The sequence below is a fragment of the Mauremys mutica genome, chromosome 10 (genome assembly GCF_020497125.1).
Source record: "Mauremys mutica isolate MM-2020 ecotype Southern chromosome 10, ASM2049712v1, whole genome shotgun sequence".
Classification (NCBI taxonomy): domain Eukaryota; kingdom Metazoa; phylum Chordata; order Testudines; family Geoemydidae; genus Mauremys; species Mauremys mutica.
In genome coordinates, this window is record NC_059081.1 from 30,168,578 (window position 1) to 30,240,666 (window position 72,089).

Here is a 72,089-nt window from a genome sequence, read left to right on the forward strand (position 1 = left end):
TGTGAAGTGGAGTAGGGAAGACATAGCATGGTGGTGACACACAGATAGAGGATACAGAATGCTGTGGAGGAGACCAGGGGTTCCAGACCATGTAAGTGGGGGGTGACACAGCATGGGGGGGGATGACAGGTCATAGAGCACTAGAGGGACACAGCACATGGAGAGCGACACAGAGCTCAGGGGGGACAGAGTGCCAGACACATACACACACAGGCCCAGTCCTGCTCACACACATACTTTATGGTATCAGTGGAGGATGTGAGAATTTGGAAGTAGGGGAAGTGAGTGCAACTGTGAAGCCAGCTCCCTCCCCTACCCCAACTTTTGGATCCATAGGTCCCACCTACCTTTTTTTTTTTTGCAGTTGCACCAGTGGATCTGCGTTCTAGAATGTGGATATGTTCGTGTTCAGGTGCTTTTGCTGATCTTTTTTCTTCTCTTGCTGTGTTATTTATAGGGCCCTACCAAATTCATGGCTATGAAAAATGCGTCATGGACTATGAAATCTGATCTTTTGTGTGCTTTTACCCTATACAATACAGATTTCCCCTTGGATACTGTCTGTTACAGCTCCATTTTGTTTCTTAAAGCTGTCCCCTTACTCCATTTTGTTCTTGTTCTCCTCTGTGGCCGCCCCTCCCTGGCTGTTAAGTTGTTTACCAGGGCCTCTGCCTTTCTCAAAGGGAGGGCCCCTTAAGTTGTTTAACAAGAGCCATTGCCCTTCTCAAAGGGATGGCCACTTGTGCTAAGTGGGACCACTGCCCTGTTCAAAGGGTTAGTCCTGTTATCACCTTGTTAAAACCTGGGCTTGGTGTAGGCTAGGCACTGTCCAGAGCTGCAAGACCTATTGTGTTTTTAAGATCCTGGGCATGAGTCATAGACCTCATCTGCTTTTGAGTCACCTATTGCACAGGACTTGCCCAGACATGCGTGTGGCTGCCTGCATTCTCCTCCCTGCCTTCTCTCCTCCCTGTAAGAGAGGGAGCCAATCAGAGTTACTGGCGGGAAGCTGCCCAGGTTTGCCTTTATAAACAGACATTTTCTGAACAGACTTTAGAAAGGTTCCTGCATTGCTGCCTGGTCTGATCAGCCAGGGGTTTCTGGGGTTCCTTTCTCCGCTCTCGTTTTATTTTTGAGCGTACCCCCGTTTTTTGAAACCCCCCCATGAAGAACAAATTGCTGCCTGAGAGATCTCCTGATTATCTAGACTGTACCAAGCCTTCTGATGTTCTTGCTGCTTCTGCCTCTGCTGCTGCCTTGGGGGCTGGTAAGAATCCCTCTGTGAAACTTTCTGTACTTTTATTTTATTATTTTAGCTGCTGGCTCTGTCTCCCCAGCACACAGACTCAAGCTAAACCTTGGTCTGTGTTTTAAAATCTCTCTCTTAAACCCCATGGCACTCTGCCACTAAAAGTAAGTTTGTGCTGCTGCTAAGCTCTGCTCCTGTGGGCTTTGCCTTGGACTCACTGCTTTCAGCTGTATCCACTGCTGCAGCCACCTCCCTTGGCTTCCTTGGGGGCTGCCTTGGGAGCTGTATTCTGGGCACATACCACTCTGCCCTCTGTAACTTCCCCATAGCATAAGGTGCACCATAGGTTTTGTTTCTTTAGTTTAATAAGTCATAGTTTGTTAAGATTATAAAGCTTGTAAGTCTCACCTGCCTTGCTATAGTTTGTTGTTTTGTTGCTCCATATAGCTGCTTGTTGTAGTTTGCTTAGAATTGTGATATTTGTTGTTTTGCCTAGTCATTGGTTAAGATATATTTTAAAAGTCATTGCCTGATTGTATTCTGTACCTGTTTTGTTACTTTGTAGAAGCTGCTTGTCATTTTATATAAGTTTAATTAAGTTACAGGATAGATACAGTTCTTGCTGCTCCAATCTCCCCCTCTGAACTTCCCAAACCCCTTGCTGCTGTTTTCCCCTGTGTCTGCATCACCCTCTGAACTTCCCAAATTCCCCCCACACACACACACTGCTCTGTTGTCCTTACCTCGCAGGGCTTCAGAGTCTCTTGCTGCTTGCGGCTGCATCTCTCATCAGTTGCCACTATCATTTCCCCCCCCCCCTCCTGTTTCTTGACCCAGCCTTTGGGTACACTCTTGCTATCACAGCCTCACAAATTAAGTCTACACTGCATAATTTCACTTATCACCCATATTGCATTATTGCACTGTGATTCACATTTTACTTCCACCTTTCTGATATACTTTGTATTTGCATTAATACTATTGTGTTACATTGTGTATAAGGCCACCAACCACTTAATACATTCTATCAAAGATTGTTGACCATTCTATATAGAAGCTACCATTTTATTCTGCATCCCTTTTTGGTATGTTTTACATTCCACACTGTATCTAGAGTTGTTCCTATATAAAGTTGAGTTGCTTATTAACTGTACTGTATCCCGTTGTGCTAAACCCACTTAATGTACCCCACTGTTAGAACTCCCTACATTGTTCAATAAGAACCCCCCCACCATCATTGTCTATTGTAAACGCCCTATACACCCCATCCCATCGTATTTCACTGTTAAATTCCCACCACTTCCTTTTTCCTTTAATAAAGAAATTAATTGGCACCCCACCTGTGTGGTAATTGCTCCCCAAGATCCCATATACCTGCAGGCTGGGGGTCCTGACCCAAAAGGGAGTTGCACGGGGGTTGCTGGTTATTTTAGGGTGGGGGGGTTCACAGTATTGCCACCCTTATTTCTGCGTTGCCTTCAGAGCTGGGTGGCCAGAGAGCGGCGGCTGTTGCCCAGGCACCCAGCTCTGAAGGCAGCGCCCACCAGCAGCGGAAGTAAGGGTGGCCAGCAATACCATACCATGCCACCCTTACTTCCGCACTGCTGCCTTCAGAGCTGGATGGCTGGAGAGGGGTGTCCGCTGACTGAGGGCCCAGCTCTGCAGGCAGCAGCGCACAAGGAAGGGTGGCAATACCATACCCTGCCATCCTTCCTTCTGCGCTGCTGTTGGTGGCGGCTCTATCTTCAGAGCTGGGCTCCCAGCCAGCAGCCACCACTTTTCAGCTGCCCAACTCTGAAGGCAGCACCACCGCCAGCAGCAGGGCAGAAGTAAGGGTAAGAGTAGTGCAATCCCCACCTCTTCCAATAACCTTGTGACCCACCCACCCCTCACAGCTCCTTTTTGGGTCAGGATCCCTACAATTACAACATGATGAAATTTCAGATTTAAATAACTGAAATCCTGAAATATACAATTTTGTAAATACTATGACTGTGAAATAGACCAAAATGGACCGTGAATTTGGTAGGGCCCTAGTTATTTAAGATTCCTTGTTTATGGAAAAGTAAAAAAAAAAAAAGCCATTTTTAAACCATATGTTCCCGTGTCTACAATCAGAGAACTTTAAATGCTCCTCTGCTCCCTTCGGCTTTTCCTTATAGAACTATACCATACCAAATCAAGACCCTGTATACTGTCATGGCACGGAACTCCAAGGGACAAATTCTGCTCTCAGTCCACCTCATTAAGCCCTATTGACTTCAGTGAGGTTGCCTCCCTGTAACTGATGTTGGTATTGTAAAATAGGAACAAACAGCCAAATGCGCTCCTCTAACATATACTGCAAAGAAGAGCAAATGTGTGCTAAATATGTGAAATCTAGCCAAATATAGCAACAAAAGGTGAACAGTTGCCCCTCCCAGTGTTGTCATCTCCTCCTTTGTTCTCTTTTTAATTTAGATCCTGATTCAGCATGTGCAGCAGTGTTCTTCCTCATCTACAGGGATGCTTTCCTGAATTGAGCCTTTGATCATAGGCTTTTTGGGGCAGTGAATCCAACTTCTGCACCGTAAAGTGTAATGTACATTTATGGTGCTCTACAGGTATTAATGGATAGCGCTGTGGAGTGGGGTGTTCCTGGGGTATTATGGGATAGTCTCCAGGGTGAGCAGACCTACAGAGCAGCTTCTTTGCATGACTTGCTTCCTTGGGAAACTGGCAGTGAATTCACCAATTTTATGCTGTTCAGAACAGGAAGTTAATGCTGGTGTAAACCACAGCACTGCACCTCCTACTTCACCCTCACCCCTAGTCTGGCTAAAGGGCCTGGGAGAGTACAGTCCTAGGGTGGAAGCTAGTGGCAGCCTGGCTGTGGCGTGAGCTGTGCTGATGTACAGTGACAGCATTGGACGCAGCATGGAGAGGAAAGCATAGTGCATGGATGTCCTGAGATCTATGGATCCTTGACCAGTCTGAAGTTACTGGGACACACGCCCAGTCCCCCCAAACGACCACTAGCTTTTCCCCCACACTGACCCCCAAGAAAAGAATGTGATGGATTTTCAGTGGTATGAAAGCTGTGGAGCTTTTGTCTTTGTTTTCCCCTGGATGCATCTTTGTGCAGGGACAAGGAAAATTTGGCTCATTCTGCTTAAAGAGCATGTCCATTTTTTTGTCCTTCACTTCCTTGGACCCTATATAGAACAGCTCTGTTCACCCTGCAGCTAGCTACACCCCACAATTCAAGTATATGAACAAGAAGTTTACAAGTTTTAAGTTAATCCATTTACTTCAAGTATATCTGCCATCTGCAGTGTAGCAGGAGAAATACAAATACTCACCAAAACACTGCAGTTATACTTCTAATTATTATCCTTTTGTTATCTATTGCTAATCAAGATAGACTGTGGTCAGATGTTGAATTTTTGCTACCTTATCGAAATGAGACACTGAGCTATATTTATCCATTGATTTAGAGTTACACTGGAGATAGATTTTGTCCTTTTAATTTATTATTTACTTAAGGTGAGCCAGTGCAGTGGTAACAGTACCTTAGACAAGAAGAGTTAATGAAGGGTTAACTTTCAGTACTCTAAGAAAGTATTACGAAACAGGAACTAAAGTATTGCCTCTGGAGAGATTGCTGTATAAATGGTTAATAAACAGAAGAACTTGGAAGGTAAGAGCTGCACAGAAAGTTTTCTGGGTAATGGACTGAAGTAGTTTCCTTATGTGAGGAGGTGTTGAGTTACAGCAGGAGGAATGAGAGCTGGGTGGAGAGAAAACACATCTGATCTGCAACTTTTCCCTTCTCGTAGGGCAACGTGTATAATAGTTAAACAAGAAAAGCAACGGGAATATAACGTGGAACTTGTACTTGTTGTTTCTTCAGTGACCTAACGCCTGTGTTTACTGTAGATGAAATGAAATGCTGCTGGATTAATCATGAAAAGCTGAGGAGACGCAGATGCCCCGCTGTAAAATGCCACGCAGGCAAAGACTGACAGGCACCAGGATCTGAGGTTTCCCCTGGATCACTAGTCAGACGTGTTCCAGGGAGTGGGGACTGCTGGCTCACTAAGGTAAGAGGCCCAGGGGGGCAAGCACAATAAAGAAGACAAACAAACTTTTCAAGATGAACAAGATCCGGAAGCTTTTCCGAGGTAGTGGGAGAGCTCTCGCGTTTATATTTGTTGCCTCTGTCATTTGGTTGATCTTTGACATGGCAGCTCTCAAGCTTTCATTCAGTGAGATCAACACCAAGGTTCTGAAAGATGAGATGATCAGGAGGGAAAGGGAAAGATTCAAAGTTTGGCGAAACCTAGAGAAGGCCCCTGAAAGCTCCAGAAGGGAACCAAAACCTCCCCCGAAAGGCTTTGAAAGGGGGAGATTTAGTAAAGAGAAATACAGAAATATAGAAGAGAAAGTGGTAGAGGCTGAAAATGAAATAGACAAACAGAATGAAAAGAGAACACCAAAACCAACAGAAAAGAGAAGCATGGCCTATAAGAAAATGATTGTTCCACTTGGGACATTCTCAGTGAAACTGCTGAGCCCCTATCCCTCTGTTCCCATGGAAAAGAAAGAGAGAAAAAAGCCTGTAAAGGCTGTAAACTCCACAGACCTGCTGGGAACAAAGCAAACTGTTCCCAAAAGGCTTCAGCAGACCCCAGTAGCTGCAGCAACGGGGAGATCAGTTGTCAAACAAACACACAACACAGCTACTGTAAGAAACAAAGTTGCACAGAAAGAGAACCAACCTGTAACTAAGGCATCAAAGGGCATTGAAGGAAATTTAAAAATTGAGATTACAGATAAAATCCCTTTGGCTGGATTAAAACAGGAATTGCAAATAGAGGCAAACCCCAAGGAACCTCAGAATAAACCCCCAGTACCAGATTTGCCAATTCCTGGGCAAATCATCCTTGTAAAGCAAAACAGGATTGGGGTGAAAGCAATAAATGGCACCGAACACAAAGCAAACAGGAGTTTGGATGTACCTGTCAGCAAGCTGGCTGCTGCAAACAGTGCCGAGAAAAAGGGATTGTCCACAAAGAGAAAGCTGCCGAAGGAAGATAAAACAAAAGCTGCTCATGAAAAGAAACTAACTTTCTCTGAAAATCAGTTTGTCATTATTAGTAAAGAAGGTATAAAAATCAACATCCCAGCAACCCAGAATCTTGTAGCTGATTCTAAAGGAAATTTTACAATGAGATTGAAAATGAGAAAAGAACAGCAATTTATTAGCAACAAAAGTGAGGATGCCCCTAACATGAACTCTGTAACCAAGACTGCTGAGCTTAATGGTCTAACTAAGAAAGCAATTTTGACTGAAGGTCCGGAGCTAACAAAAGTTCACAGTGTCGGGTTAGATGATCAGGAGCAATTAAGGAAAAGAAATCGAAGCAGCTATACGGTCCACTTTACAAGGGACACTGGGATGCACAAAGTCTTAACGATTGATGTAACACTTTCCCCGAGAGATCCCAAAGCTCCCGGTCAGTTTGGGCATCCCGCTGCAGTCCCTGACGATAAGCAAGAAGAGGCGAAAAGTAGATGGAAGGAAGGAAACTTCAATGTCTATCTGAGTGATTTGATCCCTGTAGACCGAGCCATTGATGACACAAGGCCTGCCAGGTAAGATCTGTTTCCCCCTGCATAAATTCTCTCAGAAAAGTTTGAATTATGTATTGATCAAAAGGATTTGATCATGATGTGTGTTCTGGAATGCTTTTAACCTGTATATAAATGGCCCATAACTTCAAATAGTCAAGTGATCTTTCAAAACTGCAGTGCACTGTTATTAGCCCCATGAAAAGTATCAATGAAATATCTCTATATTTTCAGCTAATGGACTAATCACAGTGTAGATAAAATTTTCAGAGGCACCTAAGGGAGTTAGGAGCCCCTATCCTATTTTAAAAAGACTTAGACACATAGAAACATGCATCCTATTGACAGTGTGCTTAAGTCACTTTTAAAAATAGGACTTAGGCTCCTAAGTCACTTGAGCACATTGGAAAATTTTACCCAGTTTATCTGGTGTAATAGCCAGCATTTAAGGGCACCATAAGCAAAATCAAATACTTTTGGCATATGGATGTTTGGTTCCCAAGTGAATTCTGTCACATAATTGGTCTAAGCACAGGGCTGGTAACTGGTAGCTCATGAGGGCTCATCCTTGCTCTGATATTGCCTCCCTGTCTGAGCTTTTTATTTTCCTCAGTTTCCCAACATATATGGTGGAGGTAATATTTTATACTCAGCTATTACAAGCGCCTTGTAAGGATTAGTTAGCTGATATTTCTACCATGCTTTGAAGATGAAAACTAATATGTAAGTGCTAACTAGTAGTATTGTTAAATAGCATTGTGCATACTGTACTTGACATATTGTTGGAGATATCTGCTAAGTAATGCACCCTTGCCTAAGATTAATCTAAATTACCACTGAGTGGCACTCTTAGTTTAGTGAGGGATCCATTGGAGCTCACTTTCCTGGTTATAGCCCGGGACAGTTCTGAAAGACAGATGTTTGTGCATTTCAGGTTTAAATGCCTGCACAGTGTGAAAATGTAAATTTTTGTTTTTAAAATTGTTGGTGGCGAAACCAAACATTTCCTTGAAATTTGCAGATGTTCCTGGAAATTTCATATTTCTGCTCCAGATGCAAAAGTCCATGGTACCAATACAGAAGTGATGTGTAAGATACTCATATGCTGGTCCGTAGGTGTGACGGCATCTAATTGAGTCTAAGGGAGCCTGACTTAGTGAACTGTAATATACACATAGAGGACCTGGAAGAAGGTCCAAGTTAAAGTTGGGGACTTAATTTAATCTGCTGTCTACTTTTGTACATCTCCCTATTAGCTGCTTTTCTCACTGCAACCTTCTCGCCTAGTCTCTTGGTTATTGTACATTACATTTCATACTCCTGGGGCAATTCTGTGCCACTGCACAAGTGGAGAATTAATTTCCTTTGCACCTTTTTTCCACCTGAGGAATAATTGATTCTGACGGTGAGGTGAAGGGAAGGTGCAATTATACCTTTTGCCCACCAGGGGATGTGGCACCAGAAGAGAGGGCGGCTGGCTCATAGGCTGGAGCAGCCAGCTGTGGAGAGGGAGGGGGCAAAGGCTGCTTTCCTCACAATTCCCTGCCCACAGGGCTGCTGGAGGGATCACATATACTGGGGTGCAGAAGGACTAGCAGCGGGACAGACTGGGACAGGGGCACAGGAGCTAGTGGGGTAACAACACTGAGCCTGGGGATGAATGGGTGTGGGGATACAGGGCCACATGGGGACAGGGGCAGCTATGCTTGGCTGAGTGAGGGTGCAGGGACACATAGGGGCAGAGGGAAGTTGAGTACAGGGCCACGTGGGGACGTGCTTATATGCATGGCTGAATGGGGGTGCAGGGATACTCAGGGACAGGGCAGATGTGTCTGATTGGGAGAGGCTAGTGGTCAGCCAGGGTCTACATAGGGGAGGCTCCCCAACTCCCTGACAATCCCTCCCCCCCAAAAAACTGTTCTATACTTCTCTGTCCCCCTCCCAAGAACCCTCCAGGTTCATTCCCAGGCTCCTTCCCACTCCCTCAGCTCCTCTGTTACCCCTGATTCTCCCAAGCCTTTGCACTGCTTCTTAGGGGTGCAGGAAATACATTTCTGTATTGTAGTTTTACAAGAATTATTACTCAAAGTTCCATATTAATATGCCTAGTAAGGAATCTATTTGTCAAAAAAACATTTCCTGAATCTTTTTTGTCTTCTGTATTGTTACAGATATACTTGCTGAAAGGTATTCTGAAACAAATTACCAAAATAATTGAAACTGGCATGATTATATTGTGTTATTTTGACAAATAAAATATGCAGAATTTTAAAATATTGTGCACAGAATTTTTAACTTTTTGGTGTAAAATTTTAGGCACAGAATTCCCCCCAAAGTAAAACTGCATTACATTTAGACTCCCTGAGCTCTAGCCTGCTGCAACTTCATGCGCTCACTGATTTCAGTGGCAGATGCATGCATTTATAGCAGGATTCACTACCCCTCCTGAGTGTTACTTACAACATTTTATACATCACTTCTGAAGTTGGCTCCATGATCAAAGGTGAATTGCTACAATATGTAACCTACCTTTGAAGTGATGAGACATAGGAAAAAACTATGATAGTTTCCCACTATGTATTCTATGAAGCACAGCAAGGCAGAGAAACTACGAGTGTTGCCTCATATCACTTATGTTTCATAGAACAAAGTTTTGTCTTGAAATAGTAAAGTGTCACCTGAAGAAAACAAAAGACCCACAGAGACCAGAATCAGGATATTCTCCTTCCAGTATTATCAGTGCATGTAACAGGTATATTATAGAACTGTAAGATACTTAGGTAATGAGTCAGAGCTCCCAGGAAGGCTAGAAAATGGGCATCTACCTTATCATCACAGAAAACACCATAGCCAAACATGGGAGTGTTGTAGGCAACATAGCACCTAGGCAAACTGCCCAGCTGATATTACAGCTTAGTATTACAGGTGTCTGAAAAGAGACAAAAACCATACTTGGCTACATGGAAAGTTGGCTGGAATATTTTCACTGTGCTGGTAGCTTTTTCCATTTCTAGAGGGCAAAGATTTCTTCTTTGTTTAACTCATAGAGTATGCAGTTCCCATCAACAGACCCTGTATTCTGCAAAGCTCTCTAACTAGTGGTGTCTGATGTTGGGATAATAATTTGGGTAGAAAAAGAAGATGCAACCAAGCGCAAAAGTATGTACCAACTGGGATAGGCCAGTTGCTAATTAAAAATCCATAACCACTTAAGTGGATGCCTTTTTTTGACCCACATCCGCCAGAGCCAATCCAAATTCTTTGCTCACTGTCCATTGGCAAGGAAGCAATACTGCATGTCCAGTTTTCAAACAGCTCGCAGTGCAATGAATGTATTAGAGAATCTGTTTGATAAAATTGCCATTTTTTCTCTGAGATCTCCTAATCTTTCCCATTTACACCTCAGATCCCCTTTTAAACCATGCCTCAGTACTAAGCTAGGGAACTGAACCCCAGTAACCCGGCAGGCCTTAGGAACTTGTTCCATCAGTGTCTTATGCCTTTCTAGCCCATAACACAATAAAAATAAAAACTCGATGAGGACCAAATCCACCCAGGTGCAGAAGTACACTGGAGGCCCCATGAATAGTGGGACCAGCACAGGAATGGGAAAGATCCCAAGAATCCATGCAAAGAGAGATCTAGAATACACACAGTGGGATGGCCAGTGGATTTGCAAATGAAGTACTGGACAAAACCCATTTGTGGGATTTGGCTAGCAGACAATGGATGCTACTGCACACAAGGGTCATGGAAGGACTGCATAACTGGTCTCCATCTTCTCTGAACTTAGGGGAAGGGGATTGGAATCATACCCACCAACTACCATTGTAGTTCCTCTGGTGCACAGCTATTTACCTGGGCTTTGCTCATTAACCAGGATTTGTTCCTGAGCATGCCCAACCCATAACAACCTCACTTAGTAGAAGAGCATCATTTCCTACATGCTACACTGCATCTTGACAACCAGGTATCTGTGCTAGCAAAGTCATGCAATTTAGCCACCATTCTAGCAGCAAAAGAAGATATTTTAGGGCACCAACAGTCTTTGACAAAAAAGTGTCTAGTGACACCTCCAGATGATTAATGCAGATTGCGTGCTCTGACTCCATTATACTCTCAAACTCATGAATCAAGAGAACTGAGGTAACATTTTCAGAAGTGCCCAAGTGACTTAGGCTGCTAGAACCTACTGACTTTCAATGTGTCTTAGGCTTCTAACTCACTTAGACACTTTAGAAAATGTTACCCTGAGCTAGGAAGCAGACGCAGGTCACCCTCATGGAAATGCAGAGACTTATCACTAGGGTGTCAGACCTTGGAGCCATGTTGATTAAAAATTCATTTAAGGTGGGTTGTTCAAAAGCGTTCACAGTTGGCTTCTCTCCTTTGCTCTCTAAGTCAATGGTGAACTGACTTCAAGGAAAGCAGAGTCAGGCCAATGCTGAGCACTTTTGAAAGTCCCACGTTTAAGCCACATCATTTGGCTCCTTTCATTTAGTTGTCGTGTATACATACATATTAATTTCAAAATTTCCCTCAGCTAGTGTATCAATAAAAGGAAGAATGGACCCATCAGTCCCTGTCCAGGGAACTTATCCCTTTTCCTTCAGGCAAGAAAAGAGACACTGATGCCATTCCTTAATTTAAGGTTGCTCCTAAGGGTTGCTTTAAGTCCTTAGGGGCTGTTGCATCATCCACAGATTCGCCTTTGTTAGAGGAATTCCCCACTACTTTCTAGATGCTTTGTGCTCCCTAAAAAGCTAGAAGAAGGCCCAGTGATCTGGACTAGTGATAATAAAATTAAGTAGTTAAACATGGATTTAATATTCTTTTTTATATGTTACTCGCCTATTACCACCACTTGCAGTCCATTGAGTCTTGCTTGTGTCTTCATTGTAGGGCTACTTTTTTGCCCCTTAAATCCCTCTTTACAGTAAAAGCTGTCACTCTCAGCATCTACCTTCTGCCTCTGCTGAGGTCACCAACAAAATCATCCATATCACAAAGTTTTTTAAGAGCAGGGAAGGATTGCAAATTCTCTCCTCTCCCGCTCCCTCCCCCCCCATGATAAATGCCTCTCCTGTGGTACATTCAGTACGTATTTTCTAGTGACTTTGAGAGTCCTGAACTCACTTTCAATCCAAAATCTCCTGCACTGAAGCAAGCTGTGTCATTGCTATGGGTCAATGTGTTGATGGTTTCCAACTAAAACATATCAAATATCAATATTCCCTTCTGGCTGATCCAGTTATGACTGGTGTCCTAAGATGAACCCCTTGTAAGTCGATTACAAAATCATTCTCATGCTACAAAATGGGGAGGAAAGATGTACTTAAAGGAATGCTAGAGAGGCTGATCTGGATTTTTTGTATAGCCAGTGCTAGAAAAGAAATCAAAACTGCACTTGCAATTAGCAAGATACAGATAGGCTCTGCCAATACTTTTTTTATGGTCCACACTTCACTTTCTTTCTGAGATATGCAGATATGAGAGCTGCATCTGAGCCAATAAAAGTATAATTTGATGGCTTATATTTCCAAATATAAGAAAAAATATAACTTTTCAAAATTATTCTGGCATGTAGTGCTCTGGTGCCAGCTTGTTTTTAAAGGGAAAGTATAAAAACAAATGGTGCTATCTGTTTTATGTTCACCAAGAAGAGCATTATTCATGTAGTATTCTCAATTAGCAGGTGGGTTGGTAGCTCTTCCTACATGTAAGAGGCCTATCCTGGAAGAAAACAGATCAAACCTTTGCCAGGCTATACTTTATCAGTAATAGAGAGTAAGCAAGCCCCAATAATGCTAAGGTATTCTAGGTGAAAAATAATATAATTCTAGGAAGAGGAGTTTGTCAGTAAGATGCTCTGTACTCCTCAAGATCCACTTGAAGATACCAGCGCTTAGGGAGTGAATGTCCCCTTAAGGCACATATCAAAGCAGTAGTTGAATTGCAAATAGAAGATGAGAAAAGCTGCTCATCGACCTTTTGTTCAAGCATTGTAGACCCAGACTTGACCCAGCCATCACATTTTGACTGTCATGGAATAAGATGACAAATTCATAGAAATTGGAGAAATTTTATCACTCCCTCAAATCTGCTGATTTTCATCTTTCCCTGTTTGCTAGGCGAGTAGGCTACATTCAGACCCTCTGGATGGAGTCTGTTGATGAGCATTCAGCATTCACAGGCTGAGCCGGACCGGGGGGGGGGGCGCAGAGGGAGGGGGAATGAAGCTCATGTGAAAAGGAAAGGCCTACATATTTTGACAAAAGACAGCAAATGCTTGATGGTTTTAGATTCTGAGATTGTTTGAGAAATGGAACCTCAAAGATAGTTTTGTGCGTGTTATGTGTGTACAGATTTAATTACAATATACCTCACATCAATGCAATGTCATCCCACCCCCTTAAGATTAATCCATTGGGTAAGTTTTCTTCTGCATCTGCATGTTTTGTGTATTGTTACTGTACTATGAATAGTCCTTTCTGGAAGTAATTATTTCCCTGTACCATTACATGTACCATTAGATTTTTTTTCCTATACAGCTGATTTACATGCAGTTTGGAACGTCAAGGAATTCAGACACTCTGTGAATCCTCAGCATTTCTCTCAGTCTTTCTCTGCTTCCAGTTCAGTACAGCATTGTGCAAGTGCCAAGAAACTGATGCTCTGGAGAAACAGCAAGGCCACTGTGCCCACCCTGCTTGTTCTGACCAGGCAGCACTTTCTTAAACAGAAAAGTGGTGATACCAGTTCAGGCTGTAGAATGCATTTCTTTATGAGCAACTGGGGACTGTGCTTGGGGGAGAGCCACAGCAAGAGAGAAATGAAGGCATGCCAGCAACAAGGCAATTTGAGCTATAAGACAAAGACATGCCAGAAACAGGGCAGCATGAGCTATACAATACCATGAGCAACAGAGGAAACATTAGGAACAAATAATAATGAGTACATTATTCTTGTTCTTAGGCCCTGATCCTGCAAAACCCATAAGAAACTTTGCTTACACATGAAGTCAATTGCAATCAATAGGAACACTCCCGTGAACAACTATGTATCTGCTTATTTGGGGGATCAGGGCCTTAGAGGATGTTTGTTCGTGAAAATGAGATAATTGAACAGTGGCTAGTTTGCAGTAGATGCAGCCTCTGTGAGGTGTTAATACAGGTGTAGCACTGTAGGTGGGTAAGAAGTAGGGCTGTGAGTATGTGTGCGCACACATGTGAGTGAGAGAGAGGACATCCTTGGCCTCTCTGCTGAGACTGCCCCCACTACAAGTAGCAATATATACATTATAAAAATCATCATCTAATGCACCTGAACGCTCATCTTTGTATCACTGGAATTTCCTTATTGCTGTTGTATCTTTATTATTCAGAATACTTCTCCCCACCCCCACCGCAACCACCAGCTTATAAATCTCCAAGCTAAACACAAAACAAGCAGCCTTTCAAAGTTTTACTGAAACTTGCAGAAATTTAAATTCTCTGGCCTCGTGTACATTGAAAACATCACCTGCTGGATGCTGTTCATTTGTATTGTTGACCTCTTAGGTGTTCAGAACAACTGGTTCACAATGACCTTCCAACTACCACAATTATCATGTGTTTTGTGGATGAAGTGTGGTCCGCTCTTCTACGCTCCGTTCACAGTGTCCTCAATCGATCTCCTCCTCACCTGATTAAAGAGGTTATTCTGGTGGATGACTTCAGCACAAAAGGTAGGTGACGCTTCCTTTAAATTCAGGAAATCAATGTGTCCCAGGGCTAAACAACAATTTGCTTCTCTGTACTTAAATTAGGTATAGGAGAAGAAATAATTTTCTTCATTAATTTCAGTTTGACCCCATGTTTTAATCACGAAGTTATGCCAGTTTGAATTGATTCCCCCAGCCAGGATGTGGCCAATGTAGTGCTTGGATAGGAGACTTCCAAAAACACGTCAAAGGAAGTAGCATGGATTATATGATGAATCAGGAGATGGCATGCTTACTTCTGAATCAATATGAAGCCAATGCCCCATTGTGTTGTGAATTCTGTGATGCTTGAGGCTCCATCTTTCACATGAGATGTAAAATAGGTGCCCCGACCCAAGATACTAAAACACTTGCATGACAGTTGGAGTGATAATCACAGAGTCCTGGCCAAATTCAATTACATTTGGCCTACTTCAGTGGCCCTGGAATCTCAGCTAGATACAGTACTGTTCTTCATCTCTTAAGCTATTGTGTAGTATGAAAGCATCTAAATGGTGACTATTATGTACAGTCAAGTTACATGCACAATCATAGTAATTGCAATGCCACTGAGTCTCTGCTTTTTAATTAGGGTGACCAGATGTCCCGATTTTATAGGGACAGCCCGATTTTTGGGTCTTTTTTCTTATATAGGTTCCTATTACCTCCCACCCCCATCCCAATTTTTCACACTTGCTGTCTGGTCATCCTATTTTTAATACTTTGGTTCTCAGTGCTCCACAACAAAGTTCAGCCTTGAATAATTGGGATAATTCTTAGATTGTTAGCTCCTCATGGCAAGCCCTGTACCAAATCAAGATCAGGGCCCAATCATGCTAGGTGCTGTACAAACACATACGAAGACAGGATCCCTATCCCAAAGAGTTTACAATCTAAAGAGAACTGACATAAGGAGGATGAGAGGAAAATGAATTAATTCAGTATATAAATGTTATAGACATTTGCAATTTTTTAGGCAAATAAATAGATTTCTACACTATTTTCTAGCAAACTTTCCTACACTTTTGCACTTTCCTTTGTATGGACTAACCAGCCGGAGGCATAATGAAAATACTGGGCATTTTGCAATAGAAATGTCACAGGTGGTGGTAAATAATGAGAGAACTGTGTTTTATGTGGTATTGTATTTCTAGGAGTGGCAGAAAAAGCAGAACTTCTAGTGTGTCCACAAAGTTTAAAAAACTCAGGCCAAGATTTTCAGTTGGCTTTTGAAATGTAAACAAAAGTAAAAAAGGACATGTAAAATTCAGGAGCCAAATCTTAAGGCTCTTTCTCAGGCAAACTTATATAAACAGGAATTGCCACAGTGAATTAGTTCAGTGGTCAATTTAGTGCAATACCTAGTCTGTAACAGTGGCCAGCTCTAGATGCTTCAGAGGAAGGTGTCAAACTCCACTGTAGAAACTCTCACTGAAGCTCTCTCTCAGATTTCACTTTGTCTTTACTGAGGCAAAGATCTGTCTCAATATATTTAACCCACACACGCTTCGGATTGCTACTAACTCATACAGCAGGGATTGGCAACCTCTGGCACGTGACTCACCAGGGTAAGCACTCTGGTGAGTTGAGCCAGTTTGTTTACCTGCTGCATCGACAGGTTCGGCGGACCACAGCTCCCATTGGCCGTGGTTCACCGTCCCAGGCCAATGAGGGTGGCGGGAAGCCGCGGACAGCACATCCCTCACCCACACTGTTTCCCGCCACTCCCATTCGCCTGGGATGACGAACTGTGGCCAGTAGGAGCTGTGATCGGCTGAACCTGCCAATGCGGCAGGTAAACAAACTGGCCCGGCCTGCCAGGGTGCTTACCTTGGCGAGCCACATGCCAGAGGCTACCAACCCCTGTCATACAGCTTTCTTTCTCACATTTTATTCTTTCTGAGAATTTTGTACAATAAAACCCACTCCTACAACAAAGTCGAACAAATATAAAGTGCCACGTGAGAAATAATGACATGCAATGCTGCATTCCTCACTCAATTTAAGACCAGATGGATTGTTTAACTGTAGCCGTTAATATTTGCTGTTGGAATTCAACAGAAAATTTGCAAAGAATAGCAAAACACAGTCACCCTATGAAAACCAACTTGAGAGCCAGTTTTTTAATGGGAATTATGGTGTTTTAAAGGAGAAAATTCTGATGTTTATAAGTTCTAAAGGAAATGTTAAGTATAAGCTTCAATGGGGAATGCCAGAGGTTGGCAGGGAACCAATGTCACACAGGCTGGGATTTTCAAACTGAGCAGCAATAACCTAATTCTGCTGTCATTGATATTAATGAGAGTTTTACCATTTACCTGCATAGGAGCAGAGTTTGGCTAATGCTGAGTGCTTTCGAAAATCCCATCCATAGCATACATATTTTTGCCCTGTCCCTTCTGATTGGCTGTGTTCCAAACTTCCATAGAGCTGAAACACATGATTCATCCAAAGAGGCTTCCAAATAGTTTGGGGAGGGAGGAAACAGTGCTGCTAAAGGGCCTAAGCCAATGCTTGGGAATGTCTCCAAGTGAAAAAAAACTAGTGCGTTTCATAGATGGTTTAAAATTTAGTGAGAAGGAACTTTTTTCAACTGCTTTGTTATGGCTTTAAAAAGACAAGCCAATCATCTGTAAGAATTTGCTAATTTCTCTCCTGTTTAGAATACCTCAAGGATAGCTTGGACAAATATATGTCACAGTTTCCAAAGGTTCGGCTCCTTCACCTCAAAGAAAGACATGGTTTAATACGAGCCAGACTAGCAGGGGCAGAGATTGCTAAAGGTAAGAGGAAAGTTATTCTTATTTGCCATTTTGGGCTTGTCTGAATAGGAGATTTATACTACTTTAACCATTTATTACTGTGCTGTATATCATAGCATCTTGAATATTAGAGAGAGCTGAATATTATTTGGCAAGTTTTGTCATTGTTTGGCAAAGAATTTTGCCAGTATTTGACCAGCTTGCTATGTTGTACTACTCAGCCATCACATATTTGGAAAATAAAGGCAAAATTTGCAGGATACATTTATTTGACTCTTTTTCTACCAGCTCTAAGTAACCGGATGATTTGAAATTAGGCAGTAACAAGATAAAGGATTTGAGTAGGATTTGTGAAGTAAAACACAACAATTTTACTGAGCAGCCGAAAAGCTGGCCCCTTTGAGCTATAGTGAGTTACCGTGAGGCTCTGTATTTTAGAAATGCTAACATCCTCTGTCTTTCCCTCACCTCACTTCTTGATTCTCACAGACCCATATCATTTTGTCATTAAAATGTCTGTATTGTCTGCACCAATGATGTCATATACTGAGGGTGGGTGTGCCAATGCAAACACTTGAAATTCCTTTCCACACTCCCCATAATTCACCACCAGATATCAGGGTAGAGCTCATCCTGACTCTGCTTACATCTACTAACAAACCAGTTTTGTCTGGTATGTCTTACGCTTGTTTTGTCCATTGTTTTGTTGGCTGGGAACTTGTTTGGGTGGTAAGCAGAAAGGGGTGTATGTTTTTCTGAGGCTGTTGGAATGTGTGTTTGGGGTCATGGGTCCTACCTTTTCTTCCACTTTGCTCAGGAAGCATTTTCCCCCTTATATTGTGCATTCAGTTAAGGAAGAGTGCTCCTTTTCAGACTTACATTCTAGTTTTGCCTTCTCTACTAGGAGGTGCACTTTTGAGTTGAAGATTCCGTCCCAGTGCTCATACCTACTCTGGAGGAAGCTTGGCGGGGACATGTTGCAGTTGGAACCCACAGGAGAAATTATACCTCACTTAGCAAGAATTCTTCCTAGATGCTTCTTGAAAGCACTCACTAAAGCAGCAGGGGGAGTTTGCTCCACATTCTGCATCTGACCAGCTCTGTCTGCCAGTTCAGATATGGAGCATGCGCCACCCACCTCTCTGTCCCTTACCACTCATCTCAGATGATTAGCATCTACAAGGGTTTTAGGAGAGAGTAGGGAGAGTCATTTCCTGGGATTCTGGCTACCTCCCTGGCACACATTCCCCTCCTGTCTATGCACATGTGCCAAGGCTGGCCAGAATGTGGCATTTTGTGAGCAGGCAAACACTTTTTTTTGCAAAGCAGTTGTCTGGAAATCATAACTGAGCCCAAAATGTGTTCAGAATGAGAGCCATACTTGGGCTCTTCATAGGTGGGTTCCTGGGGGTAGAGTATTTTTGTTAGGGGCAGTAGTTGCTGGACATGGACTTTACTGAACATATTTCATTCTCAGAAATGAAATAATCCCCTCTTGGTTCTGCCCTCTAGGTGATGTATTGACATTCTTAGATTCTCATGTGGAATGTAATGTAGGATGGTTGGAACCACTTCTGGAAAGAGTCCGTTTAAACAGAAAGAAAGTAGCGTGCCCAGTTATTGAAGTAATCAGTGACAAGGACATGAGGTAATTTCATTCTATGCCATATTGTACTTCCAGATCATAATACAAGCAACTTTCACAAAAAACCATTTACAAATTACAAGTATCAAAAATATTAATTATGGGAAGGCCAGCTACTTAACCTGCTAATTACTTTTCACAAATTATTTCACTCAAGGAATAAAGAAAAAATTTACATGAACAAATATTATAATACATACAGTTACCTCAGTTACCACAATTTTCATTTACTGTTTGGTAGGTCATGAATGTTTAGTGCTCAGAGACGATGCATGAAGAAATTGTTGAGATTTTTGCTTTAATTATATAGACAAGTTCATTTTCACTTATTCCTTTTGATTATGAGTCTGCTTAAAAACTTGATAATATAGCTCTCTCTTTCTGTGTTTAGTTACATGACAGTGGATAACTTTCAGCGTGGGATTTTTACCTGGCCAATGAATTTTGGATGGAGGCAGATTCCTCCAGAGGTCATTGAGAAAGATAAAATCAAGGAAACCGATATCATAAGGTAAGTATATAAAATTAAGCACTTTGTGAGCAGAAATGCTCCTTCATCAGAGCTTCAAACAGCTAGTCTTTTGGGGGCCAAAAGTTCCCCTTTTACATATATGGGCACAGAAAGGCCAACATCCAGAAAAATCTGTGAAATTAAGTTGTGTAGGAAGTTGCACCATCTGATGTGTGCCAACCTGAGTCACAGAGCACAGCAGGCATTGCTCAAAATCCCATGAACTGTAAATATTTTGCTGGACGCTGCATGTCCTCAAGGGCTTCAGCATAACAGGTAAGGGATGCCAGTCCTGGCATAGCCAGAGATAAAGGTCATGTACTAGAACAATCACACTGCAGTAGCAAATGGTCCCTTTATGTCAGAAGCCACACGAGCTTTTGCAATTAGGTGCACTTAAGATCAAAAGAACTGGGCTGACTTTGCACCTACCAGCCATAAATCATGTTGGGTTTGTTGTCAGTACTTGAATTTAGGGGGCGGGATTCCTCAGCCAGCAAAGTCCACTTTGTGCCACTCGCTTTTTCCTTTGGTGTAGGAGGAGGGAGGTGATGAATGAGGGTTGCAGCAGAGTGGGCTTAGAGGTGATTAGGGGCACGATAGAATGGATCTCCACTCTACCCAATCCCCCACTAGTGTAAGGACACAGAGGGACCTCACACCAGCAAATAGACTAGATCAGCTCCCAGCAGCTCTGACTTGTACCAGGGCTGGATAGTGCAGGATCAGAGAGCCATAACTCGTTCCTACATCTCATCCCCCTTCACTGTGTTCAAAACTAAAGGGGTGATGTGGAGAATCCAGACCAGACTGTTTTAGGAAGTATCGTACGGAGTAAGTGGTCTTTGTCTCTGATTCCTTCCATTTTCCTAGTGACCGTCTCTCCTACACACCGTTGTTTGCATAGGATGAGAATCATCTATATGGTGGCCTTTCTGGTTTATATCCATTCTTTTTGTATTACCTTGCTACTTATCTCATGACTCTACTTTGCACCACTGATTAAAGCATTTGGCCTCTAGTCTCTAACAGGAAAAAAAACCTCTAGAAATTAAATCTAAAATTTGAGCCCAAGATGATATTTCAGTTCCTCTGGCACCAACCTGGATAGACAGACAGACATACAAAACTGATATCAGAAAATTACCTTAGTGGTTCATTGAAATTTTCAGCTTCTGTTCAGCCACTTTGCCAAAGCGTACGGTACTTTCTTCTAACCAAGGCTTTGCCTCATGTTTACTTTCCATCACATGCTTTTTTTTAAACATTAGTAGCCATTTTGTTAGTGTGCTTGCCTGTCTACAGCGAGGTAACACACATGGTGCTCTCCGTGCCACTTGGTTAACTTCAGATTTTAAACAATGTGGTTTTGCTTATTTTCATATCCAGTGGGTCTCTCCATTTCTTCAAACTGATCTGTTTGCTCTCTCTGTTCATTAACTATCTAGTGTCTGTTTAGTTTCCATTTCTATAAGTGCAAATTAACATAGGGTGTTACACTTAGCACCTGTCACAGGACAGCTGGGAGTCCATGATTTCCAGGCTATCCCTGTGTAGGGGGTTCTGTGGCAGGTGCATTTTCGTTGTCCCACAGAATACCAGTGTAAGGTCTGTGGTTCATTCCTAGGTGTCCCGTAATGGCAGGTGGATTATTTTCTATTGAGAAGAAGTATTTTTTTGAACTTGGAACGTATGATCCTGGCCTGGATGTTTGGGGAGGTGAAAATATGGAGCTTTCATTCAAGGTATGCTGCTTTCCTAAGTAATAATAATGTTACTGAATGCTTCTTTTAGTCAATTTGAATTCTCGTAGCCTTTAAATGTTGTTATCTCTGAATCTCATGGAGGCCCCAATTCAAATTCTTCAGTGCTTTGCTGAATCAGGGCCTCTACTAGCAGTTAAAGATGAACTTTGAATCCTCCTGATTTAAACAGTAACTCTTGCATTCACGTTGTTGCAAAAAGGAATGGCTTTGAAACCCAAGGCTCTCCTCGTCTTTCCAAAGATTGTTGTGGAAATTACTTCCTTTTTGGCCTGGAACATGGGCCACAAGCTATGCTCGTCATTTATTTATGATTTTTTGCTAATACAAGCCAGGTGTAGAATTATTGTTCAACTCAGCAATGCTCGGAGGATTGTTTATCAGTATTTTCAAGTTAGTCTGCGTGAATAACACATTTGACTTGATTTTTAACAAGACCTCTCCCTGACTTCCATTTTTGTAGCCACAGTTTTTTTCCTGAAAATAATTCCATCTATAACTCATGGGTGAGTGTATTACAGATCCCCCTGTGTACTGACCCCCAAAGGAAAGGAGTTTTTAGCGCCAGTCATTATAAAGGCTTGGCTCTTCAGCTCAAGCTGTAGCAGTTCACAATTTTATCTCAGGAGGTCTCTGGTTCAATTCCTGGTCTATCAGCCCAAGAGGCATTTATCATATACCACCAATTAATTGCTCATGCAAACACTGTCATTAAGGCATCTAAGTATTTGAATTGCAGAGATACCCAAGTATTATACATAGACAAAGACCCAAGAAACCTTCATTTTCATCCCAAAACAGGGACCAGATACACCATCTACAGTCTCTGCTAGGCAAACCTCTCTAAATGGGTCAGGAAGAGGAAGGGCTTTGGCTGTGTGCCTCCTCTACACCAGCCTAGAAGTTGGTGAGATAGGCATATGCTGCTGTTCCCTAATGGATGGAGGAGTGGGTGTGGCCCCATTTCCTGGGGAGCTCTGAGGGGATTGTACCTGATTGAGAGGGTTCCCCCTAGGGTAATACTGCTCCACAGACCATTTCCCATTGGGCTCTCTTCATTTGAGCCTACACATAAGTGCAAGTTACACCCACAAAATTGTGTTGTGCCTACAAAAATTGAGGCCACTTTTCAAAATCAGATCTATTGTATACCATTTACCAACATTTTTATCAAATCAAACTCTGTTTGCCAGGTCTGGATGTGCGGAGGAGAAATTGAGATCATCCCATGCTCCAGAGTTGGACATATTTTCAGGAATGACAACCCGTACTCCTTCCCTAAAGACCGGATAAAAACAGTGGAGCGGAATTTGGCACGTGTTGCCGAGGTCTGGTTAGATGAGTACAAAGAATTGTTCTATGGACATGGTTACCACTTAATCCAGAAAAACCTGGATGTTGGAGACTTGACTCAACAAATAGAACTGCGGAAGAAGCTTAAGTGCAAAAACTTCAAGTGGTATCTGGAGAACATCTACCCAGACCTGGAAGCTCCTCTTGTTAAAGCCAGTGGGCTGGTATGTGAACTTTACAAGGGAAAATTACACTACAAATGCATATTTACATTTCTCTGTTAACAGCCACTCTTTTTAAACTTACTTTCTATGGTCGGGCTGTGACACACAAGCTCAATGACTCCTAGAGGTGCAGAGGGCCTCATACTGTCTCCCTCAGCCATGGTGAATTTCACCTTTACTGCAGATCATGGTTTAGGACAAAATGGTTTCATTTTGTAGTAATTTTCATTGCTCTATGACAGCTGACAAATCTGAAGATATGGCCCATTGATTGGTATTTCTGTGCTTCTCTTCGCATTTTCTATTGGGTGATATTTCTGATCATGAAGATTCCATCTTTTTTGCACTTCCCTCTTTTTCCCCCACCCCAAAGACAAAATTTTACATTAACAAGCCTCTTCAGTGATAACTGACATGATACATTACCCCATAGTAGTCAAGATAATAGTGAAACATCTGAGCAATTTACCTAATTTCCAGAGTTTATATTTCAGAAATCTTGTGGCTACAGACAGAGATATGGTAGATGCAGAGATATATTATCCATAATCTCCAGGATTTTTAGGGCTTCGATAATTTATTCATGAAATCGATATAGTACATGAACAATAATTATTGTTTTGTACTGAGAGCCTGACACCACTAGAGTGCACTAGAAATCTATTTTTCTCTTCTACAATAAAAACAGCCTCATTTCTGTTTTCAAACAAAAAAATAGACGTATCCTCCCAAACAGTCATCTCTAGGGTGACCAGATGTCCCGATTTTATAGGGACAGTCCCAATTTTGGGGTCTTTTTCTTATATAGGTTCCTATTATCCACCACTCCCGTCCCGATTTTTCACATTTGTTGTCTGGTCACCCTAATCATATCCGTACCAAAGTGCAGCTAAAACCCAGTCCCCAGTACTTATACAAATGCAACAAAAGTATAGTGGACAGAATACTTTTTCAGAAATATTTTGAGTTCAGTCCTGCTTTCCCTACCCACCCCAAATTCCCATTGATTTTAATGGAAGTTGTGGTTGTGTAAGGAATGTAGCAGGATCAGGTTGTGTGTATTCTCTGAATTTACTTCCCTTTAACTTCCTCTGGTATTATATTCATACCATTCTGTGAACTTCAATGTCAGGTGAGTCTTATTTTCACAATGAGCTAATTATTCACATATTCAGCATCTCTTTATGTGTGTGTGTGTGAAGAAAATGTAGATTCTGATCTTGGTCCATATTTCTTCAAAGTTCAGGGCAGTTGGAAACATTTCTAAAAATACAAGAGCATAAAATAGTCCCTCCTGAGGCATCATGGACATGCTACTTCATTTATAATTTCAGCATAAATTTAAATTAAAAAATCTGAATGTTAAGAACAAGTGACAGTGATCCCACGTCACAAAAGTAAGACACTTTGTTACCATATGTAGTTCAGTCAGCTTCTGAAAGTCTTTCTAGTTTTAGAGTTCTAGTTTAGCAAGAGTTGCACTCCTGAAAGTAATCGGTCAGATCCTCAGCTGTGTTTGTGCTGTCCTGCTGAGGGCAGGAATATAAGTAGTGTTACACCCATTGGCACGGATGCTGGTTGTGGGGCAGTTCAGCCCCCCAGTACAGCTTTGATTTACCTCTTAGGTTATTCCAGCAGCCGGGAGCAGACATGGCCATACTCTGCCACACCTCAGACATGCCTCCCAGGCCAAGGGCAGTGCCAGGGATGGTAAAGAGCTGCTCTGCTGGCTATAAACTCCCAGATATTTCTCTACCCCAGGGAATTGCCGAGGAGTCAGTGAAGCTGGGTTAAGGTTGCTTTACTTTAGCTGTGATGTGGACCATATTTTCCAATAGAGCTGATCAAATAGCACAATACAAATAAATACTGATTACTGAAATAATCATTCAGAAGCTACCAGTAGGATGAATAATATTCATCAAAGCTACTTGGAAAATATTTTATTAACAGCAGATTTACTCACAGAAATCAGGATTAGTTCATAAAAGGTTCAGTAATTTAAAAAGGGAGGGAAGCAGCTACATTTTTTAATAATAGCTCAATCAGCTATAATTTTCAAATATTGCCATGATTATCTTAAAATACAATAAATATTCCTCAATTAGAATCATAGAATATCAGGGTTGGAAGAGACCTCAGGAGGTCATCTAGTCCAGTGCTTCTCGAAGCCGGTCTGCCGCTTGTTCAGGGAAAGCCCCTGGCATTCCGGGCCGGTTTGTTTACCTGCTGTGTCCACAGGTTTGGCTCCCACTGGCTGTGGTCTGCTGCTCCAGGCCAATGGGGCTGCAGGCAGGGTGGCCAGCACATCCCTTGGCCTGCGCCGCTTCCCACGTGGGAGCCACGATCAGCCGAACCTGCAGACGCGGCAGGTAAACAAACTGGCCTGGATCGCCAGGGGCTTTCCCTGAACAAGCGGCGGACCGGCTTCGAGAAGCATTGATCTAGTCCAATCCCCTGCTCAAAGCAGGACCCAATCCCCAACTAAATCTTCTCAGCCACGGCTTTGTCAAGCCTGACCTTAAAAACCTCTGAGGAAGAAGATTCCACCACCTCCCTAGGTAACCCATTCCAGTGCTTCACCACCCTCCTAGTGAAAAAGTTTTTCCTAATATCCAACCTAAACCTCCCCCACTGCAACTTGAGACCATTACTCCTTGTTCTGTCATCTGGTACCACTGAGAACAGTCTAGATCCATCCTCTTTGGAACACTCTTTCAGGTAGTTGAAAGCAGCTATCAAATCCCCCCTCATTCTTCTCTTCCGCAGACTAAATAATTCCAGTTCCCTCAGCATCTCAGCATCATAGACTCTAGGACTGGAAGGGACCTCGAGAGGTCATCGAGTCCAGTCCCCTGCCCTCATGGCAGGACCAAATACTGTCTAGACCATCCCTGATAGACATTTATCTAACCTACTCTTAAATATCTCTAGAGATGGAGATTCCACAACCTCCCTAGGCAATTTATTCCAGTGTTTAACCATCCTGACAGTTAGGAACTTTTTCCTAATGTCCAACCTAAATCTCCCTTGCTGCAGTTTAAGCCCATTGCTTCTTGTTCTATCATTAGAGGCTAAGGTGAACAAGTTTTCTCCAGCCCCCTAATCATTTTTGTTGCCCTCCACTGGATTCTTTCTAATTATTCCACATCCTTCTTGTAGTGTGGGGTCCAAAACTGGACACAGTACTCCAGATGAGGCCTCACCAATGCCGAATAGAGGGGAATGATCATGTCCCTCGATCTGCTGTCAGTGCTCTTACTTATAGAGCCCAAAATGCCGTTAGCCTTCTTGGCAACAAGGGCACACTGCTGACTCATATCCAGCTTTTTGTCCACTATAACCCCTAGATCCTTTTCTGCAGAACTGCTGCCTAGCCACTTGGTCCCTAGTCTGTAGCAGTGCTTGAGATTCTTCCTTCCTAAGTGCAGGACTCTGCACTTGCCCTTGTTGAACCTCATCAGACTTCTTTTGGTCCAAACCTCTAATTTGTCTAGGTCCCTCTGTATCCTATCCCTACCTTCCAGCATATCTACCACTCCTTCCAGTTTAGTGTCATCTGCAAACTTGCTGAGGGTGCAATCCACGCCATCTTCCAGATCATTAATCAAGATACTAAACAAAACCAGCCCCAGGACCGACCCTTGGGGCACTCTGATTGATACCAGCTGCCAACTAGACATGGACCAATTGATCACTACCCATTGAGCCTGATGATCTAGCCAACTCCTCATCTGTTATAAATCAATATTGTTCCATTGACTTCCTTGCATGTGAACTGAAGGCATTTGGTACCTGGCAGAATTCAGCCCAAAATAAGCAGCATTCTGATATAAACTTCAGAATGCATAAATGCCCTTAGAATGCATTTGTCTGGTCATTCAAACAGCAGTACAAGAAAGCTTAGTGCAAGCCATAACTTCTCCAGATGGTCATGCTAACAAGGTATCATGATGATGACTTCCTGATGTAACGACAATTGTAGGGAATATAGAGCAAAAGAGGCAGAATGAAGAGATACAAGACACCTGAGAGACCTGAGGCCACCTGTACTGCAACAAAAACAAAGGAACATCTGGAAAGAGAGAAAATATTTAGACACTTTTTAAAGAAAAAAAATTCTCATTCGCATCTGCTCTTTCTAACTAGCATTTCCTGACAGACAATGTTCGGTCACTCATTCTTTTTTTCCCCTCCAATATGATGCAAAAGTTTTAAAAGATAATCATAAACCTTTTGGCTAAGTTAGAATTGAAATTCCTTCTTTCCAAAGTGTCGGTATGTACACAACTGCTGCTGACTCTTGTATTACCATAACTACCAATACTACCCTTTCACTGATTGGATCAAGGGCAGCAAACCCTATCTGTGAGGGCTGAAGAGTTATCTTAGCGACATGACACAGATCACATTATATATATAATAAAATTAAATAGATATAAAAATCCACAAACAGTTTTCCCCTTGGGGAAGGAGAAGGAAAGAAAAGGATACATGACAGATACTAGTCATGTAATTTAATCCCCTGTGGGGAGATGCTCAAATGCAGCAGTGAAGGGTGCAGTATAATAGCCTGAATAGAATAGAAATGTATCCCACCACTTGTGTCCTAAATCCATCACCAGTCAGAGGTCTGATGACAGCAGGTAGCCTTTGCCAGCTATTATGGTTTTCGGTTTTGTTTTTTTGACCTTCTAGCTAACAAAGTGTAGCTGCATGACTAGCTGCGAGCAGCTTTTAACTCTGAATTAGCTTTGGGTGGCCAAGATAACTGGAGATATCTGATCTCTGATTTGATTGGCCAGGCAATCAAATTGTCTGCATAAGGTCAATTTAAGAGGATTTTTCTCCTAACCTGCTGCTCATTTGGGTTAGTTAGACTGTGATGCAGGAATGTGAGGGGATTTATAAATGGCTTTTCAATAACAGTTACAGCATAAGCAGCAGCAATAGGAAAGCTAGCTGTGCCTAACGAAAAAAAACTTACTCTTGCTGCCTCCTGTGTTCCAGAAAAAGGCTAATGGAAAGCATCTCTTGGCAGACAAAAGAGTTCAAGCAGATATTATGGGCACCGCTGACACCAGCAGAGAATATGGTCCGTTATCTTTAGTTTGCCTAGATTACACTATGTTTCTCTTATGGAGAGCATCCAGTAAAAGAGAAAATGCTAACCAATTCCTTCTGGAATAACTCCCTGCATAGACAAGCCCTAAAAGATTCCTGAATAGCTATTCCTCGCTAAATCCATGTGTGGATGCTCTTATTCTCCTGTCCACCCATGGAGTTTATCAGTAATAGTTAATCTGATTTCAATTCATCCCCTATCTTATTCCAGATTAACTTTCATGTAGAGACAAACTCTTATGCTAACCAGAACGCCTCGTTGTTTTTATGCTGATTAGAATGTAATACTCTTAAATATTAATATATTGGGTGACCTTGGGCAAGTCACTTCCCCGCTCTGTGCCTCAGTTACCCCAACTGTAAAAGGGGACGAATGATACTGACCTCTTTTGCAAAGCACTTTGAGATCTGCTAATTAAAAGCACTATATAAGAACTAGGTATTATAATTGTTCTATTTGCAGTGTTCTGTCTCTTGCGTTTTTGTGCCTCATTTTGATGTTATTGCCTTTTCTGAATTTCCATTTTTAATTTTGCTCCCAGATTGTTAACATAGCCATGGCTAGATGCATTACTGTGGAAAACTCCACTCTGGCCTTTGAGACTTGTAACATTAGCAACAAGGTAAGATGTATTAGAGATTGCTGGTTTGTATATTGGATGTCAAATATTATCAGTTTTATTGCTTATGCTAAGTAATCTCCCTACCCATCACCTCACTGACTTGAAGTCTATCTTGGAGGTTCATGTAATCCTTACTGCCAGCAGGGGCGGCTCTAGCAATTGCGCCACCGCAAGCAGGGCAGCACGCCACGGGGGGCGCTCTGGCGGTCGCCAGTCCCACGGCTCCGGTGGACTTCCTGCAGACGTGCCTGCAGAGGGTCCGCTGGTCCCGCGGCTCTGGTGGACCTCCTGCAGACGTGCCTGCGGGAGGTCCACCTGAGCCGCCGGACAACCAGACCCTCCGCAGGCACGCCTGCGGGAGGTCCACCGGAGCCGCCTGCCCCCCCCCACCGGCGGCATGCCGCCCCAAGCGCGCGCTTGGCGCGCTGGGGTCTAGAGCCGGCCCTGCTGCCAGGACACATTACCAAAAGATGCCATCTTGTAAAACAAGAAATGAGTACTGGGCTGTGTTTCAATAGATAAGAAATGGAGCCTGCACCATTTCTTGAAAGCACTGAGACCCCCAAAACCAAGTAGAAGTCTGCAATTAGCTGAAATGCAACTCAGATGCAAAATTCCATACACGCCTATAGCGGAGAGAAAACTTTAAATACAATAGGCCCACTAGTTTACTCTACCACGGTAACAAAGCCAGCATAGGAGGGAGGGTACATGGCAGTTGCTGCAGGAACAGGGCTACTTTCCTCTGCTGTCTTTTATAGGAAGTGCCTCCTGATGGGTAATACCCCACTGATTACTAGCCAATATAGACATCAAGAGTAACTGACCTAATGGGGGCAGGGTTGGCCTTTTGTCACTGGGTGCTGTTATGCCATCGGGGGAGGCCAGTCCTGAAGCCTCACTATTGCAATCTGGTGTCGGCAGTAGTAGACAAATCCCCTTTTCAGAATTTGTTCTGGTGCTGTCTCCAACTCTTCATTTCTACAGTCCAGTTTATAAAAGATCCTCTCATGGATCCTCTCCTCTCCCACTCTCACAACTACCCTATACTCCGTTCTCCTGTGTGGGCCACCAGGAAATGCTTTGTTGACCATAGTTTGAGAATCCCTGTAATAGTACATTGTTAATGCAAACATTAGAAAACTTTGAGTTATTGGGCTATGTTCTGGTCTCAGCTACAGCAGTTTGAGAGACAGATTTTTTTCTAATCAAAGCTGGAAGTAGTCTGGTTACTGAGGTCACCGAGAGCACGATCAGGCCTTAGACCAGAACTTTATTCGCTCCAGATTCACACTAAAAGAACAGAATCTGGCATATCTGGAACAATTATACAAAGCCTAGAGTTATGTGGTTGGATTTTTTAGACATGTAAAGGGAAATAGCTCACAAAACCCAAACTGAGATCAGTCCGCTATTGTTTCTCCACAGAACCAGAAGTTCAACTACACTTGGCTGAGACTAATAAAACATGGGGACTTCTGCATAGCACCAGTAGATGCAAAGAGAACACTGGGCCTGTACCCTTGCGATAACAGAAACAATAGCCTGAAATGGTTGCATAAATCATTGGTGCCCTTTCAACCAGAACTGGTAAGTAGAGCATTTATAATGATTTCCCCTCCACTACCACTGCAGTTACACCTGAAATAAAACTAAATAAAGGAAAACAATACTTATCGCTGGTGTTGTATGTTTGTCATGTGTTTGGCAGTGAGAGAGACTATTCCAAATTCATAAAGATATAAAGAGAAACACACACATTTAGTTTGTCTCTTTGTGAATTTCTGAATAGATATGAGGAAAAAAGAGGTTGACAAAAATCGCCTTTTTCCGAAGGTACACATTACTTCAAATTATTTCAGCCACTCTGATCATTAGTCTGCAAACGCAGTTTTCAATCCTCAGGATTATTTTCCTCCAAGTTAGATTGAAAGCTAACCAGCTACCAGTGATTTCACTCCCACGGCCCCATTTACCTTTCAGGGTGGTGTATATCAGTGTGCTGCCTTAGCATTGCATCAAGCTAAATGTAATATAGTGAAACTAACCACACACACACACAATCCTTCAAATGACATTTTGTTCTCTTTTTTCCTACGCTTGCATCCAACAAAGTCAAAGATTCAGGCTTGTAGATAACTCTAAGCATTAAAAAGTTCCACGAATAATTAGAAATGATTTTTCCCCCTCTGAAATGACATGCTTTTAGAGGAGCCTTCAATTTAGGAAACAAAAGTATAGCTGTTGTGTTACCTGATGGATATTCAATAACACATTCCATTATTGACTCTCCTTCCATTTGTTTCTTTTTAGCCAATCTAAAACAACAACAAAACCCTCCTCAACCCCTCCCTTCCTCCCCCACCAAATCACTCCTTACAAAAGCCAGGATATTTTGTAAAAATAAAAGAAAATTGCCAGCCATTTATGAGACCAGATTGCACAGTAGGTACAGTGACAATTTTTGATGGTCAGAAACTGTTCCAGGCTGAACTTCAAGCCTTAAACTAGATACATGTGATGGCTCCTGCTAGGATACAGAAAGTCATGTTTCACTTTACAAAGCCACAATACCCAATTCAATACAATTGGACACAGATGATTGTACCTGCACAGGACTGAACTAGTGACAAGCCTGAACTATACCATTTAGTTCACTGAAGTAGATCAGATTAGTTTTTAGGAAAGCCCTGGACACAGGAAGCATATAGTACCAGCCCTGTGGGGAGAAAGACAGTTGAAAGTTATCACTGTCAGTCCCCCTCCTTTGAAAACAGCCATAAAAACTCACAAACCAAAAAGCCTTGAATGCCTTTCTCCCCCACCCCCCACTAATGAAATATTATCCTTTCTGGGCCCTCTGAAGAGCATAAGAACGGCCATACTGGGTCAGACCAAAGATCCATCTAGCCCAGTATCCTGTCTTCCGACAGTGGCCAATGCCAGGTGCCCCAGAGGAAATGAACAGAACAGGTAATCATCAAGTGATCCATCCCCTGTCGCCCATTCCCAGCTTCTGGCAAACAGAGGCTATGGACTTGTAATTGTATAAAGAAAAACAAAACATTGCCCAACATGTTACTATTAACATCTCCTGAATTTGGGTGTTTTATTTTATTTATTTTGTTTTGAATATTAATGAGGGTGACTATTATTCATTATTTGTATTACTATGTCATGTAGGGGTCCCAGACATGAGGGCTATTTACACTAGGCACCGTACATACACATAATAAGAGCCACCCTATGCCCTGAAGAGCTTTTAATCTAAATAGATGAGACAGGGTGGAAGAGAGGAAGTGTTATTATTACCTCTACTTACAGGTGGGAAATTGAGGCACAGTGAAATTAAGTTACTTGCTCAATATTAAGGTTTATTGTATCTACTATTTTTAAAAGTCTTGGAGGGAAAAACAAAAGTTTATATATTGACTATAGTAATTGGATTTGTAACACAGGATTAAAACTGATATTTTTGTGTTAGTATAAAATATAACCCCAGAATTTGAGAATGAGACAGGCTGAGTGATTCTTTTTTTGCTGAGGAATGTGGAAATTGCTTTATCATTAAGGCTGCAATTGAGTTTCCCTTTTAATTCAAATTTGGCCACCACCTAAAATCCACAAAATGTTAATCTCAGAATTAGTAGGTTAGTTCTGAGGCAAGGTAGAAATTTTCCACAAAAATTGAAATTAATTGAACAAGGACATCCTGACAACAGATAATCAAAGTTCAAAATGTCTAACTCTTCAACCACACACAGAAAAAAAACAAAAAGATGGAGAGAAATAAGACTCAGTTTTTTACACCAAAACTTTCTAGATGAGATTAAAGTTCAATTTCAAAAGTTATTACTTTTTAAATCGGAAATATCACTGGGACTTCTGCACCTCTGAGCTTAATACAGCAAGTGAAAGAACTCTAGAGACATTTAAATAAAAAAATAAGTCACTAGCACATTTCCTTGCAGAAACAGAACTTAGAATGTAAATTGCTCACTGGGAATGTGGGATAATGGAGAGAAAACATCTTCCACCAAAAGGCTTATAAGTGGAGCTAAGGAGCACCCTTGGTTCTCCCCTCCTGCAGGTCTGAGGAAGTCCACACAAAAGGGATTTAATCTTAATCTTCCCCTCTCAAGCCCAGGGTTCAAATCTGGGGTTGTGGTTAGGGTTCATCTCTAACTAAAAATAAACATGGCTTTTTTGGTTTACTTCTGTGTGTGTGCAATGGAGTCAGCACTGCTCTGGGAATGGAAGACTGTCATGGGGTTTACTCACCATTGGTGGCACTCCTCCAGGCCATCCTTGGGATTAGCTCCAGCCAGGTGTTACGCCATCTCCTGGAAGTGTCTCTCCCATTGTCCTCTCGTTCTACGAATCACAGCTTCCTCTGCCTTAAGCCCTCCGGCTAGATCACTCCATGGTTCCCCTTTCCAGGGTAAATGTAACCAGGTTTTTCTAGGATGCCCAGGCAGTCTGCAGTCCTCTGCCTGGTGTGTGTCATATCCCCAGTGGTTGGTAGGTGACCCCAGGCCTACCCACTACTCTGGGTTCCAGTCCAGGAACCCTATACCTGCAACTATGGCCTGCTTTCCCACAGCCCTTGTCACTCCTTCCCTGGACTCCTTCCTACCACTCCCAGTTCCCCTCCTTTCTCTGGGTGTACTAACTCAAATCCCCCTCCCTCTTCTCAGGGAGTGGCTACAGCCTTTCCTAGCAGCCTTTGTCTGTTACCAGCTTTCTGGCTGTATAGGCCCCACCTGTTCCTGCCCAGCTGACCCTGGTTTCAATCAATTCCCTGCTCCCTGGCTCCCTCTCCAGGCACAGCCTGTGCAGTTAATTGGCCATGTTGTGTGGGGGTAGACACCCCACCACCAGGGCTACTTAACTCTTAGCCCAGAGTCAGCTGGTGGAACACAACATCGCTCTTGTCCAAGTCCTACAAAAACAATGGCTATTGTTAGTTTTGTTTCGAATTGTTCAGGAATGAAAGAGTGTAATGTTAGAAGTCAGATACATTTAGAGTTCAGGGGGCATTAGGACAATCCTAAAGGCGATTAAATTTGGAGCCTAACAGGACTGAAGCATTTTGTGGTGTTCTGGCAAATGCTATTTCTGCAACAACAACAACAACAAATGTCATTCCTGAATAAGATACAGTTTGGAGAGGGCACCTAATATAACCGAATCTCTAACTTTCTAATGTGTGTGTCACTGTACTGTCTGCAAGAAAAAAGAGCATTATTGTAATCCAGTTAGGTTCACATTCACTGGCTTTCCATATGGTATTGGATGCTGTTTTTCTGAAAGATCATTTGGAAGCTGATTACAAAGGAGACTAGTTTGAGTTACTATATAACAAGGGTTAAAAACTAGTCACTCCAGCAATTGAATATTGCAAACCAGAAAACAAGGGGGAAAATGGGTTAATGCTGGCCACAAGAATAGTGAAGTCCTTACCCCTCATCAGGTGTCATAATTCTCATCAGAACAAAGGCACGTTCAATGCATTTGTCATGCACATACAAAGCCCCAAATAAAATAGTCTGTTGGTGATTTCACTAATATTTCACTAAGATACATGACTGAAATTATGCTATCAATTATAATACAATAAAGCAATAATGTAAAAATGTCCCTACCACTGAGGATACTTGTAGTATTGCAATACTTGCAATATGTATAAGTAGGTTAAAAAATTGCACACATAAGTGCAAAAGGATAAGAATAAGGCCCCTAATCATTCAAACTCCTCACGATTTCATAATCCAATTTAGCATCCCAGCTCTTGGACTTAATTAACAAATTACCTAACACACTTTTCATCATAGTAAGTGTGCTTTTACTTCATCAGTTGCGAAATACCACAATATGAAAATCAAAGTCTCCTGCCATACGTTATTCTATATTGCAAATGCCATCTGGAGTCATTTCCTTTGCATGATAATTACCATTCAGACAGCAAGCGAACTAATCCGTTAATTTCCAAAGAATTAAAATCCCATGAAGCACAGAAGGTGCAATATAGTTCTAGTTCAACAACAGGTGTAAACTTTGGATCCCACCCAAAATTCCCTTTAAGCCTATGAATGAATCATTACATAATGCAGAAATGCAAAAATGGGTTCATCCTCGGGGATCAAAAATCTCCACTAGGGAACACCGAGTATAATTTCTGAAGCTTTTTTTTCCCAGTTGCAAATAATAACAATTGCTGTATGAGTCCTGTTACCTATTGTCCTGTGCTGTTTCTCTATAGATGGATCACATGGTTTTAGAACACCTTCAGCAGCCAACATGTTTGGAAGTGGATCAGTCTCACAAAATCCTGAGGGTTAATGCCTGTGATGCCTCAAATCCTTATCAGAAATGGCAGTTTGGAAATTATTATGCTGACTGAAGAGAAAACGATCAAAACAGAAACAGAGAATTCAAAGCGTGTGAATTCAAGAATGACATCTGTGAGACTTGTGACAGCAATTACAAAATTGGAGGTTCATTTCCTAATGGTAATTTAAATCCATCATTTTAAATCACCATATTGAGAGATCAAAATATCAAGCAACAGCACATCTGGTTTGATATGGTTTAAAACATTCAGGCATATTTTCCACTCACTGTGGGGCACTTGGGGAAGGTTGAGTGAAAGTTTTTTCAGTAAATGGAAATACTTTCTAAAGTGCCTCATGCCCACCTTAAGCAGACCTTCACTGACTGGCTTCAGAGAGATTAATGCCAGCTACCAGAAATAGTTCCAGGGTTCAACTCCTATGACTGCACATAGCATCTTGTGCTGCTGTTCCTACCAAATTGAATTCACTGATTCTGAAAGGTAGGTACCTGGAGCCACTTTTGAAGCTTGGTTTCCCATGACAAGAGCCCATCTTTAATCACAAAAAATATAAATCTTTAAGCACTTCTAACCTGGCAGTGGGAAAAGCCCTATAAGTGCTGTATTTGCACACAGGCACTGTGAATTTGATACCTTGGTTTGACCTCCTGCTTCTTAGATGGGCAAGGAGTGGTTAGGCTGCAAAGCAGTGGGGTGTGCCTTATCTAGCTCTACAGCTAACCCTCTGGAACAGTGCAAGAACAGTATGAACCCAGCAGACTTTAAAGAGACTCTCCATTCAGCCCTTCTCAGCCAGAAAGAAGTGCCTCAGCACAGAGCCATGAAAAGGGAAAATAAACCAAAGGGTGTGGGAACCGTGTGGTGATGGGGTGAAGAGCCTCAGAAAGGGCCTGTTTAACCTGAAAAAAACAGAGCTGCAGGGACTTGCTTCTCGCTACTAGTAAATCCAAGATGGCAGTCGCACACTGCTGGGCATGATTTCATGGCTCCTGGGTTGGCCACATGTTATCCGATAGTACTGTATATGCATTCAATGCAAAGCAAACCAGAAAAGCTTAAATAATGTTAAACTTCTAACACAAGGGGACAAAAGCTGAGAAACTCGGAGTCTATGTTAATTGCCTGTTCCTTTCTCATGCCATTATGGAAAAAATGGAATCTTTGTTTTTCTTAGAATAGAAAATGATCTGTCATGGAAGCTTTGAATGTTTTTGTACCTAAAATATCTCATTCTGCTCTTCCAGATGAATGAGAAGGTGGGCAGTTGTTAAAAGTATGTAATAGCAGATTAGGCTTTTGCTGAATACATTCCTGTCTGTTGAGTATAGACATCCATATATTTTTGTAATCCATTTGATTAGCTGAACTGCAGCTGGTCTGTGATGCAAACACATAGATAGGGCACATTCTGCGCTTCACTGGAGGAGCCGTGCATTGGTGGGAGCAGAGTGGCAGTGGCAGCTGTGTACCAGATAGAAGCAAAGGACAAAGGGATGTCTCAGGGTGGGCAGAACGCAGCATGTGCACTAGCTGACTGCAGAGGGGCGATGTCTCCTAACTGACTTTGCCCACTTGAAGTCCCAGCATTTCGGATGGCATAATAGCTGGTACTATCTCCTTCTGCTCCCCTCAGCATTAAATAGTTCCTACCTTGCTGCTAGTAGGGAGAGAGGATGAAAGTGACTCCCTGTGTCTGCTTATGCCCCAGTGCAGCCATCTAGCGGAGGGCAGGAGCTAGCCTTGGTATTGTATTGATTAATGATAAAGAGTATGTGATGTTACACTTTGACGGGCAAAGCAGTTGTTATAAGAATTGACTAAAATGTTTGCTTTCTACAAACCAAGCTTGGACCTTTTGGAAAGTGTAGGATTGGTTTATTAAAAGAGCACCCCCAGCAGGGCTCTGGAGCCCCTCTCATAGCCTTACCAGCCAACTCCTTCCTGCTGGATCTCTTTGCCTGGCCTACACTAGCACCTATCCACAGTCCTTCAACTCCTCTCTTATCCTCTTATGACTACCCATTACCTCCTTCAGATGACCACCGGCTATGCTGACCAGTTCAATAGGCAAGGCCGGGTCATGAGCCTTTGGACTGGCTAATACCACCAGCAGCAGTAGCTCCTTCCAGGCTCTGTGCCCAGCTGAACACATGGACTCGTGCCTTCCTGAGTCCCTTGTACACTCCCCCAGAGTCAGAGCACAATCAAGCCTTATACTTGTTATTTTGCTCTGCATTCTCTTCACTGGAAAGCAACCAAAGGGAACTCTGATAAAAGTTGCTCCTAGAGAAAGGGTATAATGGTGGCTCTTTGCTCTGATCTGCCCTTTTTGTGTATAGAACCCTCCAGACTTGATTTAGAATATTCATAGGCAGGGGAGACAGCGAGTAGGAGCTCCACATGTCCAGGAACAGGCGTTGTTCTGTACTTGAAGAGAGGGTAGAAGATCTGAGTGAAGATCCACCCTGCAGAATTGAAGGCAAAATTGTCCCCTAAGACTATATATCCCATATTTCCATTTCAGACTTTCCAGATAAGTTTTAAGCCTATGAACATAGAAGCTGAGGACACGTAAGTGCTGACCCTTCTCTCATGAAGAGTTGATTTGGAAGATGGGTTTCCATGTTTACTCTCTTAGATCAAAGTGCTACAGTTGTTAAGTCAGTGGGACATATAGGGCTAGATTCTCCCCTGCATCTGGACTCCACCCAACACAGAGGAATTGGGGGAGCTGTTAGGGAGCAAGTTAGAACCCCTGAATCTGGCCTGATCCTGGCCAGTCTCCAATGGCTCAGCTCAGGGGCAGCTCTGATTTATATCTCTGATGTAGGATCCCTAGGGGACCCTACACCAGTGGAGGATTTGTTTAGGGCAGCAGAGCTCTGCTAGCCTCCTTATCCCACCTAATACTCCCCTTGTGCCATGGGTGGTAGGCTGATGCAGGAGCTGGCTCTGACAGCTTTATTGCAGCAGGGGAATTCTTCACTGGCTGTTTGCAGCCAGAATCTAGCCCATAATATTAAAAACCCCATTAAAGTAACTAAGAGTTTTGTCTTAAAAAGGGCTGCAGAATTTAGTGCTTCCTGTTCTTGACCTATTCATGTACCTCACATGGAAAATAGAATTAGATGTAGTGCAGTAAAAATGAGAACTCATCTTTACTCTTACAGCTTTTGGAATCAATACACTCAGTTGACAAAACTCAACATATTGAATACCCCTCTGAATTAATCCTCATGTACATTTTTCATACTGTGAAACTTTTTAAAAGATCTTTTATGTCTGTTGTGTGGGAAGGGGGGAATCATACTGGAATAACTGTCATCATTTAGTGAAAGAACATTTATTACTTTTTTGATAGGGTCAAATTCAGCTGCGACATGATATCTACATCAAGGGTATCGTAATGTTTTGCACATGGGACTTTCTCCTTGAACTTTTTATTATGCCTTTTTCATGTTTTTGTTATGTTTTGTGACAAACTGGAGACTCGTGTAAGTGTGAATGGTCCGTAATAGAAATGTAATTCTTACACTCCTTGGCCATTGCCTTGTATGTTGAAAAATTGGTTTATCCAAATATGAGCACATTGCCGTATTATTTTACATACATAGGACTGAATTTTCAACTCAGTTCATATCTTGCTGTTCATAACCATCTCTAACGTTTATAGGCGGTTACACAATAACTCGTCTTTTCTCTTTGATTTTTCAAAGGGGCCTCAGTATAATTTTACCTTTCACATCAAGGTGCAACACTGACAGTATTTAACAGGCTGAGCCTGCCAAAATATTGATTTGCCTAACAGACTTTCACAGTTGGCTTCTATCCTAACTGTCTTCCTGATTTTTTTCCCCTTTCGTAATACAACTAGCCTGCAGTGACTATCAGAAAAATTACACAGATGTTGTTTGTGCAGTCATGTTTTATCAGACACATGAATTTCATTAAATTCTGCTTGCTGACATTCAATCATTTGTCACTTAACGTACACCAAATGGTCATATGTCATAGTCACTTCACATTTCCAGTCTTGTCACTTGTACTGTTATTCCTGATTTGTGTAAATGTTCACTTCAGTGTTGGTATATCTTACTTAACGTGTCTAGCATGTCCCTAGGGACTACTGGTAATAATACTGTTGCTGTTCTGTTACACAATATTAAGAAACACTCAGATTATACCAATCAACCTTGTCTGAGAACATTTTTCTGGCATACTCAGTAAATATTCAAAGAAGAAGCCTGCATATGTTTTTCTTGGTTTCATGGAACCACTCACAATTATATTTGTCCAAGAGGGCCTTCTAGAGCCCATGAGACAGTGAAGAATACCTTTATCCCTGCTCACTCATTGACATTCCCATGTAAGAGACCAGATTACTATTACCACCTCCAGCGTCCTTAGTTCACAGATGCAAATGAAAATCACTTCTAATTAGAAAAATGTGAGACCATTTACTAGAATGAGCCTTACTCCCTTTGGCAACTCTTCTACAAGCGTGCATATGTTTCCAGCTCCTCTGTAGCCATGAGTGGCTCTGACTTGTTTGGCTGGGATACAGACAGATGATTATCATGCTCATCTTTTCAAAAATCAAATAAACAATTTTAACACTTTCCAGTGATGTCATTTACAACCTGAGTACCAAATGCTGCACTCGGATACCTTTCGTGTCTTTGAATCATAGACATTAGAGATGCACAAGACCTCTTAAATCATATTCCATCTCCCTGTCAATGAGGGATCATCTATTATACATATATTAGAGCTATGGTCCAGGCTGTAGTCAGAGTAGCATGTGCATTTAAGGGTAGAAATTAACACAGTCTCATTCCTATGAGGATGAGGAAAAAAGCCGATAACCCTGAATTTCACATCAATCTTTTCCAGAGATTTTTGCCAAAGACAGCAAAAATTAGGAGCACTCCAAAACAATAGAAATATTTACCTACATCATCTAACTTTTCTAATGAGTCATAAAAGACACTACACTAGAAGCTTAGGACCAGAGATTTGGGACAAAGAGTTTGGCACTTGGGAAGGTAGGTGCTGCAAAGGCTGTTGGCAAACTTGGTAGGTCCTTGATTCTTGAGCCTCTGCGTGTTGGTCCAGTCCTCAGGAGCAACTTACTGCAGCAACAGCCCTGTTCAAAGCAATAACAGTCACCAACAGGTCATTCCGGCAGCCAGGGAATGCCAAACCACATTAGTGCTTGTCATTCCTCCTTTACCCCCTGGTCAACTGCCCTATGATGGAATCCCCGATTAGCCAGTTACGGTATGTCTACACTGCAACCAGGAGGTGTGATTGCAGCATGTAAAGACATACCTAAACTAGCTTTGATCAAGCCAGCTCACTAAAAATAGCACTGAAGCTGTGGCAGCACAAGTGGAGGTCCCATGCAGGATTGTACTTGGGCTGGCAGACTGTGGTGACACCATGTCTACAATGCTATTTGGAATAAGCTGGTTTGATCAAAGCTAGGTTGGGTGTGCCTATACCTGCTGCGATCGCATTACCCCATTGCACTGTAGCGATACTCTTAAATCAACTTTAGGCCTGCTTTGGGAATGTGAGCTGTGCAAACCAGCCATCTAGCAGTGACCAGAATCTGACCCTTGGTCATTGTTCACTTGCGGCTCAACTGTTTAATTTAAAATGGTGCTAGGTACTTTTTATATTTTAAGCAATGAATTGTCATTTGTAGGTATCATTCCATGTATAACTGCTCTTCCTGAACTTAACCCTTTTATTTTAGTTTCCATTTGTACATATTCAAAACATTGAGATTATTTCTGCCTAAAAGCATTTTTTGTGAATTTTAAAATGTACCCAGGGACACTATGCAATGTAAATATCTCAAATGTAAAAGAAATTTTAAGAGTGGTAGCTTTGTTCATGACCATGTTGATGAGAAAGGTGTACATGTTTTTAAAATGTGAACAAATGGGTTTTATAAAATGTGATTTATGGGGAGTTTTAACAGTCCATATATGCTGTAAGATAACCAGCCTTCACCATGTCAATTTATCTAAGTAGTCTGGATCCAAAAGGCTGAAGTTGAAAACCTGGTTTGATTTGTATACAAAAAAAAGTTAGAAAACATGGAAATAAAGGACTGTACATGAATATCCTGTTCTGGAGTGTCTCTATGGTTACTGTGTCACTAGCTCTCCTGAATTCCCTGGAATGTTTCCTTCTCTGGGTTACTGTTGGGTAACACTGCAGATCAGTGGCAGTCAACCTGCGGCCCGTCAGGGTAATCTGCTGGCAGGCCACGAGACAGTTTATTTAATTGACCGTCCACAGGCACAGCTGCCCGCAGCTCCCAGTGTCTGTGGTTTGCTGTTCCCAGCCAATGGGAGCTGCGGGAAGTGGCAGCCAGCATGTCCCTAAGGCCTGTGCCACTTCCCGCAGCTCCCATTGGCCAAGAACGGCGAACCATGGCCACTGGAAGCTGCGGGCAGCTGTGCCTGTGGACGGTCAATGTAAATAAACTGTCTTGTGGCCCGCCAGCGGATTACCCTGATGGGCCGCAGGTTGACTGCCACTGATCTGCAGGCCGCAGGTTGCCTATCACTGCTGTAGATTATTAAAATGCAAAGCACTTTTAAATCTCCAATTCACTTTGTACTAATTATGCTGTTTATTTGCATTTTGCATTTCACTGAGTTTAGCTAATGAAAATAGACCTTCCTCTATTGAATCTGGTTGTTGGTGGTGGTAATTGTTGCTGACACAGCAGGAAGATGTTGAAATCCAAATTAAAATGTTGCCATTTAAATAGTTAAATTTTAAAAAACGTATCCATTGGTATCAGCTTTTCTAAAACCTTTAAAAAAAACCCTCAAGTGTGCGCCAACATCACATGACAGGGTACCTCCACTGTGGAAAGGAATCAAGTCTTTGAGATATGTCTGAGCTATCATCTATCATGGAGCCTGATCCTGCACGATTTAAGTGAATGGGAGTTTTGTCATTGGCTTCAATGGGAATAGGATCAGGACCATAGATCCTTCCATCCTATAAGTATTGCCTTCCCTTTGTTCTACTCCTGAGATGGTGGATTTCATAGACCATCGCCTGCTGAAGACTGCCTAAAGTCACAACTTAGCCTCTAGCTGCACTCACTCCTCCCAAGACTAAGCTTATTTGACCTACAAGTAATAAAAACTAATCCACCCCATTCCACTCCACTCAGAAACATGTGTGCGTGTGTATTTATACACACACACACACACACACACTTGCAGAAAATTGCCTGCTTCTCTTAGGTAAATTAGTCCATTTTTTTTGGTACAGAATATTTTTAGCCATATTGGCCTTTGACAGAAAGAGAATAAATTCCATGACTTTTATTCAAAGGCAAGTGTCAAGAAGATTGAATGGCGAGGTAGGGAACTGTTAAGCTCAAGGGGCCAGATTTCAAAGGCACTTAGGCCTCTAAAGATGCAGGTAGTTGCCTAGTGGGATTTTCAAAACCATCTCAGTAGGTAAGGCACCTAAATCCCATTGACTTCAGTGAGACCTAGGTATCTAACTTCATTATGTGCTTTTGAAAATCCTACTATGTGCTCATCTGCATCTTTAGCCTCCTAAGTGCCTTTGAAAATCTGGCCTTTAAGTGATTGGTTTCAAATAAGGCTCAAGCAATTAGAGTACTGATAATCAAAATCACATTGCAGCCAGTGTTTCCCACCCTCCATGCTCATCCTCATCCCAAGAGGATTCCACCTTTTACTTTTAGGCTACCCATTCTAATCCATCCCCAGGTTGGCAGTCATTGAAATTCATGACTATTTTGATGGCTGTTTGGTGGCCACATGAAATGAATTGTGATCTCATTCCAGCTTCTGGTCAAGAAGTATCTAGGTCATAAAATCACCAGCACAATTGGTTCTAATTGTCACCTTTACAATTGTTTCAACAGCAATTTCTAGTTTGAATAGTCCTGAAGATGGAATTACCATCCAGCAGTAGAGACAGTCCCTCCAGGACAGGTTTGAAACACATTGGCGGGGCAATGTGGGGAAACCTGCATTGCTTATGTCCATGCTGTATCTGTTCAGTGGATAATTAACTTCATTCTCCAGCGGTGTTTATCTAGCATCTTTCATAAGCCAGTTAATTAACTCTCATTTGGTGAACTTCATGGGGTCTGGTTCTTCAGAAATGCTTTTCAACCACAACTTCAGAAGTCAATGGAAGTTACAGGTGCTCAGTACCACTGAAAGTCAGGCCCAGCAATGAAATATTTTCTTTAAAAAGTAAGTAATTCTCACTTGAATGTCCAGGAATGAAGTCTGGTTTATTTTATTTTTTTTAATAAAACAGCAATACAACTTCATAAGAGCTAACCATTGGGTTTTCACAAACCAAAGAGCAAATAAACAAGGCTGAATAGTACAATGAGCACTGTGTTTTGTTTGTACAATGAAGAATTGTCTTTTATTTTTTTTGTTGCATATAGCCAATACATAATTGCCTTTTATGTAGGACAAAAAATTCAGAACAATATTTGGTGCTGCTGAAAACGTAAAACTAGTTATTAAAAGAGCCATTATTCTAGCAGGTATGGTAGATTCCCCTGTCTTTAACACTGAGTTCCAACTTCCTTTCTAACCTCCTCTCTCACTCTTGTTCTGTGGCTGACCACTTTCCCAAACAAATTCCTTCTGGGATGAAATTTGCCAAGCCCAAGGTGAATTTTTCTTTAAAACATTTGAGCAATGTCAGCTCATACAGACTGTAGTTATTCAAGAGTTTACAAATATACTGAAATGTGCTCAGGCAACTTAAAACAGCTGATGCTTCAAATGTGCCTGGTTTTGAAAATCTCACTAAGATCTGAAATTTAAGCTGCATTTAAAGAATATTGAGTATTTTTAAAACTGATAAGAAATGTTGTGAGAAAAACTTGGATCCAAAATGGCAGCATTTGAAGAGTACTGATTTTCAGTGTTGTGGATTTTGATCAGGTAGACAGACAGACAGGCATGATATGTGCCATATATATGTATGTGTATAAAATGCTGACCTCCAATTTGTATGATACAGTATCTATGCAATTATCTAATTTACCAGTAACTGATGGAAGATTCACAAGAGATACATATGAACTGTCTGGATATTAGTTGTCACAGCTGCTCATGGATAAATTAACCATTCATGTTATGTTTAGCCAGCATGCTTTCTTCCCCCTCCCTCCTCCCCCCCATTTTTTTTGGGGGGGCGGGGAGAGAGAGAGAGATAATATTCATGTAAGCTCTGAATTGAAAACAATTACATCTCCTCCCACAGTAGCTGGTGATACTCTGGCTACAGCTGACACAGGCTACTAAGGAAGGAATTTTATTACCAAGTGATTCTCTGGGAAAGGGGAAAAGATACTTACCAAAAAAGGGGCTGCTTTTAGTTACTGGAGATATTCTCATATAGCTTAAAATTATGTTAACTTTTTTTGTATTCATTTTATATTTAACTTAATCATATTAACTAAAATACATGGACTGAAACAAAACTATCTATTTCTGTAATGAAACCATTTAGTGCAGATCTGAAGTAATATATTATTCTCTATTTCCTAAAGATTCAGAATATATCAACCCAAGAATGAGTTTAATTGAAACATGAACATTTTAACAGCAAATGCCAACATTTACAAAATGAATTATATATGGTGCCAGCCATTCAGACCCAAAAATAAGAGGTGCCCTCAGATGATACTAATGGTATTAGATGCTGGATGTAACTGTTTGTAATTACACCAGTGTATTCCAGATTAAAGATATATATTAAGGAGCACTACCAGGGTGTGGGCCAGAGAAGGAACCTTTGTGGATTTATTGCTTTGTCAAATGAAACATTATGTGCTTATTTTCTGTTAATCTATATTTACGTGTTTATGCAATTAGCCCTTTATTCCATCAGCACAAAATGGAAACGGACTGGTGATAGCACAAGGCGGCTTTAGTGCACCGTAAGACACCAACATAAACAGATTTCAAAACAGAGAGCATTACTGTTGCAAACAGTTGTCTCTTTTATTATCATTACTGCACTCTCTAATTTTACTGGAACTGTTCTGCTGCCAACTAATTACCAGAATGGCAAATAGAATGGGTCATTTTCTGTTGCGTGCAGCTATAGAATTTCCAATTGGTTCAAAAATTTCTAGTGCCTGAATCTTGTTACAAAAAAAGGATGGGGGAGATGGGGATGGATAAACTTTAAATTAGGTTGTATTATATTTAGCAAACTGTTGATTTTATTTTTCTCCTATGGATGTTTCTGTATGATTTCAAAATGAAATACAGAGGTTAAATTTTCACAGTGTATAATGATGACTTGATATGACATGAAGCGATACATCTTGAAAAAACAAAATGAACTCTCAGCTTAGGCAAATTCCCCACCTCAGTTTATAAATGCATCATGGACTCAAATTCATCAATTCTTTGTTTAGTGTTTCCTTTTCTGATCTTGCGATAGGAGATTGTATTGTATCTAGAATAACTATGTCTGGAGATATCATTTTTTTTCCCTGAGCCTGGCTGCTCCTCAGGTTTCTCAGCCTGGAAGTTAAAACTGGGGCTGGTAGGAGAGCATTCCTCCCTGTCATTTTCTTGCTTCTTTAAAGGAGACTCGCCACCATTTTCTTTCTTGCTTTCGATCAGCTGTACTTCCTCCTCCTCCTCCTCCTCTTCCGCATTCTCTCTTTCTTCTAATTGTGTATCAGCTTTAATTTGCTCCTTGGGTTCAAGCATCCACCCTTCTTCCTGGGCTCCTGCTGTTTGGAACTCCTTGGCCTCATTAGCATGAGTAGCTGTTTCTTCCTGAGGTTGCTCTGTGTTCCTTTCCTCCTGTCTAGTTATTTCACATTCTTTGGTGCTTACAGGAATAATCTCTTCACAGGGCCCTGTAGCAAAAAACAATTAGTTTCGGATAAAGTATGGGACGGTGAATTTCTTATGCTGCAATATGTTAAAGTTGCATTTGAATTTTAGTCTGGATTTCCGTAGCTCACATATGCAGATCCCCACCACCCTGAAAGTGCAGGATAAACTGAGCAACCATTTTCCAGAACAGGACTATGTGTCAGGAGCTAGCTATATCTTGAGGCTGGATTTTCTATCACCATGAACACTCAGATATGCCGCCACGCCTTCTTTGTTTATACCAACCTGCCCATTGGTGGATTTTGTATCTAGAATATCTATTTGTACCAGTTTGTGGTTTTTACCAGTACCCTCCTCTATACCACCTATCACACATCCACCATCTGTCCTTGAAAAGGAGAGGTAGTGTGGTAGCACATGGGCCTGGGAGTCAGGGAGACCTAGAATCTATTCCTGGACCTGCTCTGTGATGTTAGGTGAGTCGCTGTGCCACTGCTTCCCTTCCTATCCTTTGTCTGTTTAGACTGGAAACTTTTGGGGCAGGAACTGTCTCTCTCATCATGTATTTATACAACACCGAAGCAGCATGGGGCTCTGATAATGGTTGGGGCCTCAGTACTGTAATGCAAATCATAACAACTTCCTTCTTCAAGGAGTGGTATTTGTATGTACACACCTGAGTACTACTATCTAGTTAAAATAAATAAACCACATGGTTCAACCCCCACAACTGCATGCAAGTAACCTTGTGTTCATATTGTCTCCAATCACTTCAAACCCCAGCCCTTTCTGTTCTATTGTCTCCTCCTAGTCTTAGTTTACAGCCTGATTCTGAAAATTGTTATTACTAGGTATTAGTGCTCCCAGGCATAACTCGTTGACATGAATGTTACCACAGCCAGAATTGGGCCCTTCAATTGTAAATTCTTTAGGGCACAGATCACGACCTTACTTGTTTTGCAAAGTGCCATGCACTTCTATAGCATTATAGATGTGATAAATAATATCAATTTGTGTGCCTTCATGATGCTGGAAAGTGATGGCTTGTGACACAATGTGAAAGCAAATCTAAATATAGTAAATGTTTTGCCAAGGTTTCTTATGGCTAATGTAAATAATCAGTCTTAATGCAATGTGAAGGTCCTGAAATCAAGCTCTCAAAAGTCAGGAAATGCCAAAAAGTCAGGAAATTGGAAAGGTGTCATGGGCCATGGTTTCTCTTTCAACGTCAACACGGTCACAATCAAATGATGGCTAGGCTCCTGCATGGGGGTGGTGGGTGAGAAAGGGCACAAGGAGCCTTTCTACTCTCTCGCTAGGATGGGCATGCTGGCCTGCCACCTCCTTCCAAGAGTGCAAGGAACTAATGCAGCCCATGCTCTTATGAGGCAATCTTGTGCCATTAATATTGCATTAACATAGTGTGTATGGGGCAGAGGGAGGATTGCTGGACTTGTTTGGACTGGAGGTATGGGGGGTGGGGGAGTTTTGCTTTTTTGCATGTTTATTTTTACAGAAAAGGTCATTCCAGAGCTATTTGTCGCTTGAGCTGCCAAGCTCAACAGGCTTCATCAGCTAAGCTAGAACCGAAGTCAACCTCAATTATCTTGAGCATAGTTAACCAGAACTTTTGGGGGTAGAGTCACAAAAAGATTTGGGTGCCTAACTGCCAGTTCAGACTCCTAAATCCCAGATTTAGGAGCTACTGGTATTCACAAAAAACCAGCTCAGCTGCCACTAACCCTGTAAGCACCTATACTCACTCAGCACCTACATTTCAACGGCACAAATTCCCTAGGTGCCTAAATTTCTGTCTCTGGGCATGCGCACTGCTGCCTAGGTCTAGGCATCTGAACACCTAAGCTCCAGTGTGATTCACAAATGGAGGGAAGATAGGTGCTTCACCGCCTAGCTTATCTGTAGGGCCTGATCCAGTAGGCATGCTCAGACGCTGCCTAACTCCACACAAAATGGCTGAAGTAGGATCACCTCTCTCATAACTTTTAGCCCAGAGGTAAGGTTACTCACCTGGCCTGTGGGAGAACTCTGGCTCAAGTCCCCACTCTGCATGATGAGGAGAACAGGATTTGAACAGGAATTTGTCACCTCTCACATGAGTCCCTCAACCACTGGGCTATGGGATATTCTGATAGGGGGCAGCCTCAGTCTCCCCAGTTGAAGCTATTTCACTTTGGCTAAATACTTAAAGAGTCAGTGGGCCAAAGAGCAGAGGTGAGAATGACTCGATGGCCTGGTGCGTGGGGCACTCACTTAGGAGGTGGGAGACTCAGTGTCCAGTCCCCTCATTCCAATTTATTTAACCAAAGAGGAACAGCTTCACTACACAGCTAATGCCTGCTTGCTGTGTTCCCATCCTCCATTGTTCAGATAACAACCCCCTTAGTCTATTCCATTGGACATTATACGCAGCAAACCAGACAGGGTTTCCAAGATAGCTGAACATGGAACCAGTGTAACATCACTTCCTTGCACAGTTGTTTGCCTCCACAGAGAGATGGTTCTACCTGCTTCTCCTGCAAAGTGTATCACTCCACTCCTAGATCAAGAGTTACAAATGTGCTATAAATTCCCTCACCCACAACAAAGAGGCTGGTTCTCCTCACAATCTCAACAACATCTTGCTCAAAGACTATTAAGCCTATTGAGTTTGCAATCTCTTCCTGCTTCTGCAAATGAGCTTGTAAATTCCTGTAACCAAACAACTTTGCTGTGAGTGTTTTTTTAAAACCACAATATTTGTATAAGTGCACAGCTAACAGCTCACCAGAATTTTCTGCTGCACATGCTCAGTCTTGTATAATCAAACCTTTAGGATTTTGTTTTAAAACCATTTTCCCCTCAATACAGGGGAATATCCTTACTCGTGCTGAGTACACTACATGGCGAGTATCCCCAATAATGAGACTCACTGAAAAGAAAGATATTAGGCAATGTGAGTAAGAGATAACAATCTGGCCCTAAGGGCCAGATTCTCCTCTACATTCCTGTTCTACTCAGTTTAGGGAAGTGGGGGAGGAGAATTTTTTAGGGAAAGAGTTATGACTCCCTAATCCTGTGGGTTGGTCTACAATGACACAGTCATGAGTTAGGGTCACCTCAGGGTTTATACCGTTTAAATCTTTGGCATGGGACCTTCAGCCAATGGAGAATCGGAAAGTTATGTTCTTGATCATTCTCACCATTCTCAAGGAGGCACAGCAAAGATTTTATCCCATGAGTCATAACAGACCATTGTTCAGTAGGTCCAGGATATTTTCTCTCTTCAGTTATGGATGTGTTACTGACAGACCAGACAACATGGCATTCTAATCCTTGATTCTGTCAGACAATGCAGCTTAAAAGGATTGAACACTGTTTCCCTTGTGGCCAGCTGTGGTGGTTTAAGGCAGAATGTGGGTCCCCAATTTGAAAGGAGGCTTTGCCATCTGGAAGAGACAGCATCCTACATCTTCAGGCGTGGGCTCACGCTGCAGATCCCTGGGCTGCATCAATTGGTTTTTATTTCATTCCCTCACCAAGCTGCACACCAATCAGCTCAGCACAAAGACTTAGCAGCATTTTGCAGCAAGTAGGCTTTTTCCTACCCTGTGAGAGGCTGTAGGAAAGCACAGTGAGACCCCAGAAGCATGGAATCAAGCAGGAGTCCATCCTAGCGTTCTAGGAAATGTTGGTATTCCTGGGCACCATTAACTCATACTCTACTACTGGTTATCAGCACTTTAGTCTTCATCCATTCATAAGAGTAAGATCCTTCCAGGATAATGAGATCCAGTTAAAAACATTGGAACAGAACTGCAATAACTTAGACAATGTTTTCATCATGGTATCAATGAGAGCAGACAGGTATTTTTCCAACTGTAATTTGTTTAAAAAAAAGAAACTTAAAAAACAGAAGGAAAAAAAAAGACTAAAAAGACAAGAAAAGTGGGAGTTCGGGGAATAACTTGCTGGTTTGAGTTTTTGGAATTAAAATGAATTTTAAGTGAACTGGATTGATATAAGTGAATATACAATTTGCTAATCTCTCTTTATGAAAATGATGACTCATCATATGTTCACTTGTTTAGTGCAGACAATTGGTTCATCTACTCTGGTTTCTAACAGTAATTGTATCATTGCCTATACTTGATGCTTCAAGGGAAGAAAAACCTCAAGAAACATGATTTTTGTACTTTGCCATTAGGGGAAACCCCACGCTAATCCCCACTCTAAATCAGTGTATGCCCTGAAATGAGAGACATTTTCTCTCAAAGAATCAGCAGATATCAGAAGGTGGAGACATATTAGGTCATCTAGACCATACAATTCAGCAGAAATCAGAAGGTGGAGACATATTAGGTCATCTAGACCATACAATTCTGCCAGAAAAAGGTTTAGTCCCTAGAATAAAGGTAATGGAGCTTTCTGTAGGAAAATATGCCACAGATTTAATCTTTGGGACATTTTGTCTGATATTTAAAGTCATCTTATTTAGCTCCAAATATATGGTATTTTTATGTTTTTGTTATTTTTCTAATGCAAAACAGGTATTACTAAAATCGGTGATCCTTACACCCATAAGGGGGGAATAAAAGATTTTCAAGAGAAAGGAAAATGAGTCCCAAGTTTCAGTGAGCTGTTCATTTAAGATTCAGCCTACCCTTCATTCATTCATTCATTAAATGTGAGATGTAAAACTAAAATTAAATCTCAATTAAGCACTGGTTTCTGTGTGCTGAAAGCCTCAATAACCTGGCTTTGAGGAGTGTTCAGCAAAGAAATAAGTTTTAATTAACACTGCCTTTTTCCCACTCTGTGAAACCTTCTTGCTCCAGGGCCGCCCAGAGGATTCAGGGGGCCTAGGGTCTTCGGCAGCGGGGTGCCCCCGCCGCTGAATTGCCACCAAAGACCCAGCACTTCGGTGGCAGGTCCTGGGGTGGAAGGACCCCCCTCCGCCGAAGACCCGGAGCAGAAGAAGCTCTGGGGGCCCAGGCCCCGCGAGAGTTTTCCAGGGCCCCCGGAGCGAGTGAAGGACCCCAAAAAACTCTCGTGGGGGCCCCTGCGGGGCCTGGGGCAAATTACCCCACTTGCTCCACCCCAGGCGGCCCTGTCTTGCTCCAATGGCCACAATTAAAAAGTGAGCATTTGCTAACAATTACCACAGGGTGGTATCTGAGATACACTATCACACTTGCCCTTTATCATTAGAAGAAGAAGCTATGTGGTAACTATGTGGTGTCTATTACCAAACGTTGATATTACCACTGTTCTTCCTCTTTATGGTTCTGAGAAGATATAACAGTATCTGGCATCATAAATACCGGGAATCTCATTAAAATTTGTGCAATCCATAGTATTGTGAGGTCCCAGAATGATACATTCTGAGATATCATCAGTGAACCAGGAAGTTCTGAAAGAATTTTAGAGGAGGGAAGATAGAATAAAGAAGAGTCTAGTTTAAAGTTATTTCTGTGCTGGATGCCCCCGCTCCCCCAGCCTTGTGAAGGTGGACGATCAGCTCAGAAAGGTGGTGGTGTTGCCGTATAAAGGTGAATTGTATTGACAAAGAGTTGGGAGCTACTGGAAAATGCATCATTCATGCACTGTCTTTGCCATTAGGTCTTTCAATGGGATGGTAGTAGATGGACCCAGTGAGAATCTGAAATAAAGGGGAACTGCAAAGTGAATATCATCATTGTGTTTGTTCCATTTAGTGTTGAAAGATGGCCTCACCTCATGATCTCACACTATTAATGCCCCTCCTCCACCACTTCCCTTGTTTTGCCAGAGACTTTGGCAAGATTTTTGGAGGACCTAGATTGGTGATATCAAAGGAAGCTGACACCTCAGCAGATGGTCTGACAGCTAATTAGGAATGGGATGTTCAAGCTTGCACATTCCCTGCCACCTCAATATCCCTGCCCCCTCAGTTGAGATGGGAGAGCTGCAACTCAGTTTCAGCCTTGTAGGAGGTAACGCTCATTGGAGGCAGTGTAACTGGACTGGAAATTAGGAGATCTACTTTCGATTCTACTTTTAATTTCCAGCTCCACTGCTGACCTGATGTGTGAATTTGTGCAAGTCACTTCACATTTCTGTACCTCTTTTTCTCTTCCCAGCCTTTGTCTGTCTTGTCTACTTAGATTGCAGGCTCTTCAGGGCAAGCTGTCACTCACCATGCATTTATACAGTATCTAGCTTAATGGGAGCCTTATCGCAGCTGGGACCTTTAGGTACTACTTTACTGTAATAAAAAAAATAATTAATAATCCCACCATCCAGGTCCTCCAGAGATCTTACCCAAAATTGTCCCTCCACCAAAAAAGAAGGTAGTCAAGATCTGATATTTCTAAAGTAATAAAACAAACAGGAAAATAAACTTTCCATTATAAAAATAATCAGAATTGGATTTCCTGCCGTGCAGAGAGCAGGGAAGTAGAAAATACTGACCCACCAGAAGAATGAAGAAAGACTTAAAGGAGGTTTCCATGACTGCCAGGAAAATAGCTAAAGATCTTGGGGGAATGACTAAAAAGGACACTGGAAACTGAAACAAGGTAAAGAGGATTGTTATGGGTGGGTGGGTGGGAGAAGAGGAATTTAACAGTGTGGTGAGAGTGTCCTTGCCTTGGGAAAGAGCTGTTAGATGAGCCAATGCAACTGGGGTAGGTATTCTACATTGGCTCATTTGGGGCCCAATCCTGTTCTTATTGAAATCCATTGGTGTTTTGCCACTGAGGGCAATGGGAGAAGGATCAGGCCCTTATCAGGAACCAGGATTCTAGCAAGCCTTGGGATTAAACTATATAGTGAAGGAGGCAAAACAGGCCCATTAGACCAGTTTTCCAACGATCTCACCCTCTCCCTACACTGTATTTTTACAGCGCAACAGTGACATCCAGTCGCCAGCTGGATTAATCACAGGTGGTTTGTATATTCCCTCAAGACATATTCTATACTTGCTTCTTCCATTCAAAGGTGGCAGACTACATTTAGATGGGTATCTCCTATTTGTCCTATTTGGCACATCTCTATTTTAAATGACGCTTTAATGTTGCAACAAATGATCTATTCAACATTTTGCCTGTGGGGTCCTAAGTATTAATTAGGCTAAATTGGTTAGGTACTAAAAAGCTGCCTGCAATTTAGAGATAAAGTGCTTGTGGCCAGGCGTTGGGGAGAGGGGAGTCCCCTACTATGTTTTATTGTGCACTTGTAAGGCAACACTGCTGGAATATAGATGTCACCTTAAGAAGGAAAAGCCTCCATCATGATTTACTTTCTCAAACCTATGGAGCTTCTATGAAATATAATGTGGTCACTTATAAATGTTTATATATTGTTCCTTTCCTTAATCAAAGCAAGGGTAATTATCCTCGGAGTCTGAGGATACCATATTTGGTAGCATTTATACAGCTCTTCTGCACCTATCCCTGAAAGTTCCATATAGTAATTCTCTGTGTTCACATGACTTTAACATTGATTCAAGTGTGAAAAATATTTCAGAGTTATTTTTCTGTATTTTTCTAAATAGATCTATACTGTATTTGAGGAAGTGGTTACTATTCATGTGCAAGCTGGTATGGTAAGAGCTGGAGATACTACATGAATGATATTAAAGTCAGATGGGCTTATGAAAAAGAAAGGTAACTATAGCAATTCCTTCTCTAAACACTAATAATCAGATCCGCTAATTCAGGCATGTTGCACCTTGCAGTACAAGTGATGTTTTCTAAGGTTCAGCAGTGCTATAAATCATGAGTGACTTACTGCTCATTGCAGAATTAAAATTCAGGTAAGTTTCCTATCTTGTTATTTGGAAAAAGAAATACCCGTGCAATTGTTCTCTTCAAAAGCCATCCCTATGTTCATATGGTCAGCAAAATACCATACATCAGACAGCATTTCTCATTACCTTCTCTTGATTTCTCTTCATCAGTTCGTGTGTTCTCGGAAGGGATGTCAGCTGATCCCTCCTCTAGAGTTGCATTGTTTTCCTCTTGTTTTTCTTTAGAAGACACAAGACAGTGAGAAAGTGACTAATGACAGGAGTTAGTAATGATGATGATGACTAGTTTTCATAGTTACATACTGTCACCTGTATCTGATAAGTGGGAACTAAAAACTGCTCATCTCTTGAGCTCTTACTTCATCCTGCCATGCTTGTAGCAATACTGTAGACAGCTAATAATTTCTCTTTCTCGTTGTTTCCATTCCTTGTTAGTTCAAATTTATATCTGATTGTGAATCACCTCTTATCCTGGTTTATGTCTATTCACATGTGTGGAGTTTCTGATAACATGTAAATTGCATTCTATTATTCATTATGCTATATGTAAAATAAAGGATGGGTTTTTTTCCCCAAACAAATTGAAAAGAGGCAGTATTGTACTTTACCTTCGCATTGCTTCTCCCCGTCAAGAGCACCACATACTGTGTTGTCCTCTATTGAATTCTTGTTATCCTCTTGATTTTCCTTTTTAAGTGGAGCTTCAGGACTGGTTTCTGCATTTTCACATGGAACTGTCCCAACTGATTTTGCTATTTCGTCAATAATAGCAATGACCTGCAGCTGAGTTTTTTCAGGTGGTACATTCCCATTGTACTCAAGTATGCTAGATGCAATTGGGACTTCTTCTGTCATGATTACTGTAGTGTCCAGTTAATTCCTTTGGGTCGTACACTTTCACTGAAGTCCCAGTATCCTACAACCGCTGCAGAAAAAATAAGCTATACACCTTATTACCTTTTTCACTGTTCTGCCTCCCCCCCTCGAATAGTCAACAAGCTTTTCTTCTTCTGAAGGCGTTGTAGCAAAACAGAGAACAGAGTAACAATGTCAGGATTTGTCTAGGATTTGCCAGCAGTCCCCTTCTATAAAACTATCCAATCAGCACCTTGCTTGTTGCTTAGAGTCTTCCAGTTGCATAATTAAATGCACCATTTTAATTTACATAAACAAACAATCTGAAGCAACAAAGCTTTTGTGCTGGCATGCAGAGCGGGTCTTTCAGCATGTCAGCCCCATGGTAATAAACAGAGATTTTGTACTCTTGTCACAATGGCTCTTTGTGTGTTCGCCTTGTAACAGGAGCAACAATTGTTCTAAATCTTTAAGCCATAGTGAGTGACCACCTTTATTCATATTAGTTATGTGTAACCAGCTTAACATTCCCAACCAGGTTTATGTTCTGGTAAACCTTGAAATACTGTTGGTCAGACAATGGCTTCATTTTCTATCTGGTAAGAAATAAACTAGCTTGTTTAATAAGTGCACATATTTTGCATACAATACAGTATAATGCAACTTTCTTTAGTACAGCATCTCTCAGGCCAACTGTGTCCAAAAATGCTTTACAAAGATAGGGCTAAACCATGAGAGGTGCTGAGCACCTGCCACGGGCATTTAATTCAGTGGAAGCTGCAAGCACTCAGCATTTCTCAAGATTTTGCACTTAGAAATAAGACCAGAGAATTAAAATGAAAAATAAACAGCAGCAGGACAGGCACGAGGGACAGAAACATTTTGAGATGAGATTTGAAATGAGAAGGTGAGTCGATGAGGCGGAGAGCTCCAGATGACAGGATATTTCTAAGTGTTACCGTGTGCAGTAGGAAAACTTCCAGAAGAATGATGATAAAGTCTCATCAAACAGCCTGGCTCATAGTATAACATATCAACAGTGTTTCCCCATTTTGCCAATCCAAGTTTTAGTCCCAGCAACAATAATATTCCCTATGTTAAAGGAACATAATAGGGGCAGTGGCATGAGACTAATACGTACATCACTGATTATCAACCTGACTTACAAGCTAACTGAGTTTGAGAAACTTTTTCTAAGGTACAGTACTCACAAAGAATGAGTGAACTCATTGCTGTAGTTCACTGGGAAGCAGTTGGCTGGACCTGGATGTCAGAGGCATTTTCTGCCCATAGCTGAACTTGTCCTCACAGTCTCTTCCACAAGCCTAGCATCTGAAACCAAGTTTACGTAAGAATGAAATCTTCTGCTTTAAATGTCTTTTCATGTCAGTACTGTTACACCCTGACACCCCAATATTCACCACTGTCATGTAATTAAGATATGTCTTATACAAAGTATGCCTTGTGAGGTGTCACTCTAAAAGTTTTGATCTGCTAGACAGTGATATCTCATTGGATTGCATGTGCTATCATCGTGTGTGAAGTTATGAAGTTTGGCTATGTATGTGCTGCTGAAACATGTCCTGAGGTTGAAAACACCCATAAGCAGCCTTTCAGGTACAACAGTAAAAAGGCCAAACAATGTTAATGGCTTACTGAGGAAATGCATACAAGCACAAGGATTACCCCAGGAACTGTGTACAATAGAAGTATCTCAGAGATAGCACTACACAGTGAGAACTGTTTGACCCAGGTCACAGCAAAAGAGCAAGTGGGGAGAAAATACAAAAAGGGGAAAATGACATGATGGCGGGGGGGGGGGAGGAATCTCACTCTCCCTAAAACAACATACCTGGAAACACCTGAGGAACAAAGACTGAACCGTGGAAATTGATGGTCCCAGGCTAGAGGGATGTTTAGCCTATTTTAGCCCTTTAAATTGCTGCCTCAGGAAGCCAGTCCACCCCGGTATGGCGCACCAGCTCTTGCCGGCAGGAGTGGCAGGTTTGTAGAAATGTTGGTGGTGCCCAGAACCTACCCCTGCCTAAACTCTGCCCCCTCAAACTCCACCCCCACCTGCCCAAGACTCTGGGAGGGAGTTTGGGTTGGGGGGGAGGTCTGGGGTGCAGGCCCTGGGCTGGGGCAGGGGACTGAGGTGCAGGCTCTGGGAGGGAGTTTGGGGATGAGAGGGGGTGTGGAGGGAGGGGGAGCAGGGGTGAGGGCTGTGGGGTGAGGCTGGGATGAGGGGTTTGGGGTGTGGGAGGGGACTCAGGGCTGAGGCAGAGGGTTAGGGTACAGGGGGATGAGGGCTCTGGCTGGGGGTGTGGGCTCTGGGGTGGGTCAGGGCTGGGGATGAGTTTGGGGTGCAGGCTGCCCTGGGACTGGAGCCAGAGAGAAGGACTCCCCCCCCAGCCTTCTCCCTGCTGGCAGCAGCGAGCTCTGGGGTAGGGACCCCCTTCTCACCCTCAACAGCACACTCACCCCCCACTGTCACTGCACGTGCTCCTAGGGCCCCTCTCAGGTCCAGGAATCCCCCTCGCCTCTCCTGTGGTGGGTGCCATGCCGGGCGGGGGGGCGGCTGCCATCACATGTGCGCCTCCTTCCTGCTGCTGCCCCTCACTGTAGCCTCACTGGGGCTGCCCCTTGCCCAGCGTGGGGCAAGAGCAGTGACTGCGGGCAGGGGAGCGGTTGTACTGGTGGAGGGTCCCACTGGAAAATGAAAGGGTCCAAGGGGGAAGGGCAGCCTGCCCTGGCAGTATTGAAGGGGGGCACTAGGACCCTGTGGCGGCAGTTAATGCAGGCAGGCAGCATGGAGCTGCAGGGGATGGGGAGAGACAAACGCTCTGCTCCGGGACCCGGGGAGGTGCCTGGGGGCAGCAAAGGGCACACTCAGGGGAGGTGCGGGGGGGCAGCAGGTGGGGCCAGGGGGGAGACCCAGCCCCGAACATTCATGGAGCTGGGCTCCCGGACCCTCAATTTTGCTGGAGCCAGGAGGCGGAGTCAGAGAGGGAGAGAATGCTCCATTTTCTTGCCGGTAGCTACTGCACCTTTTCTTACCGGTCCTCCATACCGGCCCGTACCGGCTTACTTCCACCTCTGAGTTTGGTGTAAATGATTTGTAATTGTTTTAACTTTTCATGAGAGATGGCTACAGTATAAAATCCTGAATGTGGATTGAGGATATGTGAGCATAGGTAGCCACAAGGAAAGAAATTGGATACTTGGAAAATAGATTAAGAGTGCGATAGGTAATTTAAAAATCATACACTGCTGCTGCTGCTGTACCCCCTGAATTAAAAAGAACATTCATGTTTGTTCAAATGACCTCCTTAAAGCAGTGCTCTAATTTAGGGTGATGAAATGTGACATGTTCTTATATGGCAGTCAATCTTGTTCCCAGTGCTTCTCCCAATGGGGCAACACCACTGAACTGGAGCCAGAAATGGAGCTTACCTGAGCATCTCCAATGTCTTGGTTTTCAAAGTATGCTGTCAGTGACACCTGTGAGGCCCATTTAGTACAATGTATATACCAATATATTGGTATTGACTATTAATGGGTTTGTGTAGGAGAGGCAGAGTGGTTCAATGTGCTGCTTTGATCCCATGATACTTATTGCATTCATTCATCATCATGCATTCTGAAAGACAGAAATGTTCTCTCCATTCTATGTTAAAGGCCAATGTAGTTAATTAAAGAAAAGTCAAACGCTTGGTGTTCCATTCTGAGCCTCACTCTGGGCCATTTTCACCACTCCTATAACATAAAGAGACCAGAAAGATGGCAGATATCCTAAGAGACCGCCTAGGTGGCATAGACCTGCCATAAGCCATCCTCCCCAGGCCACCAGCCTCCAGTGTCAGTGGGGACCCTGGGGGGAGTGACTTGAGCACTGCAGCACTCTGGTAATTCTCAGCTGGTGGACCAACCCTTCATGGCCATATCCAGCAGGTTATAGGTTAGAGCAACCCCAAACCATACTAGGGGCCAAACTAGCCTGACTGGTGCCAGAATTCAACCCATAAGTCAGCAGGCCAAGGAGAGGCAAACAGGTTTCAGAGGATCACGACCACCTTCCATTTTCTTCTCCTCTTACCCTTTTCACTTTAAAAAAAGTGCCTTTCTAGTCCTTATGGTTGCAGAGATAAACTTAAAAATGTGAACTGAACGTGCTCTAGTGCAGGGATGCCTGTCTGGATCTGCAGACTGGCTGAAACAATAGATCTAAGAAGTGTGAACTGCGCCATTCATTTTGGTCAAGGCCCTGTGGACTCTGCCATTCTGGGGCCATGGAATTTGATATCATAAAATCACAGTTTTGCTATGGAATTCATCATTTGGCTGCAGCCAGGCAGCCAATGCTATTTTTTCCTCTCTCACTGTCTTGCCGGGACCTATCTGTAGCTGCTGTTTGCCCTCTAGGTTTTGCTTCAAAGGGAAGTTAATAGGATTACAGTGTATGTTCCCTGCACTGTTCCATACAGCCATGCAGAAAGGTGTTCCTGACTACTTTCCCACCCCACCAGCTTTCTTCCTTCTGTGGATCTGCTACTTGCAGCTTGACTTTCCTCTCTCATGCACCCAGACCAAGCGCACACACTCAATTATGTATCAACTACCACAATACTTGTAAGTAGTTCACAGTAGCTGTCCAAGCATTCTGGGGCTTGCAAATAGCCATTAAAAGGAGAAAACACTGAGCCATTTGAAGACCACACATGCATCATAGTTTCAGATGTCTGGGAAAGCTGTTTAGAAGAGTTCAGGAGAGCAGTACTTCTCTATACTAATGGATGAAACTACAGGCATGTCTTTTTCTGCTCACCTTTTAACATTTGTCCACTGAGAGTGGACAGGAACTATAGATGAGGCCTTCCTCTGTCTCTGTTCTCTTACAAGACATACTACAAGAAAAAACGTATATCTTCAAAGCCATACAGCTATCATTTCTTGCAGCTGGGTTGCACTGGTATCGCTGTATTGGTATGGATGATGCCTGAGCTATGATAGGAAACACAGTGGCCTTGTCACTAGAATCCAGCCTTTTGTACCTCAAGACACTGGGCACCTTGTTCAATTTGCTGGGAATAGTTGGCAGAAAAGAGGATCCTGGTGGAAGTGAGAAAAATATTTGATGGGGCTGTAAAAGTTGCAAACTTTATAAAAGGGAAGCTCAGTGCATAACCTCTTCCCTATTTTATTTGAAGAAATGGGGACTTGACATCATCACCTCCTTTTCCACACCAAAGTTCAGTGGCTTCCACATGGCAAAGTTTTGAATCATGTGCTTGAGCTCAGAGAAGAGGGAAGACTTTTCCTGGCTCACTGTGGCTCTCCCCTGCCCCCCTGGCAGAATGCTTGCTTGACCAGTATCAGCTTGCTCCAAATGCTTCTAACCAGAGCTGTGTTATAACATGGGTTTTCACCCTGGGTCACAAACGGGCGTCAGAAGTTTACAATCACCTTTCCCATATTGCTAAATGAGAGGGAGTATCGGGAAGGGAGGTCCCAATATGGAAAAGGTTAAGAAGCACTAATCTACTCTATCTCTAGGATGCCAGTCACCAGGGTATTTAGCATTACTTCCGTTCCCAAGAGAACCAGGGTATCTAGAATACCCACAACTGGTCAGAGGACTTCAGTTTTGTGTCTGATAGAAATAATGGCCAGTCCAGCAGCACCGTGTGCCATTTCATTTGAAACACGACTGGCATCTTTGTAGTATCCTACATTTTTTATTAGAGTGACGGGCTTGATATTAGGAATGAGCACACAGATATGATTCAACAAGAATTGACTCAAACTTTTGTCCCAGTTTTCAACCAAAACCAAAAAGCTTTTTCTAGGTTCCTAAAAGTTCTAGGGAGCCCTTTTACTCTTCCTCTATCTGACTGCTAAACTCCTATCCTATTGAAATCCAACATCGTGGCTTAGTATTTCCTGCACATTTTTATTATTAATTATTTTTATTATTATTATTTTCATCAGTGCTGGTAGTGATATCTGTGGTTAAGGTTGCCTAACACTTGCCATTATACAGCCATTTTTCGCTTGCTCAGATCTTTGCAAACTTTAGCTGGTTGGGCTGAAATTTTCCTATGCTGGCTGTCTGGCCCAGGCTGATTTTTTTTAAGTTTCAGCAAAAATAGGTCAGCCTTTTCCAAGAATGAGGTTAGGGGGAAATATATCATTTTGCCCATGTTAAACAAAGCTTACAATCATTTCACTGAGACGCTTTAGCAACACCATGATTTGGAACAGGGACGTTAAATTGGTCACAGGAATTGCCCTATTGTCTGGAATGTGTCTTTTCTGTCCCAAATGTAACGAAATTATAAGTCTCTAAAAAAACAAAAAAAACAATTTGCCCATGCTCAGAAAAGGTGTATTAGAAGCTGGCAGATAAAATCTCCAAAAATTCCACCTGCATTGAGTATACCCCCTTGCCACACACCTCCATTGTGCCAACCATATGTATATGCACATCCCCACAGAACGAATGAGCCTGCTCCACTCAAGACCTTTAGGGGCTTACCAAGATCTCCCCTGCAATTGCTGCTCCCACTGCCAGAGGCTGCTGTGGCACTGGACACCAGAACTGCGAGCACGGAAATCGTGCTGGAATCCCGGTAGCCTGACTCAAATGTAGAGAGGATGGAGGTAGTGGAGCCAAGGATGGGCAGGGGGTGACAGAGGCACAGTGGGAAAGGAACAGGCGCTGTGGAGAGGAAATAGGAGCAATGACAGAACAGGGATAGGAGATGGGTGAGAGGGGAAATATGAACAGGAGGGTCTCCATAACTTCTCTCCATAACTTGGAATTGAACCCAGGAGTCCTGAATCTCAACATTCTTCTGCTGTCAGAAAATAACTGTGAAACTCACTGGAAAAATGTGTGTTTCTTCCCCTTCTACTTTCTGTTTTGTTCTGTTAGCTTTTTTATAAAATAGGGAATTACATTTTACAACTACTTTAAAAGAATGTTAAGTTGCAACGCTGAGCACTCAAAACTTAAAGAACGAGGAGTACTTGCCACAACAGCTAACACAGCTACCACTCTGAAACCTGTCACCACTCGAAACTTTGGAAGTGCTAGAATTAAAGTTGTCCATGCAACCTTAATTTGCCCCCCTTGTATGCATGCATACAGTGTTTAATTACATAATCACATACTGTTTTTTCCCCTGGACGCCTTCCTCAGTCAGTGCATGCTGGGTGGAGCTCAAGAAATAACTCAGGGTTATGTAGTGAAAGAGGGTGGTGTCTGTAGGACCCCTGCCTCATTTGTTGCAAAAATTGGAAGGTGTGCAGTGAATGAGACACAGAAAGGATGATCTTGTGGTTAAGACATTTGAATGCCATTCTGGAGAATCAGACTCTGTCCCTGCCTCTACCACAGAGTTCCTATGTGATGCTTGGAAATTGCCTTACACCAAAATTTTCACAAGTGGCCACCGTGTTCCTTATTCTCTGGGTGCCTGTAGTGTATAGGAATTAGATAATATTCCTGAAAATAGTTTGGGAGCCCTCTAGTGGGCCTCTCTGTCTTTCACTGCAGAAGTCATCAGATCCTAACAGAGGATACCATGACCATAGCTAGGCCTTGAATGTTGGATATAGTAAGTAAACATGGTTATTTGGAACGCAACTTTAGTTTCCTCATATTCTTAATGATGCAAAGAAATAGCAGTGCCCAACTTGAGACACTTGGGGCCTGATTTGCAGAAGTGCTGAGGAATGACTACTACTGCAAATGAAGTCAAAGGTGTGTACTTTAAACAAAGTGCCTACAAAAATGCATGGTACACTGAAAAATTAGACCTTAGGTGTCTCCAGTTGGGCACTGAAGATTATGGATTACTGATGGCAATTTTCTCCTAATCTCTCTGTTCCTCATCTCTAAAATGTGGATAATAATACCATTTTACTGCACAGCATTGTGACAAAGATATATGCTTTGATGTTTGTCAAGCACTCACATACTACAAAATCCAGGAGGAAATTAATAATTCTGTCTTTGGCCCAGAACCATGTTAGACTTTACAGTATGCAACACTACACCACCACAGAGTCACTTTACAACGGTATCCTTGCTACGTGTTCAATGAAAAAGTGAGTATCTGAGTGTTCACTATGGACAATTCATACAATGTATGCATTTCCTTAATTATAAAACAAGTGAAACAAAGAAAGAAACAAAGAAGCACCCAAAGTTCAGTGGGGCTTGTCTAGCTAAATGTCCAAAACCATTGGAAAGTTCACCCATCACTACTTGTCACCAGTCTGACTAACAGCAAAAGGATACTATCACACACTATTATCCTGAATTTGTGACAGGAAGACACTGTTCTCATTCAAAGAACAAATTCTTCAGCTTCCTCTTTCCTGTCCTCCCAGGCAAAGCAATGACAAGATCATATTTTAACCTTCCCAGCTAAAGCATTTATTGCAGCACCTCTCAAATCTGTTCAGCATTGCACTGTCGTTCTTTGTGAACCATTGAAAGGAGAAACTCCGATTCCAGCTGGAGTTAAAACATTCAGCATTGAGGGCCCATTCTGACAAAGTGCTCGTCCCTGTCTGCTCCTATGGACATGAGTGAAGACTGAGGGGAACACAGCACAATTCAGGAAGCTCTCAGAACTTTAAAGGGATAGTCCCCAAGAGCTTATCTACATCCCAAAGTTTTCCAGTATAGTTAAAGCCGCACAATGCCCCCCTTCTCTCACACACACATACGAGGATAGCCAGTCATACTGGTATAAAGGTGCCTTATACTGGTTGTTTATTCTTGTATGGAAAGGGGAATAAGTCACACTGGCATGAGGCACCTTTAGACTGGCATAACCGTAGCCACACTAGGGGTTGTACTAGTATAACTATTTTGGTAAGAAATCACACCTCAAACTGACATAGTTATACTGGTACAAAAGGTGTGTGTACAAGGTGAACACCAAGGTAAGCTAAGAGCTCTTCACTTTCCTTTGCAGTGTTATTGTAGCCATGTTGGTCCCAGGATATGAGACACACAAGGTGGATGAGGGATTATCTTTTATTGAACGAACTTCTGTTGGTGGACAGGTCAAGCTCTTCAAAACTCTTGAAGAGCTCTGTGAAGATCGAAAGCTTGTACATCCACCAAAAGAAGTCAGTCCAATAAAAGATATAACCTCACCTTACCTACCTGGTCTCTCTTCACTTTCCTTTCATCTATCAAGGTGAGCCTAAAGAAGCTGGCCTCTGGCTGAGCTAGCAGGATCTATGGTAAGCTTGCCTCAGATCCAATACTTATACTGGAAATTTGACTTAATGAGGAATCCATTCTCCACCTTTAAACCAATCTGCTTTCTTTGCTCATAAATATTTCTTTTCCAGTCAATGGCATTTGAAATAGAAAAGACCCTCTCTTTTCCCAGCTTATGCAGGATTGTTTCCTACAGTACATTCCCTAGTGGATAGTTCAGCCTGGGTTTAAAGGTCCCAAGCAATAGGCATCTCATTTTCCCTTTGTGTTTTTGCAAAAGGATATTGTAGCAAATTTAGATATTTACTAGTGCCACCTGTTGGTGGCTAAATTAATTCTGCCTTATTCACATTTCCCCAAATTAGCGTACTGTAGGAAAACCCTGCTTGGATGATTTCTGTTTACATCTAAATCTTTTTACACCCGTCATTTTCTACTGGGAGTTTTTACCATAGGTGTATTTTGAATCTATTTATTTACTTCAGAAATAGTCCACATTAGGAACCCTATGAAATCTGAAAGTGATACTCCTTCAGGTACTAACATAAAGCCAATCCTTAGAGCGGTATTAATTCAAACTCCTTTCAGGGATATTCAAACTAAGCAGAAGGAAATTTTGACTAATTCTTTGATACCTGATTATGATTAATTCCCCCCCCAGCCCAATTTCTCTTTTTAATGATAGGTTCTTAAAAACAGCTCTTCTGTGAATCTCTCTAGGTTTTAAAGATCCTGCATGTTACCACACAAGCCGCATCTGTGTTTGCTGAATATACCCTGGGAAATGAGGCAAAGAGAAACAGCACCACTTTTTAAGTGTATCAGGGACATCTATTGTATTATCTCTATCTGCATGTCCATGGGTTTAGTTTGTGTTCAGAGGATTCTGGCTATTTTCCTATCTTGGTTCACTGATCCCTAATCTTGGCTCCACAAAGCCCAAATATTAGGAAATAACAATGGACAGTGTGCATCAGATAGTCATCCTTAGCTCTTCATCCGTCCCTCAACAAGAGACCCACCAGTCTCCCAGTTTAATCCTTATTTTATCTCAACTCCCCAACTTGCCCTGCGGCCCATCCCTTGCCAATTCACTCACTAATCCAGAAGAGATCTACTTGTATCTGCCCACCTCCCATCAGAAGTGCCCAATCTACAGCCTCACCAGCTCCATCCCTTGGTCATTTTCTGGGGTCTGATGAGTACTTCATTCCCCCACTTCCCACCATGACACTGGCCTGCAACTTCTGGTCACAAGCTGAGAGTATGGCTGGGAACTGGCAGTGGGAGTGAATGGCCAGAGAATTGGGAAGAGTTTTGAGCAGCAGGGAGGCAGGGACTGCTGAAATGACACTAACACCAGGCAAGAGTCCTACCCCATCTCTCAGCTGTTAGAACTCACCATACCTGGCTTCACCCCAGGATCTAGATTGGTGCTCCAAGACTTGTCTCCTAATGACCCAACTCATAGGTGTCAATGGAAAGTTTTCTGTAAATTTTAATGGAGCTTGGATCAGGCCATACATTTGGAAAACAGCAACCTTCTACATATCACATCCCTGCAAACTACTCAGTTTTCCAAGTGTAAAGATATTTGTCTATGGAAACCCTGCACTTGTAGTCTTCCCCTCTGAGAGACTGATGTTGATGTAAAAATATAAGAACTGCCATACTGGGTCAGACCAATGGTCCATCTAGCCCAGTAGCCTGTCTCCAACAGCAGCTAGTAACAGAGCTTCAGGGAGATGAATGTACAGAATAAGGCAGTAGAAGTGATCCACACCGTCTTCCCATCCCAGCTTGTGGCAGTCAGAAGTTTAGGGTCTCTTGAGCATGGGATTGCATCCCTGACCATCTTAGCTAATAGTCATTGATGGACTTATCCTCCATGAACTTATCAAATTCTTTTTTTGAATGTAGTTATACTTTTGGCCATCACAACATCCCCTGGCAATGAGTTCCACAGGTTACTGTGCGTTATGTGAAAAAATTCTTCTTCTTGTTTGTATTAAACCTGGTGTCTATTAATTTCATTGGATGACCCCTGGCTTTTGTATGGTGGGAAACAGATGTAGCTTCTTTTAGCCTATCTTTAATAATGTAACTAAGATGCAATTCATCAAAGTGTAAGGAAGGAAAATTCACTCATACTCAATGGCAAAATAAATCTCCAGCCATATTAGAGCAGAAAAGATTACATTTAGATTGCTGATCCACATTCACCTTCATCCAGCCTGTCTCTACATGAAATCACAGACTGCCCTTGAGTTCTGTGGATTCAGCTGCTTTATTTAATTACTCTAAACTGTGTGTTCTGGAGAGTATCACAATAATAAAAGTAGAGGAGAATCAATATTTCATTGCAACTCCTCTAAGTGGGACATCTCACTCTGTGTCACTAATGTGCTGTCGCCATGGCACTGAGCAGTTAATAAATTCGGCTGTGAAAAGCTGATTGTTTCCTCTAAAATACAAAATGTTCCTGCATCTTAATTTACTCAAAGGATTAATAAGTTATCCCAGCCTCCTCATATTAACTTTTTTACAATTCCTACAGATATACAGTAGGCTTTTGAAATGAACTATTAATGCATTTCTGCAGACATCTATAGCAAAAGTAAGGGTGATTTTGGGTTCTCACAGATATGCAGGGCCACCCGGGGGGGGGCAAGAGGGGCAATTTGCCCCAGGCCCCGGACCCCCATGAGAGTTTTTTTGGGGCCTCTGGAGCAGGGTCCTTCACTCACTCTGGGGGCCCCAGAAAACTCTCACGGGGCCCAGGCCCCCGGACCTTCTTCCACTCTGAGTCATCATCGGCAATTCGGTGGCAGGGGTTCCTTCCACTCCAGGACCTGCTGCCGAAGTGCCCCGAAGACCCATGGTGGGGGGTCCTTCCAGCACTTCGGCGGCAGGTCCCGGGATGGGTCTTTGGTGGCAATTCGGCAACAGGGGCCTCCCCGCCACCGAAGACCCCAGGCCCCCTGAATCCTCTGGGCAGCCCTGCAGATATGCACCCATGAAGTTTTACTTTGAGTTTCAGTTTGGGTGAACTCAGAAACTCAAAGCAAAGTTTCACTGGTGAGTTTCACTGATATCAAGTAGCATGTCCCTGCTCTAGCCTCAGGAGGGCAGAGAGACCTTAACCAGCTCTGCTCCCTTATGCTCAAAGAGTCCCAGGTGATGAAGACTGGGCTAAGTCTCTCCACTGGGTCACAATAGGCCCAGGCTTTCCTTTACCTCAAGGTGCCTTCTTCAGAATTATGGGCTGGAAATTCCATCGTTCCTCGCAGTTTCTGCAGGAGGCCATGGCCATTTAGGGAATATCTGGCCTGTGTTTAATGTCCTCTCCTCACTCTTTCCATCCCCCCTCAGTTTCGAAAATCTTCCACTCCCTTTTCACTCGGTTTGCTCCATTTTGGTTATTCCTTTTCCTTCTTTCTTTGTTTCAGATTTTAAAGCTTTCCTTCTCCAGTGCCACCTGTTCACCACACTTCTTTTTCATCTGCTGCAACATGCTTTAAAGTGTAACTCAGGCAGAGATTGCCAGAGTGCAGTGATGCCCTGCCCTTTCCTCTAGCTTTGCCATTAGGCCAAAGGCCAAGAGAAGGGGTGGCACATTGCCACTGCATCAGCCCTGTGTCACCCAGGGAATCCTCCACACTGGTGTAATCCTTAGGATACTGGTTAAGATGGATTTCCCCACCATAGTGGCACAGAGTGATTTAGGAGCATACTGTTTAGCTGTTCCTGGTACCCACTTAAAAGGCTTCATAATCCTCCATTTGAGGCATAATTGATTGCTCTGATACAATTCTTATGCATTAATAGCAATCAATGAGATCTATTTAGTGTCATAAGAATGGCCATACTGGGTCAGACCAAAGGTCCATCTAGCCCAGTATCCTGTCTTTTGACAGTGGCCAACGCCAGGTGCCCCAGAGGGAATGAACAGAACAGGTAATCAAGTGATCCACCCTGTCACTCATTCCTAGCTTCTAGCAAACAGAGGGTAGGGACACCATCCCTGCCCATCCTGACAAATAGCCATTGATGATTCATGATGCAGAGCTGAAGGACTATTCCTAATATGGGGATAGCTTTGAGGATTCTGCTCATGCTGCTGGTCATAGTCACGAGTGGGGAGTGCAGCTTTTCAAAGCTCAGATTCATTAAAACATATCTTCCATCAACAATGGCTGATCAGAGAGTGACAACGCTTGCTATTTTATCACTTGAAAATGCCATTGGCCAATCTTTGGATTTTTCTGACACAGCTTCAGTTCGCAAGGGCAAAGGCAAGAAAAGCAACCTTTTGAACGAAAGGACAAGGGTTAACATTCTAAGGCCATCATAGACTGTAATACTATTTAATACTGGTCCACTCAATGTTGGTGCACAGTACCAATTCTTGATGTTAGTACATTTCAGTTATTCTTAAAATTAAAAAGTTTCTATAAGCTTAAGGAAATGAATTTTTTGTTTGCTTATGTATGGCATGAATAAATACAGATTTACAGATCCCATCATGCAAATTTATAATCTTATATGACAGGGATAATTCATGCCTGCAAATTGCACATCAAAGTCATGGAATAGCCTACAAATGCAATAAAAAATAAGTAGTCAAACGCTTAACAAATGGATGGGGGGCACCGAAGACACTCCTCACCTGGGGCCTCATTTGATCTAGGGCTGGCCCTGAGCAAAGCCTTCTGCAGCTCATTAGTGCTATTTAAGCAAGGGCGCGATATGAACAGCAAGTAGGCTCAGTGAGATCTGGTGAGATCAAGGACACTACAGCTGAACAGTAGGAGAAGACATTTACCAGTGCTTGGTTAAACTTTTTACTTCAGCAACCATACCCAAGTCTTGGGGGACAACTTTCTCTACCCTCTTTTGTCTTGTAAATGACACTCCTGAAGCAATGAGAGAAAGAGGAACCTGGGGTTAGATTCACAAAGGGACTTAGGTACCTGAGTGCTCCCTTAGTGCCTAAGTCCACTGATATTCACAAAACCACCATTCAGCAGCTACCTAAATTTCTATGGTGGGTATGTTCAAAGCCACCTAAGTCCTGACACCACCCCACAGCTAACAAACTTCTCAGAGTCCTTGCTCAGGCCTAACCCCTGGCAGAATGCTCAAACTAGGTGTTCCTCTGCCTAGCTTACCTGTGAGACCTGATCTAGTAATTGTGCTCAGATCAAGCCTATCCCTCACAAAAGGCAGACAGAGGCAAACAGGTCAGAAAATTCTGGGGTTTTGTACATTCATAAGCATATTTCCATAAAGCCTTATGGGGTGCAACATCACAGGGCTGACCTGGGTTAGGCACCTAACTTCAGGAGTGGAGATCCTCACCTAATGCCCTGATCAATTGGAGCTAGCCACCTAACACCTTTGTGGATCTGGCTCCTAAGCCCCAACCCCGTCCTCTGCATTTCACTCCTGGCTAGGAGTTAGGCATTGCATTAACTAAATCCCCTTTGTGAATCTAGCCCCTGTAGGCAGAGAGAGTCCAAGGCTGGAGGAGTGAGCTGGTGGAGCAGTAATACTGGATAGTCCGTGGGCTCAGCTACACTCTGATCTGTAAATTCCAGCCCAAGTAGACATACCTGCACTACCTCTGATCGAGCTAGCACACCAATGACTGATACCCGTGGGGGCACAAGCAGCAGGAGGTGCTAGCCACCCCAAGGATGCGACGAGTGTCTCAGATAAGTACATACTCAGGGTGGTTATCCCCCCTGCTGCTTGCACTCCTGTTGCTACATACTATTTTTAACACCCCCGATCTGATTGAGCTAGTGCAAGGGTGTCTCCTCTACACCTTTCTACACCTCTATCTCAAAATGCAGATGCACAACTACACTGGAAACAATTTCTCTTCTTTTCCAGCTATTACTGTGAAGATACAATTCAAGCAGGTTGCTGGCCAGTGTGGTTGCAACATTTCATGTAGCAGCAACAACTGGTTTTATTCCTAGAAAATGCAGAATTAGAGTAAGTGTTGCAAGCATATTAAAGCACTGTAATCCACTAATTTGTGAGAGGTGACTATGGTGAATTCCAAAATAATCTCTACATGAGAATTACTCTATCTAATGCTTGTGAATTTGTGTATACACACACACACCCCATTGGCTGAAGACAGTCCCCTGCCAAGTGGTAGATGACTGGGTGTGGTACTTGTAAAACATCAATATGAGGAAGGAAGTGTCTGGTGTTAAAGCCAAAAATGAAAAAAACAGAAGTGAAAGCATTAAGGTAGAAAAGATATAGCAATCCATGAGAGGGGTGCATTTAAATGTTCACTGTAAAATGACAGCAGCACAACCAGTGGAAAACTGATATGGAGCAGCAACAAGAAATCTAGAAAGAAATATACTCAAGTCCTTCAGCACTCCATAGGAATGGATCTTAATTGTGGGAAGAGAAATACATTTTTTTTAGATCATCATGTACATGGAGCCAGAATCATTTTCTGTTTGCATCCTCAAATGTCCCCATCAGAAGCCTTGGTCCATTAGAGAGCTTTGGACAAACTTCAGTAATGGAGACAGTAGATTGAAAGAGTAAACAGGATCCAAGCGGGCTATGAGGGTCATGAGGAACATCCACGCTAGCTAGAGAGAAAGATGCTATTGCTAAGTGAAAAAAACCTGGGGACCACTCTTATAATGGATCACATGGGCTTGGGGGGCATCAGAAGGTGCTCTTACTATAGGCTTTGTCCTGTAAATCGATTGATGTCCATTACACAACATTTAAAGACTCCCATTGACTTCAATGGGTTTTGGATGTTAGCAGAAGCTAACATCCTGCTTCTCTTATCACTACAGAATGCACTTCAGCAAAGGCCTGCCCACTGTGGTACCATACAAATGTTTGATTTTGTACCAAGGAGGAAACGTTGTGGGGTACTGTTCTTAAAAAAAACAAACTTTGCCCTCTGTGTCCTTTAAATGTAGGTGCTGATCCTATTCTAGTCTGAGAAAAAGGCAAAGCCTAATGTTTTGCTCTACAATCAAGCCCAAAAGCTTTAAGAACTGTCTATTCCTGACTCCTCTGGTAAGTCAGCCTGCTTCAGCCTAGTTGCCACTAAGTAACTGAAATCAGAGGCCATAGCCTATGATTCTGTCTCAGTTTTACACCAGGTTTACAAAGTAAAGTAAATGATGGCTTAGCTGAGGGCCTCTTATAGGGTCAGGCATAGTAGCAACGAGCAAATTAAACAAACCAGTTTTCTGTTTTATAGGGAATTTCATTCTTTCAGAACAGCAGCTCTTATTTCCTTCTTTAGGAACCTCAAGTTGCCCTCTTTATCTGCAGAGGATAAGCAGAGTATAAAGTAATCCCTTAACTCTTAGGAAATCAAGCGAGCCATTAAAACCTATAATCAGTTAAAGCGTCTCCTTTTCTGAAGAGAGACAGTGTGCCTTTTATACAATGACAGCCTCCTGCTGACCCTCTGAACTGCCTGGTCCTAATTCTTACCCCAAAAGCCAAGTAAAGAATCACTCAGGGCTATGTGTTCTACAAAAATATAGCCAACCCACATGCCACAAAACATTAACCAACCAGCTTAAACCTCTGGCAGTGATTTACAGGGGCAGTTCATACAAGCGGTTTCTCTGGCATGCTCAGTGGTTTTCCCCGGTGATTCAAGAAATTAAAACCTTCACTCTAGCCTTAATGCTTAACATGAAGAAAGTTTTCAGTCTGGGGGTTCATTTGCTGGATGAATATCCCCTTTTTACAGCATCAACCACTTTAGCTGGGTATTCACATCCCTGACACACTGGCATGTGTGCCCCTTTTTTGCATTTGCTATGGAACATTTAGGCCTAGGCTACACTAGCGGGGAGCAGGGGGGGTTCAAACTAAGATACGCAACTTCAGCTACGCTATTCACATAGCTGAAGTTGAACTATCTTAATTCAACTTACCTGGCCATCCTCACGGAGGCGAGTCGACTGCCGCGGCTCCCCCGTCGACTCCACTTACTCCTCCTGCCAAGGTGGAGTACAGGCGTCAATTAGCGGATCAATTTATCGCATCCAGACAAGACGCGATAAATCGATCCCCGATACATCGAACACTACCTGCCGATCTGGCGGGTAGTATAGACATACCCTTAATAGCAGTGCTGGGACAGAATGTAGAATCCATGGTGAGAAAGTGTTACTGGTGAGAGAAAACAATGGGACAATGTACTTTTTGGTTGATGCCCCTACTGCTTTGTGTTTCTAAATTGGAAAACTGCTTTTGAGGTGTTGTCATTATTACAAGCTGTTTTTGGGAACTTCAGAATAAGTTTTCATAAATCATTGCTGGACTTCTCCTACCTAGCTCTCTACTTTGAAACTACTAACTCTATTTTTAGTTATGCTCTAT

General features: G+C 42.5%; 2 protein-coding genes across 2 annotated transcripts; one reads left to right on the forward strand and one right to left on the reverse strand.

Moving 5' to 3' along the window:
- Positions 1 to 5,384: 5,384 nt before the first annotated feature.
- GALNT5 (polypeptide N-acetylgalactosaminyltransferase 5) lies at positions 5,385 to 35,473 on the forward strand. Its single transcript, XM_045031778.1, has 10 exons — positions 5,385 to 6,886; positions 14,422 to 14,588; positions 17,267 to 17,386; positions 18,878 to 19,013; positions 19,402 to 19,521; positions 21,149 to 21,266; positions 22,478 to 22,801; positions 28,468 to 28,548; positions 29,977 to 30,138; positions 34,811 to 35,473. The coding sequence occupies exons 1-10, from the start codon at positions 5,385 to 5,387 to the stop codon at positions 34,949 to 34,951; spliced, it is 2,871 nt and encodes a 956-aa protein (XP_044887713.1). The 3' UTR covers positions 34,952 to 35,473.
- Positions 35,474 to 44,760: 9,287 nt separating this feature from the next.
- On the reverse strand, positions 44,761 to 55,734 carry ERMN (ermin). Its single transcript, XM_044978597.1, has 4 exons — positions 55,660 to 55,734; positions 54,202 to 54,518; positions 53,720 to 53,812; positions 44,761 to 45,824 (listed from the first exon to the last, which is right to left on the reverse strand). The coding sequence occupies exons 2-4, from the start codon at positions 54,446 to 54,448 to the stop codon at positions 45,328 to 45,330; spliced, it is 837 nt and encodes a 278-aa protein (XP_044834532.1). The 5' UTR covers positions 54,449 to 54,518; positions 55,660 to 55,734; the 3' UTR covers positions 44,761 to 45,327.
- Between the last annotated feature and the right edge of the window lie 16,355 nt (positions 55,735 to 72,089).

Coding starts and splice junctions, on each gene's coding strand:
- GALNT5 (XM_045031778.1), top strand. CDS start 5,385: ATGAACAAGATCCGGAAGCTTTTCCGAGGTAGTGGGAGAGCTCTCGCG. Junction 19,522..21,148: donor AAGGAAACCGATATCATAAG/GTAAGTATATAA, acceptor GTTCATTCCTAG/GTGTCCCGTAATGGCAGGTG. Junction 22,802..28,467: donor TTGTTAAAGCCAGTGGGCTG/GTATGTGAACTT, acceptor TTTTGCTCCCAG/ATTGTTAACATAGCCATGGC.
- ERMN (XM_044978597.1), bottom strand. CDS start 54,448: ATGACAGAAGAAGTCCCAATTGCATCTAGCATACTTGAGTACAATGGG. Junction 53,813..54,201: donor CGGGGAGAAGCAATGCGAAG/GTAAAGTACAAT, acceptor TGTCTTCTAAAG/AAAAACAAGAGGAAAACAAT. Junction 45,825..53,719: donor TGAAGAGAAATCAAGAGAAG/GTAATGAGAAAT, acceptor TTTTTGCTACAG/GGCCCTGTGAAGAGATTATT.